Source organism: Lactuca virosa, chromosome 2 (assembly GCF_052849685.1).
Source record: "Lactuca virosa cultivar CGN04683 chromosome 2, Lactuca_virosa_CGN04683_v6, whole genome shotgun sequence".
NCBI classification, from domain to species: domain Eukaryota; kingdom Viridiplantae; phylum Streptophyta; class Magnoliopsida; order Asterales; family Asteraceae; genus Lactuca; species Lactuca virosa.
The window spans coordinates 148812498-148884586 of NC_136427.1; positions in this window are offsets into that span (position 1 = coordinate 148812498).

A 72089-nucleotide genomic window follows, 5' to 3' on the forward strand; every position below is an offset into this window, starting at 1 on the left:
TAAGACATCAAACAGGAAAGTTGTTTTTGAGAGATGTGAAGATAAATTAAATACAATATAATGTCAAATTATATTGTCACACCCCCAAACCAGAACGACGGAAACGTTCGGGGGCGGATGACTTCTTGGGCAGTATCATAACAATGAATATAATAGTGAAGAAAGCAAACACAACCATCATCAATATAATTGAAAAAGCTACATCGTAGTATGTGTTTACATGTTTTCAAAATCAATTACATCATGATGACAAAATATGTTTTGAACTTAACGCCTTAGCGTCCCTGTCTTCAAAGCTGAACATTACCTGCTCACTGAAATCCTGAGAATACAAGTAGTTTTGAAAAAGTGTCAACAATTAAGTTGGTGAGTTCATAAGAGTTTTATTTTGAAACGAAACTGTTTTCCTTTGTAAAAGCGATAAAGTTGTTCCAGAAAATCCGATATTTTCCTTAAAGAGTGAATTCAAAGTTTCTATGTTATAAAATAGTGCATCCTAGAATTTCCTATAGTTTCCTTCTATAATTTCTAAGTGTATATAAGTTATATAAAATTAAAGTTAAATAGACCGTCGAATGTAATGGGTCTGCCCTAGGCCCACAACCAAACAAGGAACATGAAATAAAGCGGACCCACCAGTTCTAAGTCGATCACGACTAAATTCTATATAACCCTTGCATATACACTTAGTAATTATGGCTGGAAACTAACAATTCTAGATAGAATGTAGTCTTAAAAGCCAAAGACCGAGACTATGCCGATCATAGTTCATCAAGTAGTGGTAGTGGTAGTGAACATAAACTATACATATCATAATTCACCAAATAGTGGTAGTGATAGTGAACATGAATTATGCATATTATAGTTTATCAAATAGTGGTAGTGGTAGTGAACATAAACTATGCATATCATAATTCACCAAATAGTGGTAGTGATAGTGAACATGAATTATGCATATTATAGTTTATCCAAAAGTGGTGGTGGTAGAGAACATAAATTATACCTATTATAGGTTATCATATTGTTTGTAATGTAATGCAACCTAACTATACCTACTATAGTTAGCGTATTTGTTGGTAGTGTATACTTATTATAGTTTATTGTAATTACTTGTAGTCGTGGCAAACCTTGGTATATGATTCATACCTTCAAGATAAGGTAAATAATATGTATTATCATTCACATGTATTCAATTGGTACTATCCTTGTCATGGTTTACCAAATGTTTGTATGTAACAGATGTAAACTTTGTTTATGACAATTTATTATTTCACCATAATTAATATAGTAAAAACCCATTTGTTTTCTGATTTATGTCTACATACCAAGACAAAATGACATATAATGTAATAATATAAAATCACATAATGATACACACCTTGCTCAACAAGTTACAAGGTGTGAATGAAATTGATGGCATTTTTCTAGTGATAACATTTCTATTCCTGTTCTTAGAAAATTTATAAAAAAATCATCAAAGGTCTAAATCAAAATCCGTAAATTCTGAGAGTTCATAAAATATGTCTAGTTTGTTCATAAATTTTCTAATGATTTTTAGTGACCTCCAACTTGTGTGAAAACGTCCATAATCACAGACTGGTCCGGATTTGTTCTTGAAATGATAGGTAGTTTTGTAAAAATCACCATAAATCGTAGAAAAATCATATGGAGATGTGAAAGTAGCCATTTTAAAGGTATGGATCTGAAATATTTGCACCTAGTACAGTTTGGAAAACTAAAATGTTTAAGTTGTCCAAAACAGTCCGTGAATGGAGTTACACTTTCCTGATGAAAGCTGTTGGAAAAGTTTAGTTGTGTTCTTGGTGTTTTAACTTGTATTCCCCCCCTTAAAACTTAAGAAAACATGAAAACATAGGGGTATTAACTCACCTTGTGTGTTCTTAGTGGATGGATGTTGAAGAAAATAAGTGTTCAACTCAAGAACACTTAGAAGATGCCTTGAAGGTTCGAAGATCTAACAAAAATGTGATGGAATTTGTGTAAGTAATCTATGATTTGGGTAGAAGGAAGTGAAATAATCATAAGGAGGATAATATCACCTGCCAAAAGTGGAAGAAAACTTGATGATCAACCCTTGAACCTCGAATTTAAGAGAGAGAGAGAGAGAGAGAGAGAGAAGTGAGAGAGAAAGGTGTTTGTTCTTTGGTGGAAAATGAGAGAAATGAGAGAGGAAAGATAATGATTCTACCTTTTATTCAAGTGTATGGCTGGAAGAAAATGATGGGAAGGACGATGGAAGTGACTAGGTATGGTGGAAGGACAAGGGTTGGTCATGGAGTGGGCATGGGGTGGTTGCTTGTGTCATACACTAAAGCAAAGTCAACACTCCACCAATAATATCCCACCCACTCTTCTTGGATAAGGATTATACCCCAAAAACGTGATTAATTATGAAATATGGGGTGTTATATGTTAAAATATTATTTTGGGTGAAAATCCCGTTTTAAAATAATTAAAATCGGGCTTAAAACGCAAAACTAGTCGAAAACCGGGTGAAAATGGCGAACCTGCAAGGCTTCTCGCATTGGGAAACCGAAGGTGGCAAGTTTCGGTCCTAAGGAGGTGGGGACCGAAGTGGCTTCTGAGGCTAGGACTGAAAGGGAGCGAAGGCGAAGTGTCAGAAGCGAACCTGGGCGAGGAGCGAAATAGACCGAGAGGAGGTTCGGTCCGAAGGGACCTTTTGGTTCGGTCCTGGTGGTTTCGGTTCAGCTGCTTCGGGTTCGGTTCTAAGAGGCTAGTTTCGGTTCCTTTAGGGTTCGCTTCCTAAAGGGAGGCTTCGGTCTATTAAGGCTGTTTTACCAAATATTACCCCGTTTCAAGCGGTTTTTGACCCGGTTAAGGGTCGGGATGACTCGAAAGACTATAAAAAGTTCAAGGGAGTTTTGAGAGAGATTTGGGAGAGATTTTTAATAGAGAGAGATAAAGTGAAAGAGATTGAGAGAGACTATGTTTGTGACATTTTTTGAGTGTTTGGCTTCGTAACGCAAGGTTCGTACACCCCGTTAAGCCTTGTTACGATTGTTATACGCTCCCGAGGGGTATGGAATAATGTTTTATCGAGTAGATTCATCACTTACCCTGATTAGGGTTTAGAATTTCCGAACACGTGAAAACTCTTAGTGATACTTTGTATTAAGATTGCGAGTTGTACAATAAGGATCATAATGGAAACCCTAATATACAAGGGTTAGATGAGTTGACCGGTTTGACTTCTTGACTTAGGTTGACTTTGACTTGACCAAAAATTAACGAATGTCACATCATCCCCCCGTTAGAAAGAATTTCGTCCCGAAATTAGTGTTTCGACTGGGACTTCAAGAATTTGGGGCAAAGATGTGGGTACTTTTCGGAGTACAAGAATTTGATATGGCGAGGACCAATCCACCTTATGTTAAACGACGACTTGGAATTTCTTATTGTAATTAGAGATAAGTCGATTTAAAAGGAGTGATTGTTTCATAATGATAGTGCATTCTATGTATGTCTTTAAGTTCTCTGTTTTATCCTTGTTGTTAAAACTACGAAAATTCCAGGTTGTAGTTAGTGAGTATTAGCAGCACGTGTGTTTTGACAACTTATGACGAAAGTTGTAGTATAAGTCCTACCAGTTCTTCTATAATCGCTTTGTGTAATCTAGTCCTATATCATTAAGATTGCAAGGGCAGTCGAATGAGTGACTCCGCCTTAAGCCCACAACCAAACAAGGAACAGGAAGTAAGGTGGAATTATACATTCTAAGTCCATAGAATATTAATGATATATGGCCACAACGTTTACACTAGCCATCATAAATTCACTAGTAAAAACCCTATGTTTTTATATATACATGATAAGACTTATTCGGGTTCGTCGTGCTCGTGAGGTTTATGGTTGATAAGCCCTAAATTGACACTAGTTTTAGTAAAATTCAAATCCTACATGTGATGGTTAGGAGCGCGTGCCATTATTCACGAGTGGTTCTGGGGAAGTTTCTCCTGCGGTGATCATAAGTACCCTTCCACCGTCACCAGCATTCCTTATCCTTGGACAGTCTTTCTTAAAGTGTCCCGTTTCATAGCACTCGTAACAAGTTGGGCTTGCTCCAATGCTGGGGACCTAGTTGATGGGTCGTACCGGTGCCTTACGGAAACGGGTAGTGTGTCCCTTCCTGTTGCAATTCATGCAATGCAATTCCCTGCAAGCCCCAGTGTGATGGAAGCTACACTTGTTACATTTCGGAAGGGTTCCAACGTATCGATTTATGGGTGAGGGAGTGGCATGGGTTGTGGCAGCATGAACATTGACGATCTGATGCTTATTTGTGGGGTCTTGGGCTGATTGATTCTTCTCGTTGTCCCAAGACTTCCTTTTATTGTTTCCCTTGCCATCTTTCTCAGGGGTGGTTGTCATAGTGCCATGGCTGCCCCTGTGGTCGATGAGTTGTTGTGACAACTCCTTGGCACTGTCAAAGGTAGTTGGTCTTGAAGCCAACACGCTATCTTGAATTTGGGGAGACAATCCCCAGAGGTATCATTCCACCTTCTTTTCCTCAGGAGTGACCATCGCGGGACAAAGGAGTGCTAGATCACAGAATCGGTCGGTGTAAGTTGCAAGCTCAGAGCCTGTCATCTTGAGATTCCACAGTTCTTGCTCTAGTTTTTGTACTTCGCCCCTTGGGCAGTACTCTTTCATCATCAGCGTCTTTAAGTCTTCCGAGCTTAACGAGTTAGCCACTGCAAGCGTCAGTGACTTAACGTGGATTTTCCACCAAGTAAGGGCTCGGCCAGAGAAAGTGCAAGCTGCATATTTGACCTTGCTTGCTTCGGGACATGCACAGACCTCGAAGACTAATTCTGTCTTCTCGAACTATTGCATCAGAGTGATAACGCCCCCGCTTCCATTAAAAGATTCGGGTTTGCTATTGATGAAATCCTTATAGGAACATTCCCTCGTATGCCCCGTACTGTCCCCATGGTTAGAGTTTGTGGCACCAGATCCAGCATCACCGGTACCATTCATACCAATTTGCGACATTGCGGTAGCTACGGCTGCGGTTATGGTAGCTTGGAACATTGCGGGATCAAACGGCAGAGGTGGTGGCGGAGGTGGTGGTGGTGCTACGCTGCTGGAAGGTCTGGACTTTTTCTTTGGCGGCATGGTTCTATCATAAATTTGTAAAGACGAACAGACGATAAGTCTCCAATAGTAGTGACAAGTCGGATGTTATTGAACTAGATTTTTCTGTATTATGTCCCGACTCAAGGGTATTTTGAGAGCAATTCATAATGAAAGTCCATATAGATAACTTATGAATTTAGTGGTAGTGACTCGAATGTAATCTTGTGATTTGTTCCATGCCTGATCCACTCCTAAGATCACCCGATGAATACCAGTTGCGTGTAATTAAGGTTTAATAGGCCGTTGAACTTAATGAGTCTGCCCTAGGCCCACAACCAAACAAGGAACAGGACCCAAGGCGGACTCACCATTTCTAAGTCGATCGTCTCTTAATTACACCTAACCTTGAGGTATACATTAAGAATTCTTAGAGTTACCATAAGCAAATCGTCTATAATACCAAGTTATGAAATATTTGTTAAATTCCCAATGAAATGAAAATGTATACTAATTTCATTGATATAATCTAGTACATAAAGTTCTGGAAAGTTTGACCTTATAGAAGGTCCACATTACATTATGGTATGGAAAATTTCGACAGTGACACGACCCTCTTGAATGGCGTAGTCTCTAAATTTGATGGGTCGAATTCATGCATGTGAGGGGTAGTGTTTAAACATATTCTAGTTGTTTGAGTCTATACCGATATGTCAGTAGTGTACACATTACTCGTGGCGGGTGATGCTCTGTGGGTCATAGAATAAAGACATGAAAGTCCGCATTGCCCTAACCTCCACCCTGACTTCTGTTATTCGATGTTCTGTTTGTATCACGCATTTTCTCTAATGCTTGTTTGACGTTCCCGATACTCTCCGATTCTTGGCTCAAGTTGTGGTCACTTCTATTTGTAGGCTTTGATATGGTTCTTGGCCTGTCGTGTCTTCCATCCAGGTGACAAGGGCGAATTGCGGTGATCCTGGTGATAGTACTAACCTTCCTGATTCGGTTGACCGGTGCTCGTGTTTCTATCCTCTGGTAAGCGATGCAGTACACTATGACAAGGAGGACCTTGTCTACTGATCCTCCCCTATTGAGGTTGTAGAAGCCTCTTTCCATACTGCAGGGAGGGTGTTTGACCTTGTCTCAGACTCCACCTCTTTAAATCTCCGGCTCATCGAGGTGTTAGGCCATGGAAGTCTCATCGGGATGTAGAGTCTGGAGGGTGTATTGTAGGCCTCGGCTCCTCGTCAGAGTCGTCTCTCATTTCTTCTTTCCTTTGTTTTCCTTTGGTTTCTCATCCCCTCGTTCCCCTTCTAATTGTCTCCGGGGTCTTCCTCCATTATTTCTTCAGGATACTCTTCAAGAGTTTCTTCGTTCTAACCACCATTTTCCTGGTTAGGAGAATAGGGTCTCCTGGTAGTTGAGCTCCCGTCATGTTGTTCGTGCGAGAATAGGGGTAGAAGAGATAATTAATAGACGTATAACCCTATAATTACTTATAGGGGGTGATCCTTATTAGTCACTTCTATAAACAGATAGTGTATACCAGTTATACATAATCCGAGATAGAATAGATCTTCAAATAAATGACTCTGCTCTAAGTCCACAACCAAACAAGGAACAGGAAGTAGAGCAATAGTCATAGATTCTGAGTCTATAATATCTTCAATTATATATAATCTTAACGTATGCACTCAGTCATTACAGACCTACTAATAGGGGTCTTTAGTTTTCACATAAGTTGGTTATAGTACCACAAAATACTCCTATAGTATTTTAATGTTTGTCTTAGGTTCTCAATGTTTCTTGGTAAGTTTTTAGACTTGTTGCAACACCACAATCATTCTTGGGCATATGCTAATCACTTCTGGGATAGACATAGTTGATCAGGCTATGTCATTCCCAGACCTGACTATACATCCCCAAGCCTACTTGTGCCATTCAACAATCACCACTTTTGTTATGTTCTACCACGATACTGACCCTAGTGTGTGTGCATGTATGAATACTTTTAGCAAAGACTTGTTATATAAAAATATAACCCTTGGTTAGAGTGTTTTTGTCCCATTGTATTTATAGTATGTATATCTTATATGGTTCGATATACTTAGTTCACTATAAACAATGCTCTGATACCAATCTGTCACACCCCCAAACCAGAACGACGGAAACGTTCGGGGGCGGATGACTTCTTGGGCAATATCATAACAATGAATATAATAGTGAAGAAAGCAAACACAACCATCATCAATATAATTGAAAAAGCTACATCGTAGTATGTGTTTACATGTTTTCAAAATCAATTACATCATGATGACAAAATATGTTTTGAACTTAACGCCTTAGCGTCCCTGTCTTCAAAGCTGAACATTACCTGCTGACTGAAATCCTGAGAATACAAGTAGTTTTGAAAAAATGTCAATAATTAACTTGGTGAGTTCATAAGAGTTTTATTTTGAAACGAAACTGTTTTCCTTTGTAAAAGCGATAAAGTTGTTCCAGAAAATCCGATATTTTCCTTAAAGAGTGAATTCAATGTTTCTATGTTATAAAATAGTGCATCCTAGAATTTCCTATAGTTTCCTTCTATAATTTCTAAGTGTATATAAGTTATATAAAATTAAAGTTAAATAGACCGTCGAACGTAATGGGTCTGCCCTAGGCCCACAACCAAACAAGGAACATGAAATAAAGCGGACCCACCAGTTCTAAGTCGATCACGACTAAATTCTATATAACCCTTGCATATACACTTAGTAATTATGGCTGGAAACTAACAATTCTAGATAGAATGTAGTCTTAAAAGCCAAAGACCGAGACTATGCCGATCATAGTTCATCAAGTAGTGGTAGTGGTAGTGAACATAAACTATACATATCATAATTCACCAAATAGTGGTAGTGATAGTGAACATGAATTATGCATATTATAGTTTATCAAATAGTGGTAGTGGTAGTGAACATAAACTATACATATCATAATTCACCAAATAGTGGTAGTGATAGTGAACATGAATTATGCATATTATAGTTTATCCAAAAGTGGTGGTGGTAGAGAACATAAACTATACCTATTATAGTTTATCATATTGTTTGTAATGTAATGCAACCTAACTATACCTACTATAGTTAGCGTATTTGTTGGTAGTGTATACTTATTATAGTTTATTGTAATTACTTATAGTAGTGGCAAACCTTGGTATATGATTCATACCTTCAAGATAAGGTAAATAATATGTATTATCATTCACATGTATTCAATTGGTACTATCCTTGTCATGGTTTACCAAATGTTTGTATGTAACGGATGTAAACTTTGTTTATGACAATATATTATTTCACCATACTTAATATAGTAAAAACCCATTTGTTTTCTGATGTATGTCTACATACCAAGACAAAATGACATATAATGTAATAATATAAAATCACATAATGATACACACCTTGCTCAACAAGTTACAAGGTGTGAATGAAATTGATGGCACTTTTCTAGTGATAACATTTCTATTCCTGTTCTTATAAAATTTATAGAAACATCATCAAAGGTCTAAATCAAAATCCGTAAATTCTGAGAGTTTAGAAAATATGTCTAGTTTGTTCATAAATTTTCTCATGATTTTTAGTGGCCTCCAACATGTGTGAAAAAGTCCAAAATCACAGACTGGTCCGGATTTGTTCTTGAAATGATAGGCAGTTTTGTAAAAATCACCATAAATTGTAGAAAAAACGTATGGAGATGTGCAAGTATCCATTTTAAAGGTATGGATCTGAAATATTTGCACCTAGTACAGTTTGGAAAACTAAAATGTTTATGTTGTCCAAAACAGTCCGTGAATGGAGTTAAGCTTTCCTGATGAAAGCTGTTGGAAAAGTTTAGTTGTGTTCTTGGTATTTTAACTTGTATTCCCCCCCTTAAAACTTAAGAAAACATGAAAAGATAGGGGTATGAACTCACCTTGTGTGTTCTTAGTGGATGGATGTTGAAGAAAATAAGTTTTCAACTCAAGAACACTTAGAAGATGCCTTGAAGGTTCGAAGATCTAACACAAATGTGATGGAATTTGTGTAAGTAATCTATGATTTGGGTAGAAGGAAGTGAAATAATCATAAGGAGGATAATCGCACCTACCAAAAGTGGAAGAAAACTTGATGATCAGCCCTTGAACCTCGAATTTGAGAGAAAGAGAAGTGAGAGAGAAAGGTGTTTGTTCTTTGGTGGAAAATGAGAGAAATGAGAGAGGAGAGATAATGATTCTACCTTTTGTTCAAGTGTATGGCTGGAAGAAAATGATGGGAAGGACGATGGAAGTGACTAGGTATGGTGGAAGGACAAGGGTTGGTCATAGAGTGGGCATGGGGTGGTTGCTTGTGTCATACACTAAAGCAAAGTCAACACTCCACCAATAATATCCCACCCACTCTTCTTGGATAAAGATTATACCCCAAAAACGTGATTAATTATTAAATATGGGGTGTTATATGTTAAAATATGATTTTGGGTGTAAATCCCGCGTTAAAATAATTAAAATCGGCCTTAAAACGCAAAACTAGTCGAAAACCAGGTGAAAATGGCGAACCTGCGAGGCTTCTCGCATTGGGGAACCGAAGGTGGCAAGTTTCGGTCCTAAGAAGGTGGGGACCAAAGTGGATTGTGAGGCTAGGACCGAAAGGGAGCGAAGGCGAAGTGTCAGAAGCGAACCTGGGCGAGGAGCGAAATAGACCAAGAGGAGGTTCGGTCCTGGTGGTTTCGGTTCAGCAGCTTCGGGTTCGGTTCTAAGAGGCTAGTTTCGGTTCCTTTAGGGTTCGCTTCCTAAAGGGAGGCTTCGGTCTATTAAGGCTGTTTTACCAAATATTACCCCGTTTCAAGCGGTTTTTGACCCGGTTAAGGGTCGTGTTGACTCGAAAGACTATAAAAAATTGAAGGGAGTTTTGAGAGAGATTTGGGAGAGATTTTTAATAGAGAGAGATAAAGTGAAAGAGATTGAGAGAGACTATGTTTGTGACCTTTTTTGAGTGTTTGGCTTCGTAACGCAAGGTTCGTACACCCCGTTAAGCCTCGTTATGATTGTTATACGCTCCCGAGGGGTATGGAATAATGTTTTATCGAGTAGATTCATCACTTACCCTGATTAGGGTTTAGAATTTCCGAACACGTGAAAACTCTAAGTGATACTTTGTATTAAGATTGCGAGTTGTACAATAAGGATCATAATGGAAACCCTAATATACAAGGGTTAAATGAGTTGACCGGTTTGACTTGTTGACTTAGGTTGACTTTGAACTGACCAAAAATTGACGGTTGTCACATATATGTATGTAATAGATAGTACCCGTAACTCCTGATTCTCCCTACTATGTCGTAAGTCACGAATAGTGGTACCTAAGCCAATAATCCCCGAGTGTAGATGTCGTTAAGCCAGAAATCCTCAGACATAGAAGCCTCTAAAAAGAAATCCCCGAGTGTATAATCCTTGAAACTAAGCGTACAATCCAGAAGTCCTCAAGCGTTTAGATTGCCAACCACCGTATATGAGTTTGGTCATGCGTCTTTCGTACCATAATAAAACTTAGTTGCGCATTCTAGGTCTAGTTGTTGTATGGCTGCTGTACTATACCAATTCTTAACATGTTTTTTGACCTAAAATCATGAGTTGTGATTTGGTGGATTTATGTTTGTGGGTAGTAGATATATTTATATGAGCATATTTATATTGCTCTATATCTTTAAATCTTTGTTTGGTTGTGTATATTTTATTAATTTTGTGGTTTTGAATTACAAAGACTATCAAATAAGGATAAGCCATGTGAAAAGTATCGGAGGGTAGGACCATTTTAGCATAAAGCCATTCTGAAATCTAGCAACTAAAGCGATAGTTTAAACTATTCAACTCTCCAGTAAGTAGTCAAGAAGTATTGTAATTAATATTAAAACTTTTTAATTTATTAGGCTTAAAGGGTTAAACGTAATTAGAGTGTAGCCCGAGATTATATTTGTATTTCCTAAGGAATTACTAGTATGTTATAATATGAAGCTCTGATAACAATCTGTCACACCCCAGGCCGACGGCATAAACGTCGGGTTGTGTGACGTTAGAATGTTGGATTTCATACCACAGACATACATTGAATAATACACTGATATATTAAACAACGTCACTTTTTATTCATTAAATAAAATATATCACAAAGCTGCTCGAGGTATAAATATGTCACAAATACAAAGTACAATAGTAAAGCACATAGAGTTCAAGCTGCATCATGGGGGCTACTTCCCTCTTCATCCGGATTCATTCTCTTGAGAATATATGTGGTTCTTGAAAGGTCAACATAATGTTGGTGAGTCCACAGATTTTATTATGATAAAACGTCGTGTGGTTGTTTTAGTTATCTTGTTTATCCTAAACTCACTTCCTCGAGTTTTTGTGTACTACCGCTACTTTCATAGGTTATTTCCTAGTAGTAGTCTAAGATAGTTAGTTTTAGTTTAAAAATGTTACGATGATTTCCTGTAATCGAGCTATGATTGTTGAGTGTTCTCCAAAAAGCCATGACACTTCATCGGACATCGCAAATGTGTTTATAAAGTTATGCCTGCTTAGACTGGCCGTCAGGCTGTAGGTAGCAACCATAGGTGCGAGTGTCAATTCTGTGTAGATCTATACATATATTTCCCGATCACTTAATATTTAACGATTATAGGTCGGGGTTAGCTGAAAGTCTTTCAGCGTGTAGATGAATCGTGTCTCATCGAACTCTTTTTGTGAGAGCCTCCTCTAGTCGGTTGTGTTGTTATTCTTTGTATTTATACGAGATACTTATTATATATTTTATTCATCTTATATATATATATATATATATATATATATATATATATATATATATATATATATATATATATAATTAGTGTGTTTTTCGTAGTCGAGTATTTTGGACAATGTAACCACTAGGTGCTAAGCTTATCCAAAGGGTGGCTATAATAACGACTAGAGTATTAGCATTTACTGGCAACTGGCCAGCGTGACAACTAGATATGATATTTTCTATCAGTGTGAATCAGTATAACAACTAGGCATAATATTAACTTTGAGCAGAGTATCTATCGGGCAGAATACCATCCTAATGTTCAGAGCATAATTATCTAACTAATTTTATACAATTAGTAATAACTATGTTATATTTTTATTTTAACATGTATTCCCCCCGAAAATGTTTAGGATATGGGGCCGTGAACTCACCTGTGAAATATGATTCCGTTGTTGTAGGGTGGAAACCAAAAGTCCGAACTTCAAGAGGTACTCGGGGGCAGTGGCACACAGATCAAGAGAGTGTTTGAGTGGTGTGGAAATGAGATTGTCGAAGCCTGCTATTTATAGAAAAATTTGGGGTACAAGCCATGCAGGGGGCACCAAGCATTTACACATGACCCACAGGGGGATGCCACATATTGTCCTCTCCTTGTGTCACGTCACCCTGTATCCAAGCGGATCGAGTGTCAGAATGTGCATGGGCGGGCGTGACGGAAAAAATCAAACGTTCAAATTTTGTAACTCTCCTATACGAACTTTATTCTCAACGACTCTTATATATTCGTTTAGGTCTCGACGGTCCCTACAACTTTCCTTTTGGTCGTTTTGGCTAATTCTAACTTTCGTTTTTCGACTAGTTTTTATTACTATTATCATTTTATAAAAATCATAACTCTCTCATATGATTTCCATTTTAGGCGTTCTTCATGTCATAATTCCGACTTTGACTAGTACTACGATTGTCTTGTTGGTGACTTTTTCCAAAAGTCAACCATTTTCCTTGTAGTTTTCGTCTTTGTAATTTCTTACGTATGGTAGATATTTATTTACTACAAAAGTCATATCGAACCTATACTGATTCGGATTTTTGCAAAATTTATATTTCTGACATTGCGGCAGCTTAGATAATCCAAAAATGCTAACCTTCTCTCAAAGTGACGTGCATTTTCATGCACTTACTTTTGAGCCTAAAGGTTGACATAATTCAGGACGAAAAAATTGAATATATTAAAATATATTGGGTGGTGACAAGATTTTCCTAATTACATTTTTGTGTTTTATCGTTTAATATTAACTACGGTTGATGATGTAATTTTCCAGGTTGTCACATTTTTCCTCTTCCTTTCCCTCTTCAACGGAGAGCATCCTTGTTCTTTCCATCTCCTCCTAATTGCATGGTGTAGTGAAGAATAGAATTCTTATTAGTTTCTTCTCCTTAATACTTATTTAGTATATGTGTTTATGGATTAAGAAGAACTAATTACAAGTGAAGACTAGCATCTTGAAGTGGTTTATCCCTTCTATGTGGATACTTGTAGAGGAACCCTCCTTTCTTTTCTTGCCATCTTCATCAACGTTCAGCCTCCCGAGAGGAATCAATGTCTTCAAAGGTTATTGTCTCTTTCCATCTATGGTTGATTTAATCATTTTATTCTTTGCAAAATGATCTTTGGTGGGTAAAAGTTTTTTTTAAGTTTATTTATTTTAAAATCCTTCCATTGCTAAAATTGTAGTTTTTATATAATATTTCTAAATAAAACCCAACACATACCACCCTCAAACATACGACTAAAGCAAGAGAACTATCCAGAAATTGGAAGACATGTTGCATGCTTGTGTGATTGGTTTTGGAGGTTGATAGGATACCTTCTTGCCACTATCTGAGTTCTCCTACAATAATAGTTATCATGACCGCAACGGAATACCTCCACATGATGTGTTATATGGAAGGTAATGTTGAACCTCGATCCGTTGGGACGGGTAGGGTAGCGTGAGCTTGGGAGCATTGATATTGTTCATAATACCATCAAGTATATTCAGTAGATCATAGAACGCCTGAAGACTACTCAAAGTCAAAAAAAGAGTTATGACCACAAAAGTAGATTGGATTTGGAGCTCCAAGTAGGGGATTACATATTTCTAAAAGTATCTCCTTGGAAGGGGATCACTCACTTTAGGAAGTGAGGAAAATTTGGAACTCGATATATTAAACCATTCAGAGTGTTATCCCGAGTTCGGAAGGTCGTTTACACTACGGATGATACCATTACAGTACCATTCGAGGATATTTAGGTGGATGGAAGATTGAGTTATGTTGAGTAACCAATAGCTACTCTTAATCACAAGATAAAGAAGCCCTGAAACAAGGAAATTGTGCTAGTGAAAGTGAGTTGTCATCACCAAAGAGGATCGACAGGGACATGGGAATCGGAGGAAGAGATGAGCAGACAATATCCAAGGTTATTTGATGAGGCGGATGCAGGGACGAAATTGAAATAAGTGGGGTATAATTGTAAGACCTACTTTTTAGGTATAAACTACTTAATCACTTTGGATTGTTCAATGTTAAGTTTTAAGGGTTTGTGGTAAGTTCCACCAAGACCAGGACTAAGTCACACCGTGATGGGCGCCCCACATGTATCACCGTGAAGCCGCGAAGGCCCAAAATCCTAGATTTCAGATTTTGAGCGTCATTTAAAGAATGATTTGTCTAGGGTTTTCTCCACCCTCAACCCTCATCACCATTAAAGAATCTTCATCAAACCCTAGCCTCTCTCTTTTATGTCTGTGCTTATCATGTTTGTTCTTGCACCTTGAAGGAGAAGTATGTGCATTTGGTGAAGCAAGGATTCAAGGAGCAAGTGAGTTTCAACCTTTTGAGCAGCTTATGGACCTATGTAAGTCTTCAAGTTTGAAGATTTATGAGTTATTAGGTCTAGATCTATGGTTTTAAGCTTGTTCTAGTAGTTTGGATGATATTTCTTTGTTATGTAACGTCCCAAAAATACCAAGTAAACTTTTCATTTTAAATAAACCAAAATTATTTATTCATTATCCCAAAAGACGATCGAAATAAAATTATTCTCAATACATCAGACTAAAATCATAAACAATCATTGCAGAATAAATCTCCAGGGGATGCAGTGCGATAAATCCGAGCACTTCTTTTTAAAACTGGAAGAACCTGGAAATGTTTAAACCACAAAACCGTAAGCACAAAGCTTAGTGAGTTCTACCCAAAATACCACATACAACTTATATATATATATATATATATATATATATATATATATATATATATATATATATATATATATATATATATATTGTAACATCCATAAAATTCATGAAAAATTTAAACATTTAAACAAACCGAAATCATCATTGTTTACAAATAGTTTTCAAAATAGGTTCAATTTCCGAGTAGTCCCACAATTAGCCCAATTTTCCAAATTGGGCCCAACTCCTATTTAGGCCTTACCTCAAGGTCCAACACTTCACTCAACCGAAAAATACACATAATTAGATGGAACAAATAAGGGACTAAGCTTCTAAGCCCAAAAGGTGGCCCAAAACTTGAAGCCCAAAATCAAAGTCCAACACACGGTCATAGGTGGGGTGTACACCGACCCTCACCTTGACTGCGTTACGGGGACGTTGACCCAGTATGCTAGGCGTACTTTCTTCTACGCGGGACTTACCCTCACAGAGTCCAAACTCCAATAAGTGCTTAATGGCTTAACCACAAAAGCCCAAACTTCAGATCCATGGTCCAAATACACCCAAGAGTCATAAATTCTCCAACTTTATGACTTTAGATGTCCAAAAAGTGCTTAATACATGGTCTTAATCCATTAAGACCTTCTACAAGAAGCATGGAGCCAAACTAGCTTAGGAGACCTCATTTTTATGGCTTAGAACCCTTCCTAGGGTCTAAAAGGACATCCCAAAATGTCCAAAACCAAGCATGCATATAAATGGGAATTTTAGGACAAAAAGAACATCATAAAGCTACCAACAAGAGATCCAAGCAAACAATTGTAAAGGTGGCAACTTTTTACCTCCTAGAGCTTCCCAAGAAGGTAATAATCCAAGATCCACAAGCTTGCTTCAAACTCTTGTCTCTTTGATGGAACTCGTTCTTCCTTAAGCACACAAAAAACAAACTTATAGCTCAAAACTCTCTATTATGGGGTTAGGGTTTGCCAAAAATGACAAAAGGGATTGGAGGCTGTAAATATGAGGCTAAATGATCCAAAAGAGTGCTTAAATACCCCACAAACCCTAAAAATTAGGGTTTCACCCGGACATGAGTACGCCCAACGTACATAATTGTACGCCCAACGTGTTAGATTGTGCCCTAGTACGCTTAACATACCCACATGTATGCTCAACGTACTCCTCCCATATCAAAATTACAATTTTGCCCCTAGGGCTTCCCATGACCGCATCCTTCAAACTCCAAGGGCCAAAAATGACATAATTAAAACCAAGGGATGAATTTGAAAATACATGAAACTCGGGATGTTACAAATCTCCACCACTTGAACTAGACTTAATCCTCGAAGTCTTATATTACAAACAAGTCCGGATAATGCTCCTGCATCTCCGCCTCCGACTCCTAGGTCTACTCGGAGCCCCTCCGATGTTGCCATCGTACCTTTACCAAAGGTACTTCCTTGCTACGCAAAACCTTCCCCTTCTTCTCTAAAATAGCCACTGGTCTCTCAACATAGTTCAAACGCTCATCAATCTGAATATCATCTAAAGACAACACCGGATCTTCATCCAATATACACTTTCGCAAATGCAAAACATGGAAACTGCTGTGAATCTAGCTGAGCTCCTCAGGAAGATCTAGCCTGTACGCCACCTTGCCAACCGTGGCAATAATCCGAAATTCCTCAATATATCGGGGCCCAATTTCCCCTTCTTCCTTAAGCGAATCAGACATTTCCAAGGTTAGACCTTCAGTAACACCATGTCGCTGACCTGAAATTCCATGTCGAACGGGCACCTGTCGGCATAGCTCTTCTGCCGACTCTGGGCAGTCTGCAATCTCTGCAGGTCTGCTGAATCATCTCCGTAGTCCGAAGGACCACCTCGGTCCGCCCCATAACCCTGTGACCAACCTCGCCCTAGCAGACCGGGGTACAACATCTCTGCCCATACAAGAGCTCAAAAGGCAGAACACCAATGCTGGAGTGAAAACTGTTGTTATAGGAGAACTCCGCAAGATGTAGGTAGGAGTGCCAACTCCTACCAAAATCAATGACATAGACCCGCAACATATCCACAATTGTCTGTATCATCCGCTCACTCTGACCGTCGGTCTGCGGATGATAAGTTGTGCTGAAGTGCAACCTCGTGCCCAGTTCCTCATGGCACTTTTGCAAAAAACAGGAGGTGAATCGAACATCACAATCTAAAACAATGGCCAACGGAACCCCATGGCGAGCAATGATCTCATGGATATACACATCGACCAACTTCTCTGCTGAAGAACACCCTCGGCCTGAGCCTCCCTAATCAATCCCAAATGTAGGGAATCCACTGATATCCTTATACATGATACCCCATCTGAAGATCGAGCCGACTAGCGGTTCAAAGCATCCGCTACAAAATTCGCTTTTACCCAGATGGTAAAGGATCTCACATTCATAATCCTTGACTACGTCCAACTACCTGGATTGCCTCATGTTGAGGTTCAGTTGATCTATAATATGTATCAAACTCTTGTGGTCTGTGTAGTTAGTACAACAGACCCCGTAAAGATAATGCCTCCAAATCTTGAGGGCAAAGACCACAACCCCCAACTCAAGATAATCTGTGGGATACCTCGTATCGTGTGGGTTCATCTGCCGTGAAGCATAAGCTATCACTCGTCCTCTCTGCATGGGGACCGCCACTAAACCGATGATGGAAGCATCACAGAAAACCACAAAATCCTCTTTTACCTCCGGGAGGGTCAAAACTGGGGCCCCACATAGTCTATGCCGAAGAGTCTAAAATGTTGTCTGTTGCTCAGGGCCCCATCAAAAATCCACCCCCTTCCTCGTCAGACGAGTGATGGGTACAACAATCTTGGAGAAATCCTGAATGAATCTCCGATAGTACCCTGCCAACCTCAAGAAACTCCTGATATCTGAGGAACATTTCAGAACCTCCCACTGCTTTACCGCCTCGATCTTGGCCGGATCGACGAAAATCCTGTCTTGATTAATGAGGTGTCCAAGGAACTGAAACTCACGTAACAAAAACTCGTAGTTCGAGAACTTAGCACAAAGTCGTTCTTGTTGGATTAGTGTTTAAGTCCATAACTATAATTGGTATGTACTTGACCCGATTTGGCATGGTCCATTTTGGGTTGCATGACATCGAAACAATTGGATAGACAAAATGAGAAAAAAGGATACTAGTGATTTATATTAATATATTATAAGTTCTAATATATTAATATGAAATCATATTATTTAATTAGTATTGATCAAGAATTAATTTAGAATTAATCTAGTGATCAAAAGGAACTAATTAAATATGGACTCTTATATATAGATGGTGGGCCAAGTTCATTTAGGTTGGGCTAAGCTTTCATGGATAGTCCATGGAGTGTTTAACCCATGGATCCTATGGAAATGAAAGGTCATGGGTATTAGGGTTTACATGAATGTAACCCTAATCCTCCACACTATATAAAGAGGTCTATGGTTCATGAAATGGGGCTAAATGTTATGCACTAGAGTGTGTACACAAGGGGGCTAGGCACTAGTGTATAGTACACAAGAGGGAAAAACCGATTTGGTGCAAGTATCCTTATTCTCAAGTTATTCCAAGAGTTCTTGATTTTGTGTGAACCATTTGAGGTGCAACATTTGAGGCACTAGGCTCTTAAAGGTTCAAGACTTCAAGCTCCATCAAAAGGTATGTCATTCTACTTGATTCTTGTAGTGTAGTGGCTTCATATTATGCTAGTTAGGATGAAACCTTGGAATATTGGATATTTGCATGTATAATAGAGAAAACATAGATCCAAGGTTTATAGGGTTGCATGTACACCATAGGATTGTTTGAATGCTCAAAACCCATCAGTGGTATCAGAGCCTAGGCTTGTTTTCATTTATACTTGATGCAAATTGCTGAAAATCGAAGTTTGTATGTTGTCTGGACAGCTGACTCGCCGAGTCCATTAAGGGACTCAACGAGTCCATGCCTAAATTCATCTAACTCGTCGAGTTGGTTCCTGCACTCAACGAGTTGGACCCCCCTGACAGCATATCTTCGACTTTTAAGGCTGGAATTGGTCTATAATCATCACCTTAAACTATTTTGGTGTTAACCCATGAAACTACACTTTGCACTTTGCTTAGGTCGGTAGTGGAGCGCGTGTGGTTAACCGGTATACTAGCTTGGATTTAACAAGGTAGGCAAAGGGTAACTTAATGTTTATCATAGGATCGGTGAAGCGCATGTGGTTAACCGGCACATCGATTAAGTGATAAATATTAAGGGTACCAAGTATATTTGCATGGTTATTCACACCTTGTTTTGTGATCCTCGGCATCCCAGTCAAAAAACTTGAGAGGGCACAATTGAGATTGAAACATGCCATTGAAAAATTCAATGAATCTCAAAAGATCTAGGAGTTTCAAACCAATTAAAACCTAATTTCTATTTCCTTTTTCATGGTGGAAATTGGTGAATCGTCATTCGCCTACCTTCAAATATTTTGTAGCTTGGATTACGGAATCCCTCTTCCAAGTTATAAAATATTGTGTTGGGTCCTAGCCTTAATATTTCGTATTGGGTGTTCTATTAAGGACTTAGATCAACTAACTTGAATTGCTCCCATTGTAGATGTCCGGTTCAGACAACTATGATCTTCCCAAATCTCATGGAAAGCATACTTCTCTTCCTCCTCCTTCCCCAATTATTCTCCCTAACCCACAAGTTCTTGAATAGTTCAAGGTCACTCAAGCCCTATTGGCAAGCAAAGTCTATGTGTGCTCACATCTTGGAGATGAAGTCACATATTGGCAAGCCGGGAGAGTTGGGTGTCAAAGTCTTGAGGAAGTTGGTTGTTGACTAGGTTATTCAATCACTTTCCAAGTCACATAGTGAGTTCTTTAAGGACTACTATGTAACACACTATGACATGACCCTTAATGATCTTACCTATTTGCTTGATGCTGCTGAATCAACAATGATTAGAAGCACTGGTAAAGCAAATTTGATTAGAAGATCAACTTCCCAAACTTCCATGGACATTGACAATGGTAACATTGGAAATCTAGAAAAGCTTTCTCTTCCCAATGGAAAGGGATTGGCCATAGTCAAATCGGTTGACCAAATGGTAAAGAGAAAGGCAAGTCTGAGATAGTCCAGTGTATCATTCCCAAAGGGTCCATAGGTTTCTATTGCTAAAGGAAGGGGTATTGGTTGCGAAGCTGCCCTAACTACCTGAAAGATCTGAGAGAAGGAAGAATCAAAAAGTTTGACTCTGCTTTAGGTAAGTCCACTATCTAACTCTGTTAAGTTCCTAATTGATGATTCTTAATACAAAATGTGACTCGGTTACATTTTGATGTTTGGCAGGATCAAGCAAAGGGAAGGAAACTTAAAGGAAGAGTATGCTGAATCTGATCGCGAAAATGGATTTCAATCGCATGGTTCGAAGATCGGATTCTTGAGCTACTACTTAGGAGTTATGATAGATTGGTAGAAAATATGTAATAGCATAGTTTTCATTTAAAGTTGCATTGTAAGGAAAAAAAGTTTTTTTTTTCGGATTTTATAAATAAATAAAATTTTGTTTTATTTTATTATATCTCCTTGCAATGGCATTTATGAAAAATTGATGTTTGTTTCTAGCAATATTGGAAATATGAATTTGATTCTTTCATTTGTGGTAGTGTCTAAATTTACTGAATAAGGAAATATTCTCATCACTCAAGTTTTCAATTGGACCGAAACTTGGAATCATGCAAGTTGTATGATGAATGAGAATTTTCATCTTTGAAAAATTAAGACTAATTCCTCGTTCACATGTATATGTGAGTCAAGTGAAGGACAAATGGATCGAGTACACATTCTTGTGCACTGGTCAAGTCCACCACAAAAGATCGATAAGATTATTCGTCGTGATTTACTAAAGTTTAGTAAATATGGTTATACTTACAAGTTTAAGTATAATTCTGAAACATTGGAAAAGTTTCGATGTATGGCAGAACGAATGAGAAGAATCAAATTAGGCAGAAAGATAAAAGTTTCTCAAATCTGAAAAGATGGGAGAGTACTTTAGTATCATTTTTTGTGATTATCTTAATGATTAAGAAATCATATCACAATTACTCGTATAAGGACATCTCAGTGCATTCCTATGGCTAAGAAGAGGAATCTTGAATTGTTGAAATGGTTAAATCAAGCAGATGAGTCATACTGCGTTCCAAAAGAATTCTTAGAGTCATACTCCAAGATTGTAACTTGAGGGATATATCTTAAAGAAGGTTTATTAACACTTGTCAAATTTAAGAGTAAAATGTGTTCTACACTTGTACATTTGAAATTGGTAAGTTGTGATGTTTTGGATAAAACAAAGACCGAATAAGGCCAATTGTGTGAAGTGTTTCTCATGACAAAGAATCCACACTATCTCTTGAATATTTGGAAAGAGAGTCTTATATGTCAAGAGGACAGTGGGAGTCTAAAAAATCCTGAAAGAGTTTCAAGATCTAATCAAGGATAAAACATGTAGTTTATCACTAGCACACGACTTGAGGTTTATCGTGTTGACATATTCCTATTTTTGTGCCCATTCCAGTTAAAGTTGGCTTTGCATATGAGTTTTGAGAGTTCTCAATTGGTTGCATAACAACTTGGAAGCAATAGTAGGCCCTTGTGCTGCCAGGTGGCAAGAGGTTAAGACTACACAAGTTCCGTCCATATGAGTTTGGATTTGTCACTAACCTTGTCTTGTGATTATGGTTTTGACAAATTCACATGGATAGGAACACATACACCATAAAATCTAAGTGTCATAAGGTTTCTCTCCGAATCATGAAAATGATTGTGAGGAAACACTTTCACTAAGTGATCTTAAGTAGATAACAATTGTGATATTTGCATTCTCAAAGTCGTTAGTGGAGCGTGTGTGGCTAACCGGCACACTATCATGGACTTGTGAGAAATGGCAAAGGTCTAAACAATTGAGACTATGATTAAGACATCCCTTTTCATAGTTCTGAAATTGTTTAGACACACATGTGTGCTATCTAAGGAAAGGTGTATGATTTTGATAAAGTTTTATCAAAGCATCTCATATCATAAATTTGAACTTTGGTAAGAACGTCAATAAAGTATTGATTTCTAGAAGTCCAGCTGATTTCTGAGTACATGTCAAAGCTAGTGGGAGCATAAGTGTTATGCTAATAATCATCATGTTAGTGGGAGCATGATAATTATGACAAGTGTTGCAAGTTTGCAATGTTAATTATAGAAAACAAAAGTTTCAATTGGGAAAAAGCTGTTTTGCTATAATTAAGGGAGAGGAAGTTAAACTTCATTTCAAATCTAAAAGCTTAGATCGTGAGATTTTAATCAAATTTAGTCAAGTATATATATGAATGTTATGTTGGAATGGTTCAACATAAGGAAATTCTATATATGGGAACATTATTTGCGTTTATTTGCATTCTAAAATTCGATTATGATTATGGCATCCCTTTTCATAATCTGAATTATGAGAACATAGCAAATAGAAATAGAAATATTATAGCAAAAGACTGGTCTAGTATCATGTATTTATGTGAGACATTATGAATCGTGTCCCATATGCTTCGGATATAGGATCGATCGCATGTGCTATAATATTCATCTGTTCTAAATTTTTCGAAATGCCTAGGGCATTAAGAGGAAAAAAGTACTATAACTGGATATGACTAATTTGATTAAGCAATTCTCGAGGAGAATCTAAGGTTTACCAAAGATTGGTTGCTCAGGGACATTGGAAGTATGGAGTTAATTTTTTGTACAGGACCATATTGACATATTCTGAAAAGAGGCAACTCTTGTTCAGAAGTGATAGTCAGAATGGGAATATGGAAATGTTTCATAGGTGGAGGTTATCCATTAAATCTGTGTAAGATTAGGAAACTTAATGCAAGAAGGATGTTCAAAGCAATGTACTTTGAATTGGAGACTTTGTTTCCATGGAATGATCTCTATTGGAATACTTTGTAATGTCTGTTGCCAAGTCTTTGTGACTTGGTGCATAGTCATTACGAGAGGATCAATGCATATAAGTTTAGAATCGAACAGATTTCGGTAAATGGCAGGAATTTGGAATTCTTACATTTACGGTAAGGATTTGGGTCTGTGAAATGAGCATCATTGGAATCATGTTCAATTGGTCTATTTCACAAAGTAAGGATCATAGACAAACATAGTGTGCATACTTGGTGTATGGCATAACTATTGTTTAGAAAACATAGTGTACATGTTTGGAGCATGGGACAACTATTGTTTTAATTCAAGTATTAAGTTGATAAATTCGAAACATTATACAATGAATAATGAGTAATCAATATGGTGTTTAAATAAAAGATGTTCTATTTACTCTCAAAGGTGCTTGGGGCCATATTGAATTAGTATTATTCTTGTGTTTCACTGTGCATGTTTTGACTTCCAGAATAACTAGGTCATTCTTCCCGAATGACTAAGTTATTCAAACCATCCACAGTCGGTCATATGTTGGAAGTAGGTATGAATCAAGACTTTCGTGAAGTTGGCTTGTAGATGTCTAAGGTGTTGGACATAGCAAGAGTTGCTACAACATTCATGAGTGCTCATAAGTTCTGAGTATTGGATTAAACCCACGCTCATTTGAATCACTTCATGGATTTTATCACGAGTGATCATGAGACGATACTATCTTATATTCTTCAAACCTACAGATATGATTTGTTGACTATGAGTTGGTTATACATTGATTGCACGAAAACGCATTGGTAACTCGATGTTATAAAACGTGCCTTTGTGTATGATTCAATAAGTAGTAAAAAAAGCATATGAGTCAAAGTTTATCCATTCCTTTTACCCTTCAAGGGACAAAAGTGATATCTATGGGCCCCTCGATGATTTACTGATGACACCCCGAAGTGCTTGGCCAAGCCTGGACTGATTTGATTTGTTCAATTAGTGAGTCGTCATAAATCGGAAATCGGGAAACAACAAATGGACAGAGAGAATGATTATAATCCATGTCTCAGTCCATATGATATCTAGAATGGAGGAATATATGATCCCTTATCTAATGGACAAGTCATTGACTAGGTCAGAGTCCGACAGCGGCTTTAAGAACTACAATTGCTAGTCGGGTTTTGGAGTCATACACAATAATAGTTTTAGACTTATCCAAGTGGGAGACTGTTGGATTAGTGTCTACGTCCATAACTATAATTGGTATGTATTTGACCTGATTTGGCATGGTCCATTTTGGGTTGCATGCCATCGGAACAATTGGATAGACAAAATGAGAAAAAGGATACTAGTGATTTATATTAATATATTATAAGTTCTAATATATTAATATGAAATCATATTATTTAATTAGTGTTGATCAAGAATTAATTTAGAATTAATCTGGTGATCAAAAGGAACTAATTAAATATGGACTCTTATATATAGATGGTGGGCCAAGTTCATTTAGGTTGGGCTAAGCTTTCATGGATAGTCCATGGAGTGTTTAACCTATGGATCCTATGGAAATGAAAGGTCATGGGTATTAGGGTTTACATGAATGTAACCCTAATCCTCCATACTATATAAAGAGATCTATGGTTCATGAAATGGGGCTAAGTGCTATGCACTAGAGTGTGTACACAAGGGGGCTAGGCACTAGTGTATAGTACACAAGAGGGCAAAACCGATTTGGTGCAAGTATCCTTATTCTCAAGTTATTCCAAGAGTTCTTGATGTTGTGTGAACCATTTGAGGTTCAACATTTGAGGAACTAGGCTCTTAAAGGTTCAAGACTTCAAGCTCCATCAAAATATATGTCATTCTACTTGATTCTTGTAGTATAGTTGCTTCATATTATGCTAGTTAGGATGAAACCTTGGAATATTGAATATTTGCATGTATAATAGAGAAAACATAGATCCAAGGTTTATAGGGTTGCATGTACACCATAGGAGTGTTAGAATGCTCAAAACCCATCAGTTCTCGCCTCAAAACCCCCAAAAGCTCGCGAAGATGCGTCTCATGCTGCTCTCTAGTCTTGGAATATACCAAGATGTTATCAATAAACACAATAAACGAATGATCAAGCATCGACCTGCACACCCGATTCATCACGTCCATAAGTACCGCATGCACATTGGTGAGCCCGAATGGCATCACCATGAGCTCGTAATGCCCATAATGAGTCTGAAACGTAGTCTTCTCCACGTCCTCCTCTCTCACCCTGACCTGATGATACCCAGACCTCAGATATATCTTGGAAAACCAAGATGCACCCAACAGCTGATCGAAAAGGTCATCAGTCCACGGGAAGGGATAACGGTTCTTCACCGTTAACTTGTTCAACTTGCGGTAATCTATGCACATTCGGCACGGCTATCCTTCGTCTTAACAAACAATATTGGCGCACCTCACGAAGAACTACTCGGCCTGATGAACTACTTGCCTAGAAGTTCCTGCAGCTGAGATGACAGCTCCTGCATCTCAGGCGGTAACAAGCATTACGACGACTTGGCAATAGGGGCCGCATCTAGCATGAGATCAATCCTGAACTCGACCTGCCTCTCGGGAGGCACTCCGGGTAACTCCTCTGGAAATACATCTACAAATTCCCTCACAACTGGGACCTCTAAAACTGAAACCCGATCCCCAACACGTGTATCCACCACATAAGCCAAATAACCCGCACATCCGTGCTGAATTTACTGTCAAGCTCTGGCTGCATAATAAAATCTTGAACCCATACTGGTGCCCTCTCCATAGATGACCAGTTCTCCCCCACTTGGGGTTCGAACTACCACTCGTTGGCCCACACAGTCAATCATAGCAGTGAAACGACTTAACCAATCCATGCCCACAATCACACAAACATCCCACATAGGGATAAAGATCAAATCGATCAAATAAGTGATCGGTTTTGCGCATTCTAACACTCCTAAGTGTACATGCAACCCTAAATACCTTGGATCTATGTTTTCTCTATTATACATGCAATTATGAACTTTCCAAGGTATTACCCTATCTAGCATACAATACTTGATACTTGGGTAATCAAATGGATAGAATACATACCTTTGTTTGATGTAGCTTGTCTCCATGAAGCTTAAGTGCCTAGTGCCCCAAGTGTGACACCTCAAATGGTTCACACAACACCAAATGCACATGGAATAACTTGAGAGAAATGGAACACTCCTTCAAAATCGTCTAGCCCTCATATTCACACATTAGTGCACGATTTCTTGAGCCATGGGATTCTTTTATATGGTGGCTATTAGGGTTACACCATGTAACTCATAACTTTACCCATTCCTTATGCTCCATGGATTTTAACCTCCATGGAGTATCCATGGGTCACCCCATGGACTTAGTCCAACATAAGAAATCTTGTATCACAAGCCCACATATATAAGAATGAATGATTTACACAATCAACCCATATATTTAATTAGTCTCCTTTTGATCACTTAATTAATTCCAAATTAATTCTTGATCAATACTAATTAAATAACCTTATTAATATATTAGAACTTATAATATATTAACCAACCTTAAGTGTTATTTCTCTCATTATAGTCTTTCCAAATGCATGATGCCATGCAACCCAAATGGACTATGCCGGGTCGGGTCAAGTCTTACCAATTATAGTTAAGGACTTAGACATTAATCCAACAGTCTCCCACTTGGATAAGTCTAAAACTATTATTGCGTATGACTTCAGGAACCGATCAGCAATCGTAGCTCTCAAAAGCTTCTGTCGAACTCTGACCTTGTCGATGAACTCTGACCTTTGTCAATGACTTGTCCATTAGATAAGGGATCATATATTCCTCCATTCTAGATATCATATGGACTGAGACATGGATTATCAATCATTCTCTCTGTCCATTTGTTGTTTCCCGATTTCCGATTCATGATGACTGACTGATTGAACAAATCAAATTAGTCCTGGCTTGGCCAAGCACTCACATGTATCATCTTTAAATCATCTAGGGGCCCACAGATATCGCTTTTATCCCGAAGGTAAAAGGAATGGATAAACTTCGACTCATATGGCTTGTTCTACTACTTGTTGAATCATACATAAAGGCACGTTTTATAACATTGAGTTACCGAATTCGTTTTCGTGCAATCAATGTACAACCAACTCATAGTAACAACTCATATCTCTAGGTTTGAAGAATATAAGATATTATCGTCTCATGATCACTCGTGATAAAATCCATGAAGTGATTCAAATGAGCGCGGGTTGAATCCAATACTCAGAACTTATGAGCACTCATGAGTGTTGTAGCACCACTTTGTCCACCAACTAGGACCTCTACAAACCAACCCATGACAGTCTTGATTTATATCTACTTCCAACATATGACCGACTGTGGATGGTTTGAATAACTTAATCATTCAGGAAGAGCGACTTAGTTATTCTGGAAGTCAAAACATGCAAAGTGAAACACAAGAATAAATGAATCAAATATGGTATCAAACCCTATGAATATAAATAAACACTTTTATTTATCACCATACTGATTACTCATTATTCATTGTTTCGGTTTTATCAACTTTATACTTGAATTAAAAACACTAGTTGTCCCATGCTCCAAGCATGTACACTATGTTTTTCTTAAACAATAGCTTTGCCATACACCAAGTATGCACTCTATGTTTGTCTATGATCCTTACTTTGTGAAATAAACCAATTGAACATAATTTCAATGATTCTAATTTCACACACTCAAATCCTTATCGAAAAATGTGAGGATTTCAAATTCCTATCATTTATCGAAATTTGTTAGGATTTTAAACTTATATGCACTGACCCTCCTGTAATGAATATGTACAAAGTCACAAAGACTTGTCAACAGTCATTATAAGGTATTCTAATGGAGATCAACTCCATGGAAACTAAGTCTCATATTCAAAGTACATTGCTTTGGACATGCTTCTTGCATTAAGTTTTCTAATCTTACACAGATAACTTCCACCTATGGAGACAACTCCATATTCTCATTTTGACTATCACTTCTGAATAAGAGATGCCTCTTTTCAGAATATGTCAATATGGTCCTTCCAAAATTAGCACTATACTTCCAACTGTCCCTGAGCAACCAATCTTTGGTAAACCTCAGATTGTCCTCGACAATTGCTTAATCATTTTAGTCATATCCAATTCTAGACCTTTTCCCTTCTTAATGCCTCTGGGCATTTGGAAAAATTTAGAAATGACAAATATTATAGCACATGCAATCGATCCTGTACCCAAAGCAAATGGTACACGATTCATGATGTCTCACATAAAGACATGATTCTAGATTAGTCTTTTGCTACTATATTTTTATTTGCCATGTTTTCAAAATTTGACTATGAAGAGGGATGCCGTAATCATAATCGAATTTTGAGAACGCAATATATAGAATTTCCTTAAGTTGAACCAATCCAACATGAAATTCATATATATATTCTTGACTAAAGATGATTAAGGTCTCAATCTAAGCCTTTAGAACTGAAATGAAGTATATCATATCCCTTAATTATAGCAAAACAACTTTTTCCATCCCTGCAGCCTCACGAATTGAAACTTTTGTTTTCTATAATTAACATTGCTAACTTGCAACACTAACAATAATTATCATGCTACCACTAACATGATGATTATTAGTATAACACTTATGCTCCCACTAGCTTTGACATGTACTCAGAAATCAGCTGGACTTCTAGAAATCAATACTTTATTGACTTTCTTACCAAAGTTCAGATTTCTGATACGAGATGCTTTGATAAAACTTTATCAAAATCATACACCTTTCCATAGATAGCATGCATGTGTGTCTAAACAATTTCGGAACTATGAAAAGGGATGCCGTAATCATAATCTCAATTGTTTAGACCTTTTGCCATCTGCTTCAAATCTACTTGGTGGAAGTGTTTCCTCACCATCATTTTCATGAATCGGAGAGAAACCTTATGACCCATAGATTTTATGGTGTATGTGTTCTTATCCATGTGAATCGTCAAAACCATAGTCACAAGACAAGGATAATGACAAATCCAAACTCATATGGACTGAACATATGCAATCTTAACTTCTTGCCACCTGACAGTACATGGCCTGCCATTGCTTCCAAGTTGTTATGCAACCAATTGAGAACTTTCAGAACTCCTATGCAAAGCCAAATTTAACTGGAATGGGCACATAATATGTCAACACGATAGGTTATAAACCTCAAGTCGTGTGCTAGTGAAGAACCTCAGGTTTTATTCTTGATTAGTTCTTGAAATTCTTTTTAGGATCTTTAAGACTCCCACTATCCTCTTGACATATAAGACTATCTTGCCAAATATTCAAGAGATAGTGCGGATTTTTGATCAAGACAAACACTTCACACAATTGGCCTTAGTTGGTCTTTGTTTTATCCAAAACATCACAACTTACCAATTTCAAATGTACAAGAGTAGGACACTTTTACTCTTACATTTGACAAGTGTTTTAAACCTTTCTTTAAGATATGTCACTCAAGTTACAATCTTGGAGTATGACTCTAAGAATTGTTTTGGAACGAAGTATGACTCATCTTCCTGATCTAACCATTTCAACAATTCATGACTCCTCTTCTTAGTCATAAGAATGCACTAAGATGACCTTTAGAGGACTAATTGTGATATGATTTCTAAATCATTAAGATGATCACAAACATGATACTAAAGTACTCTCCCATCTTTTCAGATTTGAGAAACTTTTATCTGTCTGCCTAATTTGATTCTTCCCATTCGTTCTGCCATACATTGAGACTTTTCCAATGTTTCAGAATTATACTTAAACTTGTAAGTATAACCATATTTACTAAAATTTAGTAAATCATGACGAATAGTCTTAACGAGCTTTGTGGTGGACTTGACCAGTGCACAAGAATGTGTACTCGATCCCTTTAGTCCTTAACTTGACTCACACATCCATGTGAACAAGTCTTAATTTTCCAATGCTTGAAAGTTCTCATTCATCATACTATTCAACTTGCATGATTCCAAGTTTCTATCCAACTGAAGCCTTGGGAATGAGAATCTTTCCTTATTTGGTAAATTATGACACTACCACAAACGAAAGAATCAAGTCCATTTTTTTTTCAAATATTGCTATCAATGGAATCATATAAACAACCATTTTTCACAAATGCCACTTGTAAGGATATTTAAAATAAATATAAAATTAAAAACTTTTATTTTATTTCAAAACTTTGCGGAAAAAACTTACCCTTATAGTGCAAATGCATACGGAAAAACTTGTTGTTATCTATTCCTAAGCAATATATCATAACTCCTAAGTAACAGCTTCAAAATTCTGATGCGATCGAAATCCACCTACGCGATCAGAATCAGCATATACTTCCTTCAAGTTTTCTCTCTATTCTTTGATTCTTAAAACATCAACATGTGACCCAGTCACATCATGTAATGAGGATCTTAGAATAGAAACTTAACAGAGTTAGATAATGGGCTCTACCTGATGTAGAGTCAAACTTGTTGACTTTAACATCCTTAGGTAAATTTGGCAGCTTTGCAATCAACGCCCCTTCCTTTGGCAAAATAAACATATGGACCCTTTGGTAATGGGACTATCTCAGACTTAGCCTTTCTCCTTACCATTTGGTCAACCGAGTTGACTATGGCCAATCCCTTTCCATTGGGAAGAGAATGCTTTTTCTGGATTTCCAGTGTCACCATTGTCACTGTCCATAAAGTTTTTGGGAAGTTGATCTTCTAATCAAATTTGCTTTACTATCGTTCCAAATCATTGCTGATTCAGCAGCACCAAGCAAATAAATATGATCATTAAGGTTCATGTCATAGTTTGTTTCATAATAGTCCCAAAGGAACTCACTATGTGACTTAGAAAGTGATTGAACATCCAACTTTCTCAAGACTTTGACACCCAACTCTCCCAGCTTGTCAATATGTGACTTCATCTCTAAGATGTGATCACACATAGACCTTGCTTGCCATTAGGGCTTGAGTGACCTTGAACTTGTGGGTTAGGGAGAATAATTGGAGGAGGTGGAGGAAGTAAAGTTCCAAGAGATTTGGGAAGATCATAGATGTCTGAACTAGACATCTTTTTGGAGATATTCAAGATAGTTGATCTAAAGTCGTTAATATAACACCCAATATGAAATATTAAGGCTAGGATCCAACAACCTATTTATAACTAGAAGAGGGATGCCGTAATCCGAGTTATAAAATAGTTGAAGGTAGGTAAATGACGATTTACCAATTTCCACCATGAAAAACGAAATAATGTAATTAGGTTTTTAATTGGATTTGAAACTCCTAGATCTTTTGAGATTCATTGAAATTTTCAATGGCATGTTTCAATCTCGAGTGTGCCCTTCAGGTTTTGTGACTGGGATGCCGAGGATCACAAAACAAGGTGTGAAGTAACCATGCAAATATACTTGGTACCCTTAATATTTACCCCTCAATTGATGTGCCGGTTAACCACACGAGCTCCACCGATACTATGATAAATATTAAGTTACCCTTTGCCTACTTTGTTAAATCCAGGTTAGTGTGCCGGTTAACCACACACGCTCCACTAACGGTTTAAACAAAGTGCAAAGTGTAATTTCATGGATTAGAACCTTATTCACATTTTCCTAAGTAACTAAGATTGGGAATTTATAAAAAGTTTAGTTACTTAGTATTTATCATTAATACTTTTAATGAAGGGAGAATTATAGTCCTTGTCCTACCCGTTCGGCTAACGACCCTCCACCAGTCAAGGAAGCGGTGGGTGAGAGTGGACACCCATTAAACTGTCATTTTATAGGCAGTAACCTTATACCCCCCTTATAGACCGGCTTCGTGAATGAGGCCTACTAACGGTAAGACTGACTTGCTCTTATACATATATTTATTATTAACTTATAATACTATAAAGTATAAGGGTTGAATTTTAACTTTTAAAACTCTAAGGGCTAACTTGGAATTAAATTATTCATGGGGAAAACTTTACAAATTCCAAAACTTGAGGGCAAGTTTTGAAAATATTCAAAACTAATTAATTCCATAACTTATGTGTTTAAAGTAGTTTTCATTAAAAAAAAAACTCTTCAAGTTCCATAACTTGAGGACAAGTTATGGAAGACTTTAAACTAATAAAAGAATGTAACTTTTCTTTATTTTTGTAACTTATGGAACTAATTAAGGTTACACATTTTATCATTTAATGAAGTGACTCTTGAACCTCCATAACTTGAGGACAAGTTATGGAGTCATAAAACCATTTAATGAGGACAAGACTCTTCATTTTTGTAACCATTGCCAACTTTTTATGAGTTTTATGAAACTTAAATGTGACTTTTCATATAACTTGAGGACAAGTTACAAAAACACATTTTAGAATCAACTCTTAGATTAAAATGGATTGAAAACATATAATCAATTAACTTTTCTATTAATATAATAAACTCATATGAACAAAGATAATTCACATCAAATTTTTTTCAAGTAATTAGCATAACTTTTAAACTAATACAATTCGATTTTTCAGCTAATATTGCAAGTATAACAAGAAAACAAACCTGGCTCTGATACCACTGATGGGTTTTGCGCATTCTAACACTCCTAAGTGTACATGCAACCCTAAATACCTTCGATCTATGTTTTCTCTATTATACATGCAATTATGAACTTTCCAAGGTATTACCCTATCTAGCATACAATACTTGATACTTGGGTAATCAAATGGATAGAATACATACCTTTGTTTGATGTAGCTTGTCTCCATGAAGCTTAAGTGCCTAGTGCCCCAAGTGTGACACCTAAAATGGTTCACACAACACCAAATGCACATGGAATGACTTGAGAGAAATGGAACACTCCTTGAAATCGTCTAGCCCTCATATTCACACATTAGTGCACGATTTCTTGAGCCATGGGATTCTTTTATATGGTGGCTATTAGGGTTACACCATGTAACTCATAACTTTACCCATTCCTTATGCTCCATGGATTTTAACCTCCATGGAGTATCCATGGATCACCCCATGGACTTAGTCCAACATAAGAAATCTTGTATCACAAGCCCACATATATAAGAATGAATGATTTACACAATCAACCCATATATTTAATTAGTCTCCTTTTGATCACTTAATTAATTCCAAATTAATTCTTGATCAATACTAATTAAATAACCTTATTGATAAATTAGAACTTATAATATATTAACCAACCTTAAGTGTTATTTCTCTCATTATAGTCTATCCAAATGCATGATGCCATGCAACCCAAATGGACCATGCCGGGTCGGGTCAAGTCTTACCAATTATAGTTATGGACTTAGACATTAATCCAACAATAAGGTACCCCGAAGATCTCCAGAACGCAATCTCGATACATTGATGATGCAGAAACCCTGTTTTCATTAGTAATAGAGACTCGCATTGGACAATCTAACTCCCCAATTGGCATAGAGAACTCTCAAATGAATGATCGAGACACAAAAGACCGACTCACACCTGAGTTAAACAACACTAGAGCAAGCAAATAGTTCACTAGAAACGTACCTAACAGAGGTACACGGACAAGCAGAACATAAAACATAATCACCAAAATAATGTATAGAAACATACCATTCGCAACATTCGTAGCTGCTCTGGCCTCTTCGGCAGTAGGCTGGAAAGCACAACCTCGAGCCCTCGGGGGCCCTGCCCTCCCCTGAATCCCATCCGTGATTCTCAAAATAGCCGACGCTGGAGCCTGTGCTGACCTAGCAGCAAGCGATTGGCAGTTTGCCTTCACGTGGCCAACCTGGATGCAGTGATAGCAAATCCTGGAACTGAGTGGTGGGGCCTGCTGGCGACAATCCCTCGCCATGTGGTCGTGCCAACCACGATTATGGCGCCCAGATGATCGGAAAACACCCTCATGCACCTTGCCACACTTTCCACAAGTACGACCCTTCCGGCCCCCAGATCTAACATCATCGGCCTTAAACCACTTTGGAGCAAGCTGCGACTGCGTCGTGGCCGACCTCTACTCTCTCGTCTACAAATCAATCTCAATCTCATGCTGTATGGTGGCCTCCTGCATATCCAACAAGCAATCATAGCGTTGGGTGGAAACAAACTGTCTGATCTCCTTTTTAAGCATGCTCAACTAGCTGGTCATCTAAGCCTGCTCAGATGCAGCAAACTCAGGGCAAAACATAACCCACTCGGTGAACATCTTGGTGATCTCCGTCACCGTCTGATAGACCTGCCTAAAATCGAGGTACAATTGGGCCAACCTCTCATACTCCACCAGCGGCACATATCTGGAGCGGAACATCTCAGAGAACTTCTCTCAGGTCACAACCGCTCTCTTCTCAGCAGAATAAGAAATACTAGCAAGCCTCCACCAATCCTTCACTCCGGTCCTCAGGAGGTTCAATGTACACCTGACCTTCTGTTCAGTTGGGAAAGACCAGGTAAAGAAACATCCCTCCACATCGGATAGCCACCTCATGGCTACAATCGGATCCTGAATCCCATCGAAAGTAGGGGGCTTCGTATCTGTCATCAAATAACTCCATCATCGCGGTCTTAATAAACCCAAATAACTCCGGTATCTGACTCCTGACAACAACTACAACCTCCTCATGGAGAACCTCCGTAATCCTAGCATCCAACTCCTGAGATTTAATCTGCCTGCCTACTCTTGATCTCGATCCGGTCTCAACTCCTCCTGTAGTCACCATAATGAAAATATACGAAGGAGATATCAGATAATACTCATAGCATAACAGGGGAACTGATTCCCAACAAGCCCTAGGGGTTGTGACTTCCCTGCTACGCGTACGGGTCCTGTGCTTTTAGTAGTACGTGCCTATACTACCTTCCATACCTACCCATATTTTTCTCAGATACCGTCACAATAGTCCTAACAATATACAACAATAATAGACTCTCAATCCTCACTCCCTAGACGAAAAGCTAAACATCTCGAAAGCGGTCGGCTGGCCCCACGCAACACATCCATGAAACTTCCACCAACCCTGCAGCACTCATGGATGCTAGCCATGCATAACACTCGACCCTATAGACAGTCGTATACCTAATCCTACCCTAAGCCCTTCATAAAAAAAGAATAGGAAATAAGGCCAAACCAAACATTCTTAGGCTATAAGATCTTAGTTATGCATAACCATAATGCATACACTAAGCAACTACAGTAATGATATCAATTCCATAAATAGAAAGGTCCTAGGCTATTAGGCATCATATAATTAGGCAATTCTATTATGCAATTCCTGAAGATCCCTAGCCTATCGCTAGGATGTTGTTCTAACATATCATAGCCTCTACCAATCCTTCACTCCGGCTGATCGTACACATCACATCTTCCTTGATTATTTTGAAAACTATTTGGAAAAAAATATTGTAAGAATCGTTTTCCTTAGTTTGAGACTGGATTCACATGATTATTCCCCCGATTCACTCAAACCAAGAATTAGATACGAACTTGTAACATCCATAAAATTCATGAGAAATTTAAACTTTTAAACAACCCAAAAATCATCATCGTTTACAAATAGTTTTCAAAACAGGTTCAATATCAGAGTAGTCCCAAAATCATGAAACAAAATATGAGGAGGTGCACGATCATGCCTTCTCCTTCCCGCGATCCTCTGAGGTACCTGAAACATAATCCAAAACTGTAAGCCCAAAGCTTAGTGAGTTCCCCCAATGTACCACTACACAACAAATAACACAAATATAATAACATCATGCAATTGGTCCGCAACTAATAGACTGGATTACCCCTGAGCCCACAACATAAGTCTAGCTTTCCCCCCTGGGCCCTAGTTTATGTATGGCTTGCTCCCCAGCCTGTTTAGTCCTCGGACTGAATAACGCTAAGCCCTCAGTACGAGTCCGGAATGCCCTTCCCAACTCTCAGCTCGTATCTAGAATGCTCATGAGCCTTAAGTATGAGTCTGGCATGCCCTCCCTGACTCTCATCTCATATATGGTATGCTCCAGGGCTTGTTGGCTACAGCACGGAGCAGTACAACCTCAACCCATCCGACACAATATGTCGACATATTACATATAATATTATATACAGATAAACAGACAGTATCACAGGTAGTCCTACATATCTACCAAACTAGCATATCAAAACTAGCATGCATATCTATTGCATACTATGCATAACAAAAATATCAGATTATCAAACCAATAGGCCAGCCTTGGTGCCTTAGACCCATAAGTTCGGTAATGAAAACACACCTCACACGGCTGAATCGCTCAGTAGCCTCCAGCTTCTAGCTCACTAAAATCCCGCACTAACACCACACATTAATCATCCAATTAACAATTGGATTACAGTACTTGACTCATAGTCTATACTTAGGGTAAATGGCCATATTACCCTTTCCCTAAGTGGGCTATGATCTAGGCCCATATATAATTAATCCCTCAAGGCCCATAATTGGCCCAATTTTCCAAATTCGGCCCAACTCCTATTTGGGCCTTACCTCAAGGTCCAACACTTAACTCGGCCCAAAAATACACATAATCAGATTGACAAAATAAGGGCCCAAGCATCCAAGACCAAAAAGGTGGCCAAAACTTGAAGCCCAAAATCAAAGTCCAACAGACGGTCGAACGTGGGGCGTACCCCTACGGTACGCGGGGCGTACACTGAGCCTCGCCTTGACTGCGTTACGAGGACGTTGACCCAGTATGCTGGGCGTACTTCCTTCTATGCGGGGCGTACCCTCACAGAGCCCAAACTCCAATAAGCGCTTAATGGCTTAAGCACTTAAGCCCAAACTTTAGATCCATGGTCCAAATGCACTCCAGAGCCATAAAGTCTCAAACTTTATGACTTTAGACGTCCAAAAAGTTCTAAATACATGGTATTAATCCATTAAAACCTTCTACAAGAAGCATGGGGCCAAACTAGCTTAAGGGACCTCACTTTTATCGCTTAGAACCCTTCCTAGGGTTTGAAAGGACAACCCAAGATGTCCAAAACATAGAAATGGGACTTTAGGGACAACAAGAACTTCATAAGACTACCTACAAGAGATCCAAGAAAAAAACATAAAGGTGGCAACTTTTTACCTCCTGTAGAATCCCAAGAAGGTGATGATCCAAGATCCACAAGCTTGCTTCGACCTCTTGTCTCCTTGATGCAACTCCTTATTCCTTAAGCGCATAAAGAACACACTTATAGCACAAAACACTCTCTTGTGGGGTTAGGGTTTCCCAAAAACGATACAAGGGCTTGGAGGCTGTAAATATGACGCTAAATGATCCACAAGAATGCATAAATACCCTACAAACCCTAAAAATTAATGTATCACCCAGACATTAGTACGCCCAACACACATAAGTGTACGCCCAGCGTACTAGGTTACGCCCTAGTACGCTTAGCGTACCCACATGTATGCTCAACATACTACTCCCACATAAAAATTACAATTTTCCCCTAGGGCTTCCCATGACCGCATCCTTCAAACTCCAAGGGCCAAAAATGACATAATTAAAACCAAGGGATGAATTTGAAAATACCTGAAACCCGATGTCACACCTCGATAAAGTAGAAACACGGGGCGTGACAGTACAAAGGGTCTCATAGCAAAAGTTAAAAGAAAACACCAACCATAGTATTAAAAGCTTTACAATTTACAATAAGTTTGAATAACTTTTAAAAATAATTACAACGTATAAAAAGAATCACACATGAGAATGCTCCTACAAGTGATATGTCTCTATGTGCCACTTAGTCGATGATTCCTGAAAAAGCATGTAAAACGAGCATCATCTATAAAAATAGTTGGTGACTTCACAGGTTTACAAAAATATTGGCTTCATGAATCGTAATAAAAGTTTTGATAGAAGTTTCCATAAATAAAAGTATATTGGTAAAATGAGTAAACAAGTTTGCATAAACAAAGTTCGTTGTCATCATGAGAAATAAAGTACATTGCCAAAAGGAGATGCAAAGTTCATATTCTCATGGGAAATACAAGTTTCGTTGCTAAAATAAGTATAAAAGTTTCGTTGCTAAAATAAGTACACAAGTCTCATTGCTAAACTAAGTATATAAGTTTCGTTGCTAAAATGAGTATATAAGCCTCGTTGCTAAAATGAGTATACAAGTATCGTTGCTAACATGAGTATACAAGTTTTGTTGCTAAAATGCGACGTAAGATTCGTATGTGGATCAAGTTTCCATTCTTGAGTTCACAACCCAAGCCTAATGACCGAATCGTGCCCTATTGACTACTATGTGTATCGCAAACATTGTGTATAACATGGTAAAATGCACTCAAGCGAATCGTGCGAGTGAGGAGTTGTCTACACCTAATAGCGCTATCCATAATGATCATGGGCTCAAAGAGTTAATGAGTTGTGTCAAATGATTCCAGGGACTTAACCGCGATACAGTCCTCATGAATTAAAGTAATAAACATACATGCAAAATATAGCAAACAAGTTTATACGAGTCAAAATAGATACAACGAACATAAATATTTTAGAACATGATTTTCCACCCCAAAACATTTAAAAACCGAAAATAGGGGGAAGTTGTGAATACTTACAATGGTTTGATATGATGCTAACGATGCCATGAACTAAGTTTCGTTTGTATCACTACCGATTCCTATAACGATGTTACTTACTAATGAGTCTCTGATTGAAATCTAATACTAGTATATTTAACTTCTACAATAGAGTTTTACCAATAATGTGTCCAAATTTTGATATTGATCAGTTAAAAACATTTTTATGTGAAATTTAGATTTCCATTAATCAATTGTTATACAACAATTTAAATGGAAAATTACCATTATTGAAGTGTTAATATTTAACATTTTAAGAGGTGTTCCAATGATTAAATATTCAAAAAGTAAATCAATTTAGTTCTAAAATTTCCCAAACTTTTTATTTCAGTTTCAACTGAAATCAAAGATGTTAAGATAAATTTTCTTGAAATTTTTATTTGTCTAACTATTTTTCACCATTTTAATTTCCTTGAATAATCATAAAATCATGGAAAATAGTAAATTATCATGAAAATTTCTTATAATTTTTGTAACTATTTTACAGTGTACATAATCTGGGAAATTTATTTAAAGTCATTTTTGAAAAGTAAAACCCTATTTTTATAATTTAAGTGTGTTTAATACTAAGAAAATAGAAATAAATAGTAAATAGTTAAGATAACTCCTCAAAATATGTTTTTATGGTTATAATGTAAGAAAAGTTTTTCCGGTAAACTTTTATGAATTTTAGATAAGATTAACTATTTTTCACTAATTTAATTCTTTTAATAAACGTTAAATCTTGGAAAAATAGTAAACGTTATGGAAAATTCATCCAAAATTTCATTGAAGGTTATATAATATATAAAAGCTTCTAAAAATAATAAATGTAATTTTTATAACTTGGAACCCGACTTTTGTTATTTATTCGTGCTTAATAACAATAAAATAAAAACTAATGGTAAATAGTAATAAAAATTTCTCAAACTTCATCGGAGATGTTGGTTTACGGTATAGGTCATTCATGAATTTTTCTAGAATTTATTTACTAGCGTAGGTATTCAGTATGCTTTAACACTCTATTTTCTTATTATTTTCATGTAAAAATAAAGAAAATATATATTGAGCTGAAAATTTTCAGAATGCATCTTCATACGATTTAGAAACAGATAAAAATCGTTTTCTTATTTTGGATGTCGACAAACACGCCTAGAGGCTTAATATATTATAGAGAAAACTTGGTTTTTGTGATTTTGGTAAAAGTTATTGATGTCACTTTCAGAATTTTTGCAACATGTTCCAAAGACTTTTGAATCAAGATCTTTTTGTCCCTATGTATATATGATGTTAAGTGCTCAAAATTAATTTTTCCTAGATTTTTAGTGAGGAATAAGTCCTTTGAACATGAAACACAAAACTAGTATTCACAAAAAGGTTCTATTTGAGCAATAGTTTTGTAAAAGTTATTAAAATCCAAATATTTGAATTTTTCATTGAGGTTAGATAGGTTTGAAAGGTAACTTAAAATATTATATTTTAGAAAAAGAATCTTACATTTTGGTTAAGAAATGAGTGAGATATGACAGTTAAAAGTCAGGTAAAGAAATCTGGCGGATTGCATGCTTGCTAATAGGTTGGAAAAGTGAACTTTATTCATTACTTTGAGAAAATACTTTAAAATATTTAATGAAATCATGATCCATAAATGTTATGATCTTGTTTCCAGAGATCAAATATATTTATAAATCATAATTTACATACATGCACTAAAATAAAAAAATCATATTTCTCAAGAACTCTTAAAATGAGTTTTATGTTGTTTATGAGAAATCATTTGATCCATACATTTAATTTTGCGTTTTAGCATATGAAATATGAATTAATGAACATGCATGAAGTTTAAACTAAGTTCTTGATGGTTTAGAAATGATTTAGGTACAAAAGACTCAAAATCTCAAGAAGAAAGTGTGAAAATCACCATTGATGATGGTTTAGAGCTTGCATGTGTTCATCTTTGGTCTCAACTTTGGTTTGATCATGGATTATCACTATTTTCATAACATGCAACATGTTTATAGTGATAATCTACAAAAATCAAGATCAAGGACAAGAAAGGGTCATAAAATCCGAAAATAAAAGATGAAAATAACATGGAAACTTGTATAAATTGTTATGGATCTTCAAAAGATGTAAGCTCTTACCTTTTTCATTTTTATGTAGCTTCAAAAACACCCAAATATATCGTAAATTTCGTGAGTTGGAGGCTGGTTTTTAGAGAGGGAGAGTGTGGCGTTTTAGAGAGAAGAAAAGAGAGAAAAGAAAGATTTCATCTCTCTGGATACCCAGTCTCTCTCGTCATCTCTTTGGGGTTTCTCTCCACCAAAATTACCCACAAAAATCCGGAGATGCATGTAGACTCATGAATTATCGACTGGAAATATCCCTCCCACAGATTCTGCTTTTAACTTCATATTTTATAAAGAAAGGGAGGAGACAAGTTTTCAAGAGAGGGAAAGAAGAGAGATGTGTGTGTGTGTTGGAGAATGAGAGTGTGAGAGAAAGATATAGGGAGGGAGAGATTCGAATTTTTGAGGTATAACATCCTCTCTTAATGTCTTCTATTTATAATATTTAAATCTTTTATAAAAAAATGTAGTAGTGATTTAATCGAGTATCAATGTAATCAGAGTAATCAAAGTAGTATGAACACGGAGAGTAAATAAGATATGGTTTATAGCTCAATTATACTTTCGATACAGAGAGAATAATAGACATAATGACTTACATTAGTTCTATCTAACTCTGAGTACAACTCCTATTTATAGGAGAATAAGTAAGTATACAAAAAATACTAAGGACTAAACATCAAGACTTCGAAACTATTATGCCTTAGTAAATAACATTACAAAACTTTCGACACCTTACAACTAAACTTCGATCCTTACAATCTCCCCCTTTGTAAGCAGTGTCAAAATCAAGGTATAAAAACTTGAGATGCCATATGTAATGTCCTTCGAATCTCCGCATACCAGTTCATAACCTTCTTCAATTCCGCCTTGTCTGCTTCATTATTCTTCTTACAGCTGATCATACGCACAATCAAGTTTGTATATTGAGCAGTTATATATCTTTCGACATTACTCAACTGGAATAGAAACTTCGTTTGCTTTACCTTCTTGTTTTTACCCTTGAATACAACTCTAAAAGGCTTCAAGCATATTTCACCATCAACATACTTCTTCAAATCAACTTGACTCTTCAACACTGATTGGGGAACGGTGATTTCCTTTCCTATTGACAGTGCTAATTCAACATTTGTCAACGCTAGACAACCATAATAATTGTCTATGAAAAGTTTGATATGGCCCAATCCCAGATGTAACACTTCTTTATTTGTTCCCTGAAGTTTCGAAGCATCCATGTCTTTGAGTATATTCGCATCTTGAATCAGTCATTCAAGTTCATCAAAGGAAAATCAGCAATTGAGAAGTCAAGAGCAACATTGTTTTCCCTCACGACATGGTATCGAAAATTTTGAAGCATGTTTTCGAACAACACATCCTTTGTAATACTCAGCACACGAACAATCTTCACTAGTGACCATGGTTCTTCTTGTTCTTTTCCCAACACAGCATGAAACCTTATCTTCATATGGATAAAATCATCTTTATCCTTGAACTGATCAACAATCTTGTACTGGGCTGTGAGAAACATCATCTCGTTTATAGGAAAATCAAGTTGACTCATATCAGAATTCACGGTAGAGTAACTTTTCCTTGGTTTCTTCTCAAACTCGTACATTTCACTATAAGAAACCCTTGCTCCGATATTTTCCTAACTATGCAACTTTCTTGGATCTCGTTTGTTGATAGAAGGAGGATCATTTTGTCAAAGCCTGAAAATACTTTGTATTTGTCGTTGCTTTTCTATCTCAGCATCTATCTCACCCTTTCTCTCATCCTTTGATTTCAATTACGACCCCCTTTCCTTTTTCTTGATTTGTTGTAGATTGGTTGGGTTTCGAAGAACTTCCTTCACCAGTAGATCCAATTACAATTCCTTTGACAATTGGCCTTGTAGTTGTAACAGTTGCAATCATTGGTTCAACCTTCAAAATTGTTGGTTTCAAAACTGTTGATCTTGGATTAAGAGTATGATTTGTATACACTTTTCCAACAACTTTAGCCTCTTCATCTGATTTTTTAACATCCCGAAATTCAGGTACATCTCTTAAACCCTTCTTCTTTTTCAAGTTGTCAAGTTTAGCCCTTAAAAGAAAAGTTATGGCAAATGAGTACGCTGGGTGTACTGAAGAGTACGCTGTGCATACTCATGCGCTTAAGTTGGACGCGAACTCGCCTAGGTATGCTGGGCGTACCCAGGGTTACGCTGGGCGTAGCCGGCCCAGATGCAGAACCATAAGAGAGCAATTACATCGTTCAAAGCTTGTGTGTGTGTGTTTGAGCTAAAAAGTGTCTTGGTGTGGTAGTGGAGAAGAAGAGGAAGTTCTTGTGGAGGCTAGAAGTTGGAGTACAAGCTTAGATCTGAGTTCTACAGAGGGTAGAACTTCACTTGGAGGTAAAAAGCTCAAAGCTTTCCTAATCATTTTTGTTTTGTGTTTGATGGACCAACTTTTAGGGTTTTTGGTCCCAAAATGGAGACTTTTTGAGCAAATGGCCTCCCTAAGCATAGATTTGCCTTATTTCAGTGTAATATGCGTTGTGGATTCATAAAAATCCAATCTTGGACGTCAAGATTGAGTCATGCATGAGATTAGGGCTTAATGGGGGGAAAGATGTTATATGTTGAAGTGGTTGGTGACCTTTATAGCCATGCAAGGCTTAAAGGTTTTGACTTTATGACTTAGGAGGCAATAGAGAGCCGAGATCTGTGATTTGAGCCCATGACTTAACCTATTCAGACCAAAAATGAAGAAAGGATGAAAGTGGGACTTACGCTGGGCGTAATCCCAGTACGCGCCGCGTAGGGGGTCGAGTTTCCCGACTCTGGATAATCGTGGAGTACGCCCCGCGTACATATATGGTACGCGCCGCGTACCACCCTGCAGTTGACTTTCGTTGAGTTTTAGGGTTGGTCAACATTTGGACTTTTGGGACCATTAATGGGTAAAATGTTTTTAGCCTTCTGAGAGGACATAGGAAGAGATTAGTCTAGCCTTGAGAGCCGTTAATGATTTGAAACAATTACCTTATGTGATTAGGCGGGGCTAGGTCGTTGATTCGAGATTCAGGAATTTGAGCACGTGAGTTACTAGACATCAGGCGAGGTGAGTCTTCTCATTATACTGTACCTAGAGTGGTACCTATGTGTGACCGGAAGGTCTTATATGCTATGAGATGTATGTGATGTATGTTGTTATATGATATGGATGTGTTATGTATGTTATGAATGCTATGGACCGGAAGGTCATTATGATATGGACCGGAAGGTCAAGGTGATATGGACCGGAAGTTCAATACGAGTAGGACCGGAAGGTCTACCAGGGTTGTGGGACGGAAGTCCTCTGAGACACAGTTACCGGAAGGTCTTATAGCCTTGAGTGGCGTATGTGCGTATGTGGTATTTTGGGGAACTCACTAAGCATTTATGCTTACAGTTGTTGTGTTATGTGTTTCAGGTACTAGCGAGGATCGCGGGAAGGCGCCGACATGATCCGTACACACTTATGGAGTTTATGTTTTGTGATCATGGGATATGTTTTGTTTGATGACAATTGTTAAACATGAGATTTGAGAATGTTTAAATGAAAATCATGTTGTTTGAAAAATGAAAATTTGTTTTGAAAACTTACGTCGTTACAAGTTGGTATCAGAGCCTTGGTTTGAGGGATTCGGATGCAATTTCTGGTGTATTTGAACTCAAACTGAGGATTTGAGAAAGTTTTTCATAAAATAAACAATTTGTTTCTAAAAAGTAAAAGAAATTGGGAAAAACAGAAGGAAGCAGTGTGTACGATCAGCCAGCGCCCGAACGGTGATTTCCCAAAATACCCTTACATTATGTGTTATGAGTTATGTTATCATGTGTTACGCATGCTAGAGTAGGCTAGGTATTCATATTAGGACTAGAGTGGCCTGATTTGTGATGCCTTAGCCTAGGAAGATTTCTGCTACTATGAGGTGCTTGAGAGTGAGTAGGTAGCAGTGAGGAGCTTATGAGAGGTCTACCGAAGGGTAGCCTATGCTAGCGAGATGTAGAGTACTTGTGATCTGGGATCCAAGGAGGAGGACTTGGGGTGAATACTGATGCGGTGTGGACGGTAGTATAGGGCCCGTACTACTGAAGGCACCAGATCAGTGCGCAGTCCAAGTAAAAATCCTTAGGGTACTAGGGAACAAGTAGGGTTGAGTGATCGAGTGCGAGTATACTCGAGCGAGTCTCTGATATTTTATGTTTGTATTTCAGAGACATCATGGTTGGGACACGCCACAGACCTGAGACGAGCGACGTGAGTGACGAGGAGCTTCGTCAGATGATCCACGATGAGGTGGCTGCGGCGATCCGAGCCGAGATTCCGGAGATGTTTGGGTCTATCAAGACCACATTGATTGAGACCTTTGATGAGCGGTACGCAGCGGTTACTGAGGTTGCGGCTGCTGCAGCTACTGCAGCTGTTGCTGCTGCTAGACCTCAGGGGGTGACTCGATGTTGTTCCGGGAGTTCAGCAACACGAAGCCACCGGAGTTTGATGGGACGCATGATCCGATTGCTGCGATGAGATGGATTTTTGGTATCGAGGGATGCTTCTACACCTGTTCGTGTCCGGAGCATTTGAGGGTTCGGTTTGCACTGAACCAGCTTCGCTTGGGAGCGAAGGACTGGTGGAAGTTTGTGACGGCAAACTTCACTCTTGCAGAGATTTCGGAGGTGACCTGGGAGAGGTTCATCATCATGTTCAGAGATGAGTACGTCCCCCTGGTGGAGAGGGAACGGTTGGCACATGAGTTTTTGTCCCTCAAGCAGGGGACGGAGGAAGTGACTGTGATCACACAGATGTTCCATGAGAGGGCGTTGTTTTGCTCTGAGCACGTGTCGTCTGAGCAGACACGCATGAGTCGGTACTTGAGCTTTTTAAGGAGGGATATCAGGGAGTTCGTGGCGAACTCGTCATACCGGACATTTGCTGAGCTCCAGGAAAATGCCCAGAAGAGAGAGATCGAGCTGGAGACTCAGGCCCGGGAGGAGGTCGTGTCTCAGGGGAGGGACCGGCGGTGGGCACAGTCTCAGCCGACAGCCAAGCGGGCAAAGCCCGCCGATTCGAGACCTGGAGGCCAGAAGGGCCGCATTTGTGGGAAGTGCGGCAAGGGACATGATGGGGTTTGTCGATCAGGCGCTTGCTACAAATGTGGCAAGGAGGGGCACATAGCCAAGGATTGCCCCGAGTGTCCGCAGCTGCGGGGGACAGCACAGGGAGCACCGCATGGATCTGCCCCTACTGTTGTGCGAGCTACTGAGGTTCGGCCGATGAAGGCCGAGGCACCGAAGGCTCGCGGGAGAGCCTTCCAGTTGACAGCGGAGGAGGTCCGCGCAACGCCCGATGTCATGGCTGGTACTTTTCTTGTGAGTTCTGTACCTCCTTTGGTATTATTTGACTCGGGTGCGAGTCGGTCATTTGTGTCCTTAGCGTTTAGTCAGCACATCAGTATCCAACAGGAGGCGTTGAGTCGACCTCTACGAGTTTCCATAGCTGACGAGCGACCGGTGTATGCTACAGATGTGATTCGGGGATGTGTACTCGAGATCTTCGGTGTTGAGTTCCCGATAGATCTAGTCCCGATTGCGATGGGGGACGTGTGTGTCATAGTAGGCATGGATTGGTTGAGCCGATTTGGGGCTGTTATAGACTGCGATGGTGATGATACGAGACCCTAGTGGGGGATTACTTACGGTGTACGGCGAGGGTACCCGTTCTGGGTCAGCATTTTGTTCGGCTGCTAGAGCGAGGCGGAGCCTACAGCAGGACTGTAGCGGGTTTGTAGTTGATGTGATGGATTCACGGGTGGCCGCAGAGGGGTCGAGTTCGGTTAGTGATGTGCCGATAGTGGGTGAGTTCCCGGATGTTTTCCACGAAGAGTTGCCGGGTGTGCCTCCCGTGAGGCAAGTGGAGTTTCGCATTGATTTGGTTCCGGGAGCGGCGCCTATCGCCTTGCGCCACCAGAGATGCAGGAGTTATCCTCACAACTTCAGGAGCTGTTGGGGAAAGGATTTATCAGACCGAGTAGCTCACCTTGGGGAGCCCCGATCCTTTTTGTCAAGAAAAAGTATGGTTCACATCGGATGTGCATTGATTACCGGGAGTTGAACAAGTTGACGGTCAAGAACCGTTACCCCTTACCGAGGATCAATGATCTGTTCGATCAGTTGCAGGGAGCGTCTTGGTTCTCCAAGATTGATTTGAGGTCGGGATATTATCACATGAGAGTGCGAGATGAGGATATCCAAAAGACGGCGTTCAGGACTCGTTATGGGCATTACGAGTTCGTGGTGATGCCTTTTGGGCTCACCAATGCACCGGCGGCGTTCATGGATCTCATGAACAGGGTGTGCAGGCCGATGTTGGATCGTTCGGTGATCGTGTTCATCGATGACGTATTGGTGTATTCGAGATCCAGAGAGCAGCATGAGGAGCATTTAAGGGAGATCCTCAGAGTTTTGAGATCGGAGAGGCTATGGACCGGAAGGTCATTATGATATGGACCGGAAGGTCAAGGTGATATGGACCGGAAGTTCAATACGAGTAGGACCGGAAGGTCTACCAGGGTTGTGGGATGGAAGTCCTCTGAGACACAGTGACCGGATGGTCTTATAGCCTTGAGTGTCATATGTGCGTATGTGGTATTTTGGGGAACTCACTAAGCATTTATGCTTATAGTTGTTGTGTTATGTGTTTCAGGTACTAGCGAGGATCGCAGGAAGGCGCCGGCATGATCTGTACACACTTATGGAGTTTATGTTTTGTGATCTTGGGATATGTTTTGTTTGATGACAATTGTTGAACATGAGATCTGAGAATGTTTAAATGAAAATCATGTTGTTTGAAAAATGAAAAATTGTTTTGAAAACATACGTCGTTACAGATTTCCCAGAAGCGCCATCACCTTTACCAACTGGTCTTCTTTCTCCCCCTTGCACCCCTGTGACAACAGGTGGGGTATTTGTTAGTAAAATACTTAGCATTTTAGACAGTGGGGCATTTGTTAGTAAAATACTTAGCAGTTTAGACAGTAAAATACTTAGCAGTAAAATACTTAGCAGTTCACACAAACGAAACTTTTGTGTTAATAATTCAAGAGTGATGACAGAAGATGAACTGGACATCGAAACCAACTCTTTTAATTCTCCTAACAAGGCTATGATGTTCGAAAAACTTTGAACATCATCCACATAAATTTTCTCAACCTTCGAACCAAACCCTTCATACAAGTTCACAAACTTTGTAACTGCATCAGCTATGATATCAACCTGCTGATTTAGAGCAGCATAATCTTGTTGTACAACAACAATTTCTTTACTCATATCCTACCTGAGTTCTTGAAGTTTGAGATTGACATCTTCACGAACTTTCTTAACATCTTGAACAAACAAGATATGCCTTTCTTTTGCAACAACTTTCAAGTCCTTTAAATCAGAAGCAAAAATTGATAACTGAGCCTTCACCCTTTTCTCATTATTACGATCAACATCTTGAATGGAATCATAAAGACGAGATTCTTGACGTTTGAGTAACAGATCAACCTCCAGATTGGATACAGAATGCTTACCACCATCAACTTGACTTTGTAAAAGGGAATTAAGCTTGCGATTGAGAATTTTAAATTGTTTCCCTGTAAGAAGCATATTATCTGGAATATCCTCCTCCTCCATATCAAATTGAATATCTGCAAATGTACCATCGAAAACATTCTCATCATCGTCATTTGGGCTTTTAACTTCTCCACGAGTAATAAGTGGATCAGTGGATTGAGAGGAAAACAATGAGGTGATAGGTTGATTAAGAATATTGTCGAAAGTGGGTGAATGGGTGACAATAGAAGTAGGAAAAAATGGAGGTAACAAAGTTGAAGTATCCATTGTGGAAGTATCATTGGTATAAGTGACAACAAGAGAATTACCTTGAGTATGAGAAGTTTCGATAGTTGACAACGGAGGTAAAGTAACTACAATCGGTTCTGATGTAGAAACTTTTATGGAAACAGGAGATGTAGAGACAGGAACAGAAGTCTTGATATTCGAATTCATAGGAGAATCAGGCACCTGGGTCTCTGGAACTACTTCGTCTTCAGTAGAGTCATCTTAAATCACCAATTTTCGATGTTTCTTTTGTTGCTTCCTGGAAAGATGTTTAGCCATATATTTTGCCCTTGGTTTCTTTGATGATGGAGAGACAGGTACAGGAACTTCACAAATTATAAGACCTTTGTGTTTAACATGTGGCTTACGAACAACTGAAGGAGAAAAACTACCAGATCGATCAGGAGAAATTCGCGACCTGTGAGCTTTCTTTTTAAGTCTCTTGAATACACCCTTTTTCGAAGGAATAATTTCCTTTGAAGAAGCTGCAATTTCAGGCTCAACACTTTAATCACTACACCAGCCTTCTGCTTTGGTGATTGACCAAATTTTTCTTCAGGATTGTCTTTTGTTTTCGAGATTTCTTTCAAGATTCTTCATCATGTTTTGCCAAAAAAACAAAAGTACCATCATTTGTGCTGATAGTGAGTAAATAAGCCTCTAACACTGGATTCGAAGGATCAACCTTCTTGAGCATCCCATCATGAATTCTAGCAACATTGGGAAAAATACTCACATCATCTTCAACTGCCTTTGGATAATGATACTTCACGGATTCTGCTTTAGGCTCATTAGCAGGCACTAAAACACCTTCTTTTTCATAAGCATATCGAATAATTAAGCTCAAATACCTTGCACATGACACCCCATCTACTGCATTCATGTTTTCAACACTCTTCAAAAATTCCTTCCACATCTGTGTAGCATAGTCAACTGGTATATCATAGTAGATCCCTGCAACCATAACATATACCTCCATTCGTCCTTTGTCTAAACCAACACTCCGACCTGTGAGACATCGAAGGTAAATCCCAAATAAAAAATTCCATATACTGGGAAGACCAGACTTCTTGAATTCACTGATCTTCGAGAGAGTAGGTTGATAACCCATCTCATTAAACATATGTAGCACTTGTTCATTGGAAACTTTGTAGAATGGTGGAGAATTAGGGATTTCGAGGATTTTGGCAAGCAAATTCTTCGTAAGACGAAACTTCTTATCACTGATTAAATTGAAGGTCACAGTATCCATCGTCTTGCTGTATGAGGCAGTAGACCCAGCAATTGAAAGCCATGACATAGGAACTTCAAAAGAACTGAAAATTGTAGTCGATAAAATAGAATGTTGTAAAGCAACAATGGGCATCTTGAGTTCTTCGGGGTGCACAGTCACATCACCATCTACTTGATAATTGGTACTCTGAATCTTCATGATGGGTTGAGAAGAGATATCATCAGTATTGTTGGATTGAAGAGTAGCCATAACTAGGTTTTTTCTTGAAAGCTGAAGAACAGAGAAAAATGATTGCTTAAATTGCCTTGAGAATTTTTAGTAAACATAAAGTTGGAATGAAGCCCCTAATTCCCTTTTTATAAGTATCCCAAATGTGAAGCTCAAACGGTTACCATAAATGTAGTGTACACGTGGCCCTTGAAAGTTGCACCACTAGCCGTTAAAGACGCCATGTAAGATAAAGTGTATGACACAATATCCGAGACACACGCATAGGTATCAAACAATCACATCAAAAGTCCCTTCGTGACTCTTGTGGATAAAGATCAAACCTTCGGAATGGAGGTAGGGCTCTTTCGCTTTTGGGTTTAGAAGCGAACTCATATGCCAAACTTTCGAAATCGTCAGCCTGAGTTGGCATTACTCAGTACCATAAATTTTCATGAGTGCAGTGTTCCAAAGAAAAAGATAAGCAGCAAAATAAACAAAAATTTGGATTCTGTGATGGTGAAAATAAAATTTCGACATGAAAGCAGATAAATCCCGGGCAAAGATTTCTTCATTAATCATCAAGAGAGATAATCAACTGCTTGTTTGGTTTCCCGTGAATTACAATCGAATACTTGTAAAGAAGTATCGAAGGGTTCTTTTTAATAAGCTTGATGGGTGGCTTAGGATTTCATTACATTTCAGCACTATACATAAGTGTGATCAATTGTAATCGAAATTACTTGTTTGACCAGTGTAGTCAGTGAAAAGTATGCTTTGAAAAACTTATGAAGTGACAAGGAATCGAATAGATACTCAAACAGAAATCATATTCAATAAAACAACAAAAAGGATTGGATCTTGTTGGGAGTAAAATGTCGTGGGATTCGAACATTCTATCAAGATCACTCATAACGAAAGAATATGATTTTGAGTATCAAAATTTGGTATTGAAACAAATGTTTCGTGAAAATCTGGAACAAAGTTCCCCGTCAATCCCTTCTTAATTTCAAAAATTTAGGTTTCACTTTCATCACGACCTAATGAATCCAGATCATAAACACAGATTTTTGATATGTCTAGATCCTGATTGGTTTATACCAAAAATCTCTTGGACATATGTCATTGTGTGTGAAAGTGTAAGAACTTTAGGATGAAAAAGATGTGGTAAAAGATTCGCATGTACCTCTGCTATATATGGACCATGCAGTAAACTCTTAACTCCAATGAGAAGAGTAACGTAGATCAAGGACTAATATGAAGATAGCCTGATTGGGAAGAAATTTTCGTGATGAAAACTTCATTAAGGCTTTGAAAAAACACATTGAGTCAAAAGAGGCTTAGGACAACATGTTGCAGCATGCTTCTAGGGACAACCTAACTAGTGCACAGTTTTTCGAAAAATATACCTGACCCTAGAACTGCAAGCATGAATCATTGATGATCTTTACCAAAAGCTGCATTAAGAAAAGAAGATACAAACACCAAAATACAAGAAAATCTTTTTGTAGTTTTTGATTTTTCGGAAATTAAACGACAAAATAAAGATAAAATCTTTTTGTTCTTTTTGAGTTTTTGAATTTTGAAAAACGAAACAAAAATAAAATCTTTTTGATCTTTTTGATTTTTCTAAATTTGAAAAAGGAAACAAAAATAAAATCTTTTGGCCCTTTTGATTTTCCGACATAAACGTAGCGAATTGTTTTTTGTACAAAACTCACGAAAATTTGTAATTAAGCGGTGTGTACATAATGTCGAAATCGAAGCGTGTCGAAGCGCTGAATGTGAACAATAACTTCTGAATGACAAGCTATATCCTCTGAGCAAACATTCAGCACCTCTGAATCGACACTTTTGCACCTTGTTCTCTTATCATTCTTTCGAAATCAATCTAGGAACTGAATTTCCTTCAATCATTCCTAGACCCCCCCCCACAATTCTCATGAATGCTTTTTCATCTAATGGCTTTGTGAAAATATTAGCAAGTTGATCAGTGGTTTTCACAAAGTGAACATCGATATTGCGATCCTCAACATGATCTTTTATAAAGTGATAGCGAAGAGAAATGTGCTTGGTTTTTGAATGTTGCATAGGATTGTGACAAATTCGTATGGCACTTTCCAAATCACAATACAACAGAATTTTCTTCATGTTAATTGCATAATCACGCAGTTGGCTTTGTATCCATATGATTTGTGAAGTGCAAGCTGCAGCAGCAACATACTCTGCTTTTGTAGTGGAAATCGAAACACATGTTTGCTTCTTCGACTGCCAACTTACTAACTTTCCATCCAGTAATTGACATTCGCCACTTGTGCTTTTTCTATCAAGATTTCAATCTCCTAAATCAGCATCAGAAAATGCTTGTATGAAGAATCCTGTTTTCGAAGGATACCACAATCCTAACGAAATTGACCCTTTGAGATATCGAAAAATATTCTTCACTGCTGTTAAGTATGGTTGTCTAGGATTCGATTGACATCTTGTACAATTACAAACAGAAAACATAATATCAGGTCGACTTGCCGTAAGGTAAAGTAACGAACCTATCATGCTTTGTATAAAGTAAGATTAACAGTTGGTTTATCTAACGAAGGTGAGAGCCTTATTCCAACTGCCATTGGTACTCACAATTTCATGCTATTCGTCAAGCCAAATTTTTCAAGAAGATTCTTTGTGTATTTTTCTTCATTGATAAAAATTCCTTCTCTGCTTTGACGAATATTCAGTCCTAGAAAGGTGTTTATTTTTCCCATCATGCTTATCTCCAATTGACTTTTCATCAGATTTTCAAAATTTCTAGACAAAGCAGGGTTAGTCGAGCCAAAAATAATATCATCAACATATATTTGAACAAGCATAAGATGATCCCCAACTTTCTTTCGAAAGCGTGTGGGATCAACTGATCCTTGTTTAAATTTTGATTGTTTTAAAAAAGAGGTAAGAGTTGCATACCATGCTATTGGTGCTTGTTTTAACCCATATACAACTTTATCTAAAATATAACAATGATTAGGAAATTCTTCATTGATAAAACCTAGAGGTTGTTCAACATATACTGTTTCTTCAAGTTCTCCATTTAGAAAAGCACATTTTACATCCATCTGATAAACATCAAAATCCTTGTGTGCTACATAGGCCAAAAATATTCGAACATCCTCGAGTCTAGCGACGGTAGCAAAGGTTTCCTCATAGTCGATACCTTCTTCTTGCGAATAACCTTTAACTACAAGCCTAGCCTTATTTCGAACAATATTACCATCTTCGTCTATTTTATTTTTGAAAATCCATTTTAACCCAACAATCGAAACATCTTTTGGTTTAGGAATTAATCTCCAAACCTTGTTTCTTTCGAATTCAGACAATTCAGATTGCATTGCAACAACCCAATCTGAGTGTTCCATTGCAACCTTAACTGATTTTGGTTCTATTTTCGAAATAAAGACAATAAACATGCAAAACTCCTGATGAGCATTAAGAACCCCATTCTTTGCACGAAGTTGAGCTCTTGTTAACACACCATCATGTGGATTTCCAAGCGCTTGTTATTTTAGATGATTTCTTGTCCATTTCTCCAATGGTGGATATGCTGGATCAAAATCCAATGGTGCATCTTCGAACATTTCTTTATTCTCTGAACCTGCAACAGAATTATTATCGTTTAAATCATGAAAAATTTCATATTGATTATTATTCGACACATTTACCTCCCCCTCGACAACTTCATTTTCAGGTTTCTCCCCCTCAACATCATCATCCATTCTCCTACTCTCCCCCTCGAAAGAATGCACCCCCTCAACATGAGAATTTGAATGCAAGTGCTCCCCTCACTTGAGCATTTGGCATACTTTCCTAATTTCCAGAAGAAGATTATGTCGAGTTTTCATCAACTGCATCTTGAGTAAATGTCGAACAATCAGAATGCTTTGATGATTCCGGAAGTTGATTATCTTGAGCATTGATTTCAGCATCCATAACCCTTTCTGGAACACCAAAAATGAAATCATAATCAAAATTAGACGAATTAAGAATTTCATATTCATCTTTTGATTCGTTAAGTATTGGTTTTTGTTCGAAACACTTCTCAACTTTTTTGATATAATAATCATCGAACGTAATATTGAATGTGTCTTCAATTTTCCGTGTTCGTCTATTCAACACTCTATATGCAACCGAATTATGAGAATAACCCAAGAAAATTCCTTCATCAGCTTTGGACAAAAATTTTGAGAGATTATCCTTGAGATTCATGATAAAACACCTGCAACCAAAAACATGAAAGAATTTGACATTAGGTTTTCGGTTATTGATAATTTCATAAGGAGTAATGTTGAATCTTCGATGAATGAAAGATCTATTTTGTGTAAAACATGCAGTAGAAACTGCTTGAGCCCAAAGATATTGAGGAAGATTCGCATATGTGAGCATCATTCTTGCAGCTTCACAAAGAGAACGATTTCGCCTTTCAACAACCACATTCTGCTGAGGTGTATAGGGTGAAGAAAAAAGATGCGAAATTTCTTTTTCTATTAAAAATGAATCAAGAGAATTGTTCTTAAATTCAGAACAATTATCACCCTTGATTTTTCGAACTTTCTTCTTCATGCTTGTTTCCAAATTTTTGATAGAGCAACTTCTGATTTTAACCTGAGAAAATAAACCCAAGTAAATCGAGAAAATTCATCAACTATGAATAAAATGTACCGTTTCTTGTTGAGAGTTTCAACTGTCGATGATCCACAAAGATCAATATGAAGAAGTTCCAACGGTTCAATTATTTTTGAATTGATGATAATGGGATGTCCTTGTCGATGTTGTTTCCCTTGTTCGCAAGCTGCACACAAAGTATCATTATCAAATTTTAATACAAGTAAGCCTCGAACAAGATCATTTACCACCAATTTAATAAGATTTCGAAAGTTCAAGTGAGATAGACGTCTATGCCACATCTAGCTAACATCTGATGGAGCTTTCGAAAGTAAACATAGAGGGAACACCAACAATAGGCTTTATGCCGAGAGTGAACATGTCATATTTTATCTTGGATTTGAGCAAAACTTTTTTTGTATTGACATTCGAAATAATGCTTCCTTCTTCATTAAACACCACTTGATTTCCAGTGCCCACAACAAGTTGCAGAACACTAATCAAATTATGTTGAAGGCCTTCGCATAAGCAACTCGATTAACAGTAAACTTCCGATTTGTAACTTTACCATATCCCTTGACTTGACACTTTTGATTGTTACCAAACTTCACAACACCAGCATTTTCCAAACTTCGATAATCACGTAAATTCTCTTTCCTTCCAGTCATGTGACAAGAGCAACCACTATCGATATACCATTTTTCATCATATTGATTGTCACATAAAACCTGCAATCAGTGGAAAAATTTAGGTACCCAAGGCTGTTTGGGTCCTTTGTGATTAGTTTGAAACACATTGTGAAATAAATAACCTAAAATCCAATTACGAACTTTTGATTTAACAGTATCAATTAAGTCCACTTCATTTGGTAAAGGCTCAGATATATAATATTTCGAAAGTTTAGGACTTTTACTGACTTTTGCCTTTGTCTTCTCAGATTGTGGCTTTGTTACCTTTTCTTTTGAAACAGGGCGTCATGCCTTAACTGAAGATGTTGAGTCTTTCGATGAAGAACTGACATTCGACATTTCGTTCAAATACTCTTGATAAGCATTTTTGATTTGTTGTTGAGAGTATTTTACTATTTGATAAGACTTTCCTTTTCCTTTAAGCCAATTATCGATATTTTGCACATTTGATCTACCCTTGGTATACAAAACTTTAAAAGCTTGTTGTGCTGGGGGATTGAGAAATTTGGTTGTTGTGGTGTGAATTTGACATTCCGTTTTGAATGAACTGTTTCAACCTTTGAATCAAAACACTGTTGAGACTTCTTCCATGAGAATGAATTGGTATTAGCTGGAAATGATTTTGAAAAACCATTATTGAAACACCTTGTTTGATTATGAGAATGAGGATTTCTCAAAGATGATGAATTTGTCGAATTTGAAAATTTCTTTTCATGAGATGTGTGACTTTGAGTTCGTGACAAAAACTTAGTTTCTTGATTTTTTATTTTCGAAACATCTGTATGTGAAGTTGATTGAGACAAATGCTTTTTAGACAGAGCAGGATTTTTCTTTATAACTGAACTTGATGAAGACATTGTCTTAACCCGTTCAGGCATTTTCTTTTCAGTTCTTTTCTTTTGCAAATCATTTCGTTTCTTTCGAGACTCAACAATTTGCCAAAAGATTTTCTTTCTTGCTTGTCTCTTTGAAACTTCATTTTCTTTCGAAAAATTTTCAATTTGATCCTTAAATTCTTTTGAATTTATTTTCACATTTTGTGATTTAACTTCCAATTGAGTTTCGTCCCCTTTCGAAATTTTCAATTTTTCAACCAATGTTCTTTGAGGTTTTTGTCTTTGAAAAATGTATGAATTCTTTGTTAGATTATTTTCGACAACACTTTGATTAAAGAAAAAACCATCTTTTGAAGTTTGCTTATTATCTTCATCTACCAATTTGTTAAATTCAGGTTTGATGTTTTCAACATTTCCAGTCGTAACAAATACTTAATTTGGAAAAATGACATCATCTGTGCACTTGAAATTTGGATACACAACCGTATTTGTTTCGAGATAATGAGCACCTTTTTCTTTCAACACTTTGTCGAAATTTTTTGTTTCTCCATACACCTGATCAACAACAATTCTTGATATTTCACATTCTTTCAAAACATCTTTTGTTGTGTTTGTGTCTTTCAAAATTTCATCATCACATTCCTCATCATCACTAATGTCAGTTTGACTATCTCTGACACTTACATGATCAAAATCACAAACTTTTGAAGTGGAGGCTTGATCAGTGTCAGTCTTAGCTAACAAATAATTATATTTTTCTTTACCTTTACTCAAACATGTGACATTAATAACAGACAACTGAGAACAGTCGACATCTTCAATTTCACTTATTTCGCTAATATTGTTAGAATTATCTTCAATATCAGCAAAACTAGATTGATTCTCAAATTTCAAATTCTCAGTTCTTTTCAAAATTTTAAATTGTTCATTTTTGGTTAAGGTGTCATTCACAATGTCAACTAATTCATTAGTATCCAGACATTCATCAATTTTCATAATTCCATATGCATATCTATTATCTGGTACTTTATCAAAATCTGAAATATTCATCTCACACTCATAAGAAGTTACATCTATTTTTTCTCTTTCGAAAGTTAAGAATGGTAGAAGCTTCCTATGTTGTTCTCTACTAATTTCACACGAATGATGTAATTCAGTTAATTTTCCATAGAGTCCATTAGCAAAATTACAATATATGTTCCTCTGTTTCAATAAAATCTTATTGTCAATGCTAAGATTATCTCTATCTACCATAATATTTGTTATTTGCAGCTCTAAACAATCTATCTTAGACTTCTTTGTTTCCAGGATTCTTTGAGTTTCTAGTAACTGAGTACTAGCTTTCTTAGCGTCATTGCTAGCAGAAAATAACAAGATTATTCACATAAGTAACAGAAGCATCAAACTCAGTTAATACAGAATTATATGCAGATGAAGGAATGTTAAAGGATTGAAGTAGAGAACGTACCTTTGCAGTCATTGGTGAATTATCTCCTGACTTCGAAACAAAGCATCTGCCTATTACATTCTCTTCTTCGACATCCTCGTACCTTGCATACATGTCCCCATGGGTTGAATTTCTCATTTCTTCGTCATCAGACCCCGATGACCATATCTGATACTTTCCCTCATCTTCATCTTCTCCTCTAGCCACAAGTGAATGATTTTTCGACTTTTTCCTTACTTCCTCCAGCTTCTCAGAGTAATAAGCCTCACCCTTCACTTTATTCTTCTTTTCTTCATTCTTTCTCAGCATACAATCATTTGCCATGTGACTTGCTCCACGACAATAATGACAATCTATTCCCGAATCACCCTTCAGCTTCTTCTCTTGTTTCGAATCCTCAACTTTTACCTCTTTCTTCTCAAACCTCTTCTCCTCACTAACCTTCCCAGAATAACTTCCCTTCGTTTCTCCAGACTTTGTCTTCTCATTAAATGGCTTCTTGTAAAACTTCTTCACCTTGTTGTTGGAGTAAATGCAATAGCTTCATCGTCTGAGTTGACAATAAGACCTTCTTCCTCAGTCCTTGTTCTCAGCAACTTCCTTCTCACTTTCTCTACCACTGACCTTCGATACTAGAGCTAGAGGACCTCCCAAACTGATCCTTGACTCTTTAGCCATTTCATTTACTTTACTTTCATGAGTTTTCAGCTGGTTATAAACATCATTTAAGGTAGAAAAATTGAAGCCATCCTGTGTCTTAATCATCAAACTTACATTCCTCCATTCTTTTCGAAGACGCATAGCAAAAGTAATGTTGTATTCCATGTTAGTTATTTTGATTCCATACCTTATGCACTTGTAGATAATGTTGAATCATAAAAGTGACCCTCTTAAACTTGACCTAACACAACCCCTTGAAGATCCGCAGTCAAGTCAGTTCAGCAACCGCATCCAAAGTCATCATCATCAGTTGTTCACTATCTAGTTTTCTTAGTTTAGCTATTTATCTGCTTTTCTTATAATACTCTCTTTTATCCAGTATGCCTTGCATGGCTACGTTTAGATAGACGAACAAGTGTAACCTTTGAGTCTCTATATATAGAACTCAATCTTTCTCAACTAAAAACACATCTGATAACACTTCACATCTTAAATCTCATATCTTGTGCTATTACTCTCATCTCTTTCTTACTCTCCAAACTCACTATATCATAACTGAACATCATCTCTCTTCGGAGCAAGTCATTCTTGACTTAATCACTAAGCTTGATCTCATTTACTAACTTGGTTTGAATGCATTCCTTGTTAAGAATCAACTTATGTGTATACTTGATATAATAACTGCTGTCATTATATTTCCTTACATTTCCGCATCTAACTCTCTAATTATCTAACTCTAACTTATTATTATTATTGTTGAGCTTTTAGATCCTTTGAGATAAACTATTCCGCAACTATACTTGATCTAACGTTTGTTTAAGTGTGTCTCAAGTTTTTCTCTCAACAATTGGTATCAGAGCCAAAGTGGTTGCCTTTTGAAGCAAAACTCTGATTTTCAAAAAGCCTTATATACCACTTGAAGCTCATTTATTTAAAAAAAACTTTTCAAAACAAGGAAATATGGCACAGACATTATCTCTTAATGTATCAAACAGTGTTGGTGGTTCGAATAGAGCACCAATACTTGTGGCAAATGAATATCATCACTGGTCTCAGAGAATGGAAAGATATTTAAGGAGACTTGGAAGAGACATATGGAGATCTGTAGAAGAAGGACCTCATGTTCCTGTTCTTACTCCAATACAAACCGATGGAGCCATAGCCAGACTAGGAAGAGGTCAACCAGCGTTGAATCGTCCCACCAAGGACGATCTTGACAAAATGGAAAATGACGCTATTGCCTTTTATGAGATTTCTTTTGGAGTTGCGCCTGACAACTTCGAAATAATCATAAATTGCAAATCTGCAAAGGAGATCTGGGATGTTCTCAAAAATCTGTATGAAAGAACTGAACAAGCTCAAGACAAAAAGCTTACTACCTCACTCAATGAGTTTAAAAACTTTAAAGCTCATGCGGGTGAAAGTTTGGAGGATTTCTTTAAAAGGTTTAATCTGATAGTCACAAAGCTATCCAATGCTGGCACGATCCGAAGCAACCATAAAACAAATCTTCAGTTTCTTAACGATTTAGGAAGACACTGGACAACTGCCAAAATGATTGTTCAAGGGGATAGAAAAATCCACTCTCTTTCTCTCTATAAGATCTACGGTGAACTGTAAGCTCAAGAGTCTACGGTACTCAAAGACTATGCAGATTTTGGTGGTCCACTTGCTCTCGTGGCACAATCCCCTCACTCTCACTCATACTCCAGTGTGTATGACAACCCTCCGCAGTCATATGAAGCAGACTCAGAGTATGACGACGAAGAAGAATTTCAGAATGCAATTGCTCTTGTCAGCCTACAATTCAACCGATTACCACCTTCATTCCGAAAGAACCAGCAGTACAACAAGCCACCTTTCAACCGAAATCTTAACTCTCAAAACAATCACTCTCGTTTCACTAAAAAACCTTACCCACCACCACAGTCTCAAAATACTCAACCCAAGGAGGAACCGCAGTCCATCCAAACTACGCACTCTGGTACTCCTTCAGAAGATAAAAGTGATGTTGTGATATGTCACAAGTGCAACAAAAAAAATCATTTTGCCAAAGACTGCAAGGCAAATGTAGTTAAAGATAGAGCATTCTATCTCAAGATGGCTCAAGAGATGGAAGAAAGGGAAAAAGGAAGAGCATATGTTGCTCAAGTGAAAAGAGATCATCAAGTTTGGTCCTCGGGGGATGAAGATGAGGACATCAGCAGCATCAAAGGAAAGGGAAAGATCTGTATGATTGCAACTGCTGATGAGGATGGATCCACAAAGACGGAGAAGAATTACTGTTATATGGCTAAAGATGGGACACTCAGCATCGTCGAACATGTAAAACTTATGATCCAAACTCTAAATTATAGCATGCATTATTGTCATCCCTTCATAGACAACCTTAATGACACATGTGCTGCCGTCCTTACAGACTATAACAAAGCATTAGATGAGAAGAACATTGCGTCCCAAGAGATGTTTCACGTAAGAGGACGACTGGACAACAAATGAATCAAAATGGCTATGTTAGAAAAGGACTTAATGTTAGAGAAAGATGCAAGAATGTTGAGTGAAACACAATTAGAAATAACATTGAATCAGAGAGATTTAGCTCAAAGTGAAATTGTACGTTTAAATCTTTTAATAGAAGAACTGTTTAATGAAAGTGAAGCCATCGAGAATGTTGTTAACAATGGGACTACTGATAATACTTACAATTGGGGTTGGTCCAATGGGTACACTACAACAACGGACTCATCACCCCGATTCAATAAGGACTGTCCCTACGTCCCTCCGGACCGTGAATTCTTGTTTCCCGTCAATGACAAAACATTTTCTGAAGATATCAAAGCTCACTTTGGTAGACTTCACGATCTGAGTAACAATTGTGTTATCGAGGAAATTCTCCCTGAATTTTCTAATCCTATAGACAACACAACTATTCCCAGTTCTCAGACTTCATCAATCGCTGATGAGGAAATTGTCTTGGAAGGTCTCGAAGTCTCAATGGACTTCCCGTCTCTGCCGTCAGACTACAGTATCCCTTAGTGCAGTCATGAGCCTCAGTCTGTCCATCTACCTTCCATCAATTGTCACACCAATGTATCCACTCAGACTTATTCTACAGTTGTTTAAGGCTCCGAACCGCAGACCTTAGTCAAAAGTATTGTGACCATCCAACCAATTCATCATGAATTACCAATCGAAAACTTTGAAGTTGGTCAATGTTCCCTGAATCCTGAACTCTCTAGTTCGGATGAATCAAGTCCTCGTTTTTCAAAATTACCAACTTTTTCAAGGAAACCGCAACTAAATGTCACTGACTGCGGTTCTCCTAAAACCGAGGCGAAAAAGGCTTTCAAGGAAGAAATTCGATCCCATGGGAAAAAGCGGGAAAATGTTTCAAAACAAAAGCAACTTGTCAAAATTCCTAAGTCTAGAAGTCCAGAAAAACTTGTTTTCTCAAATTATTTGTCCAAAAACTCTGCAGTAAAGAAAAAGAAGAAAAAGGAATGTACAGTTTCTAAATCCATTCCAAATCCATCTGACACAACCCAAAAGAAAGTAAAGTCTTTTCGAAGTAATGGTTTTCAAATCTATTCATTAGATAATCCAAAATGGAAGGGTATTTTGTCAACTCCAGCACCCTTAAAGTCACATCAAAGTTTTAAGAAATCACTTCACAAAAGGTCTACACGTGCTTTTACACCTACGAAATCTGCTTTTTCAAATCCTATTGTCAGACCTCACAACCCTCGGACTGGTCACAAACATACTTCCTCACAAAGACCACTGACTAAACAAAAGGTCAAAACAAATGACAAAAGTCCAGTTTGCAAATGTCAGTGTCAAAAGTTTTCTTCTCATATGAAATCACAATCTTTTCAAAAACCTCGTATCTTTTCTCAATCTCACAAAACTCCATAAAATCTCAAACACCCAGGACTAGGTCTAAAAGTTGACACAAAACCTGTCCCTGCAACCTCGTATCATGCATCAATTAAGAATTCTTATGTTGCCCTAGGCTCCAAACTCGTTTGGGTGCCTAAGCTGACCGTTTAATTCTCAGGATTTGTGCAAGGAGGACCAAGAAGAAGAATGGTTGATCGACAGTGCCTGCTCCTTGCACATGACCGGAAGGTTAGAATACCTTCGGGATTTCAGGCCAATTTGTAATGGGGGTAACGTCACATTCGACAACACGCGAATGGGATCATCCGAGTTTATGGTGTTCTTACTACTGGAAACTTTTCTATTCAAAAGGTAGCCTATGTAGAAGGTCTCAAACACAATCTCATTAGTGTTGGCTAACTATGTAAGGCAGGCCATCAGGTTGAATTTGATAACCAATTCTCCTACATAATGACAAGCGATAGGAGCACTTGCCTGATCAAATCTAGATCCGATGGTACTATGTATCCTCTGGATGTCTCTCTGATCATCGACAAACCGCAGCTCTGTTTCCTATCAAAAGCCATATCCGAAGTTAGCTGGCTCTGGCATCGTAAGCTTACTCATCTCAACTTCCGGTATATCAACAACTTGGTCACAGGGAAACTTGTCCTAGGTCTCCCTATTCTTAAGTATCACAATGACACTCTCTGCCCTGCATGTGAGTGTGGAAAACATTCCAAAGCAAGTCATCCTATGGTGATCGACTCCTCAATCTCAGAACCACTGGAACTTCTCCATATTGATCTCTGCGATCCATCCATCGTAGCCAGTCTTCACCATAATAAATTCGTACTGGTTATAGTAGATGACTTCACTCGTTTCACATGGGTCTTCTTTCTTAGACTCAAGTCGGAAACACCGCAGGCACTCATCAATTTTATCAATGAGATAGAACTTCAAATCAAACTACCGAGTTCACTAATCATCATCTCAATAGTTTCCTGGTTTCCAAGGCCATAAGTCACAATTTCTCAGCTCCATACACCCCACATCAGAATGGAGTAGTAGAGCGAAAGAACCGCACTCTGGTAGAAGCAGCCAGATCTATGCTCAATTTTGCCAACCTTCCTCTCTACTTCTGGGCCGAAGCAGTGGCCACAACATGCTTTGTACAAAACCGAAGTATTGTGTGCAAACGTCTCAGCAAAACACCATATGAGGGCCTCAACAGCAGAAATCCTAATGTTCGATTCTTCCATCTATTTGGGTGCAGATGTTTTGTGATTAACAACAAGGATCATCTCAACAAGTTCGCACCAAAATCTGATGAAGGCATCTTTCTTGGTTATTCAACAAACAAAGTAGCCAATAGGGTTCTCATAAGACGTACGAGACTAATAATCGGAAACTTTGATGTGAAGTTTGATGATTATTATGTCCGCAACATTGCTCCCTCCACCGAAACCAAAGCAATCCTGGAATGTGATGTTCCTGACTCTTCAGGTCCATTAAACATAGTTGAAGTTAACTATGATGATCTCTTCGATCCCATCGAAACTGCTGAGCTATCTGAAGTTCTTGTGTCTCCTGAAGCTCAAATGCAGCATGCTGAAGTATCTGGTCCTACGTCATCCGATGATGTATCACTTAATACTTCCACCTCGCCGGTTAAGGGGGAAAACTAAACTCCGGATCGTATTACAACCATCGAGGTTCCAGTATTAGAAGTAGCAGCTCCAATCCCTCTCCGCAGAGGATTTCAACCATCAAACGTTTCTTCGGACTCGGATGAGGAAAACATAGAGAATATCGACACAAGAACTGACCCAAGAGTTCTCACAATTCCAACAATTCAGGGGGAACTTTCTCACGCTCAAGAGGATCTTCCATCAGCAATCCAGGGGGAACCTCTTCCAATAGAAAATGCTAATATCGCTCCAACAGTCCAAGATGACTCCACAGGCTGTTCTCAAATCCAGGGGGAACTGCTATCTCCAACCGTAGAATCTTCCGATATTGAAGATATGCCCTCCACCGCAGCTGCTGATCATCTGCAACCCCGTCTTCACGTATGGACGAAGGACCACCCACCGGCTCAAATCATTGGCAACCCATCTGAAGGTATCCAGACTCGATCTTCCAAGGATTTATCTTATCATTGTCACTATGCAGCATTTATGTCCTCGGTCGAGCCCCGAACAATCAAAGAAGCATTACTAGAACCAGACTGGATATCCGCAATGCAAGAAGAACTAGAACAATTCAAAGAAACAAAGTGTGGCAACTCGTTCCAAAGCCGCAAGGTCATACTATTGTTGGTACTAGATGGGTGTACAAAAACAAGTTGGATGAATCTGGTGCGGTCATCAGAAATAAAGCAAGGCTAGTTTCCAAGAGATATAGTCAACTTGAAGGTATTGACTATGATGAAACGTATGCTCCGGTGGCACGAATGGAAGCCATCCGAATCTTCTTAGCATTCGCAGCTAACAAGAACATCAAAGTACATCAAATGGATGTGAAAAGTGCTTTTCTCAACGGTGAATTAAAAGAGGAGGTTTACCTTCAGCAACCTCCGGGCTTCGAAAGTCTTGAATTCCCAGACTACTGCTACAAGCTTGAAAAAGCTGTCTACGGTCTAAAGAAAGCTCCAAGAGCATGGTACGAGACACTCTCTGAATTTCTTGTCTTGTCCGGATACGAAAGAGGAGTGATTGATCCCACTTTATTTAGAAAGGCTAATGGTAATCACCTTATGCTTGTACAAATATATGTGGATGATATCATCTTTGGATCAACTGATCAAGGGTTGGTGGATGAATTTGCTAAGCTCATGACCAACAAGTTCAAAATGAGCATGAATAGAGAGATTAATTTCTTTCTAGGACTTCAAGTAAAGCAAATCCCTCAAGGGATATTCACCCATCAGGAGAAATACACCACGAAATTACTAAAGAAATACTCGATGGATAATTGCTCTTCGGCCAAGGTCCCCATAGCCTTTGGATATAAGATATCTGCTGATCCTTCCGGTGAATCAGTGGATCACAAGACTTATAGAGGAATAATTGGCTCATTGATGTACCTCACCGCAAGCCGACCAAACATTGTCTTTGCAACAGGTGTATGCGCAAGGTGCCAGGCTGATCCAAAAATGTCACACATGACCGCAGCAAAGCAGATTCTACGATACTTAAAGGGTAGTAAGACCCTTGGTCTATGGTATCCCGCAGGAAATGACTTCAGCCTACAAGCATTCACTGATGCGGATCATGTTGGATGCAGACTAGATCGAAAGAGCACTTCAGGTGGATGTCACTTTCTGGGTGGAAGACTCGTCAGCTGGTCGTCAAGAAAACAAAGTTGTGTATCATTGTCTACCGCAGAAGCTGAATATGTGGCCGCAGCCAGCTGTTGTTCACAAGTCTTGTGGATGAAAACACAACTTATGGACTACGGTTACAGAATGCTGCGGATACCAATTTATTGTGACTCTGAAAGTGCTATAGCGATTTCTCACAATCCTATTCATCACTCTAAGACAAAGCATATTGAACTACAGAATCACTTCATCAAAGACCACATCCTGAAAGGTAACATTGAACTAATTTTTGTTCATACTCATGAAGAGATTGTTGATGTATTCACAAAGGCACTTGACTGTACAAAACTCAACAGTTTCTTACAAATGTTAGGAATGATGAATCCGGACCCACAATTCTTTTTGAATTGATAGGTACCGCAGACCATCCTTGGTCTCTATTGCGGTCCTAAATTGAACTTATTTATGATAGATAGTTTTGGTATAACTTGAGTACCGCAGTATATTCTATATACCGCAGTATCCCACATGTACCACAACTATATATCATATCTATCTTTCAATGGTCCTTATTGTTTGTTGTTACTAATTTTTGTTCAAGTGTTCTCCTCAGTTCTTCTACTGCAGTCATCTAACCATCCATCCGCAATGATAAAAGATTCATCTGCAATGAAGTCTCAATCCGCAATAACATTGATCGGTTTCTCAACCACTTCATAAACTCTTGAAACGTTGTGTTCTATTTAATGATCCTTCATTAAATAAGAAAACATTCCAAAAAAAACAAATAAAAAATTCTTGATGTAGCATATCATCGCTTCAATTCTGCTTTTCAAATAAACCTTGTGTCAGACCTATTTTAGGTATGATGAAAAAAGAACAGTTTTCATAAATATTTCTTTCTAAGAAATCCTTTTCCTCTAAACTGTCGCTTCCTATTACCCCAAAACGTCAAATCCATTACATATTCCTCCTTTATACAACAGATTAACCCCCTCACCACACTTTCTTCAGACGTGATGGTTTAGGGACTGACATTTCATTAAATGCAACTGCTTTTGGAAAATTTTTAAAAATAAAATAAATCTTTTAATGATTTGTGGCTGAGATTGCTTTCAAATAAAAAACTCAAACGTTTTATTTTACCCGACTCTACTTAGGGTAAAATCAATTAAGTTTTAATCCGCCACTATAAAACCCTCTTTTTCTTCCCAAGAAAGGTTTACGCTTTCTGAAAACTCTCAAGACGAACTTCATCTTCTTCATCTTCTTGCACTCAGTTTTTCTGCAAGTTCTTCAAACCTTTTTCAAAATGGTGAAATCGGGTGCCTCAAAGAAACAATCCACAGCATCTGTCTCTATTCACCCAACTGGTTCAGACTCCGACTCAAGAAACCAAATGTCATTGAGTGCTTCAAGCAATTTTAGGGCAGTGTTTGATGTGCATTCCTCTTACAATGCTCCAATTAAGTTGATGATCAAGTTCTTGTTAAATCATCCGTTGTTCGGTCCATTTGACGCCTTCACCGACGTAGTACCACTTTCAACCCTCTATAAATGTGCTTTCTCTGCATATCGCCCTCTCAACAACCTTCAAGAAGTGCATTTGCATCTAGTGAATGATTCTCTGGTTATTCTGACCAAAGAGAAGTTTCTCAATGCCATTAATCTGCTAGTTCATCCTTCAACAAAGGTCTTCACTCCAAGCACAACCGATATCTTGTCTGCACTTTACCAGATGGGTTACCAAAAGAAGCTAAAAGGCGTAGGCGAATTCAAGAAGAATCAGTTGCCTGCGGTATGGCAGTTTGTTTGCCACTTCGTCATCCGTAGTCTGTCTGGAAGGACCGGAGGCACTGAAACATGGGCCTCAAACTGTTAGAGTTGGTATAGAGTATCTTCACTGGCCACGATGTCAACTACGGTCAGATTCTGTGGGATGACTTCCTGCAGTACATCCCTAAGGAGAGTCCAAAAGAACAGCCTACCGAGCTCACCTTTGCAAGATTTTGGTCTCTATGCATCTCCGATATTCATGCTGATGCAGGACTGAGCATGGGCAACGATATCAACCTCTTCATCACCAAAGATCTTAAAAGGTACAATCCCTCTAAATATCAATCCATATTTGGACCCATTAGATGACTACCAGTCCACATTCTGTCCACACTTGGACTTGAAACCACTGATGTTTCAGATCATATAGAGGCTACGGAAGGTATTGACCCATACCTTCCTACCCCGCCTCTACCTAGTTAGAACATACTTGCCTCAACTACATCCATCAATCCTGGTAGTACCGCAACTCCATCTTCCAACCAAGGCCCATTTCTATCCCAAAGAAACGTGGAACCCCAAAGAAGAAAGTAGCATCACCCAACCAAGGCCCTCGCAACATCTCTAAGAAACATGGAACCCCAAAGAAGAAAGATGGTCCCAAGCACACTGAACCATCAAAGAAAAGGAAACTCAAACATATTGTTCCATCAGATGACGAATCCAATGACAATCAATCTCAATCTTATTCCATTGATTTTGATGATGATGCACAACCCACTTCTATCCCAAAGAAACGAAAAACCCAATCCACAGACCAAATGCGTGACCAGACTGATACCGCAGTCTCTCAAAAGGCTCCGGTAGTCCTTGGGGTGTCCGCAGACCCATTCAACACCACAATCGAATTCCACTCAGACACAGAAAGTGTGTCTGTTTCAACTATTCGTGGAGACTCACCCCCAGCTCAATCCCAAGGGGATGGAACTGGTTCTCGCCCTAAGGTCTCCAAGGCTTCCCGTCTACATTTCTTTTCTCCTGAGGAGTTGAACTCCATCCTTTTGTCTGTAACCCATACACTTCGAACACCTTCCTAAACGCAGGGCACTTCTTCCGCCCTTGCTAGAACTGAGCCGAGGCCAGACTTGACCACTGGTCAAGGAGACCGAGGAAGCTCAGGAAATCCTACTCCGCTTCCATCTTTTCCAGGTGGTTTAGGCACGGTGAGCACAATGGTGCAAGGATCCGTGAACCCGAGGGAAACCTCGGTGCGATTTCAAGGAATTGACGATATTGATCTCAATGACTCGTGGAGTACTTACAAGCCATCAAACGAAGCAGCAGTACTACCAAGCAGCTTCAACAAAAACAACAAGAGATTCAGTCAGTGGCCAAGTACTGGGCAGACGCAATTAACAACGCCAACACCGTAACCACTATTCTGAAAGTGCAAGAGTGGATGTCCAACATGGCTGAGACAGTCCGCACCGCTCAAACCACTCCCGGTGATCAAGGTACTTCAAGAATCCCTCCAACTCCAAATGCTCAAACTTCTCAAGACGATGGCACCGCAATCGAAGTCAGCTCCGCACCTACATTCGGGTTCGATGACTTTGATCTCAATGAGGTAAATCAGCCTACCCCTTCTGATGATGAATTAATGATATTTGATGAAGAAGAAGCTTCAAGTGGCTCTCAACACACCACCTCCAAGCCCAAAGAGAAGAAGAAGAAGAAGAAGAAGAAGAAGAAGAAGAAGATTTTTGTCTCAAGGAAAGAGTTTCTGAGTCTACAAGCCAAAGTAGATCAGATTCTTGCTGCAGTCAAGCCCACTCAACCGCAACCTGAAGACATTCCAGGATCGCAGTCCTTAATTGAAAGAATCGAAAGACTGGAAACTCGTGAACGACTGGCTGTGAGTGAATTCCTCTGAAAGTTGAAATGGGGATTCGTTCTTTGGACACAAGTCGCAAGGCTGACCATCAGCAATTTATGGCTATTGCGGAGCGCCTCATCTCTGAGGTATCTGCAATCAAGGCAGACCTACAAACTGCCATTTCGGATTAATCAACACACTCAAAGAAGCTGATAGATGAAACTCATATTGCCTATGAGTCCACCATCTCGTTCCTTCAATCTACGATCAATAGCCTTCGACGTTCACTATCTTCAAACTTTCATGGTCCAGAGATCCTTCAACTTACCAAAGAGATTCATCGCTTACTTTTCAACATCACCATTCCCAACAATCAGCAACTGGCTGATGCACTTAAAGATCAATTCGACAATGTGTGTGCTAAAGTCGATGGTCTTAAGCAATGGCTTGAGGAATCCCCGGCTCTGCATTCCTCAAGAGGGGGAAGTGATGAAGACCATCACTCCAACAACATCTCTCAGCAACATAAAAGCTCCCCTGTCATAAATGAAACATTTCCTTCACCGCAACCATCTCCTCACAAGACTCCAAGCCATCAGACTCCACCACAACATCAGTCACCACTGCAACAGGAAAACATTCAAGAAGATGATCCAAAGTGACCAGAGACTCCTCCCCACTTCAAAAATTTAGCATCCAACATGTCATTTGAACATTCCGATGACTCTCCCACAACGAAACAGGAGAAAGTAGACTGGAAAGCAGCCAAGCTTGCCAAACTAATCTGGAGAGAAAACGGATTCGACATTACCATGGATGAATCCTTAGTCAATTCTTGGATTAATCCTCACCGCAGATTGCTAGATGATGACTACAAGCCCTACCTTACCTTTGCTGAACCTCCATCTGACGGTTACTGGGATATTCCAATATCCCCCAATGCAAAATACTTCACTGTATTTGAGCAGTTTGACCGAAGCCTACCTGATCACAAGAGGCTGCCTATGGAATTCGAAAGACTTAATCGATTCCATGCCAAACATGCTTCCTCAATAGAGAAAATCTTGTCTAACGATAGACCATCCGCAGTCAAGAACTTCAAACCCCGAAAATTCATGAAAGCTAACTTCATCCAGTATACTCTCACAAGAAGGAACCAGGACTACGTCCGCACCCAAGCTGACTTCCCATGCATGAATCCAGAAGAAGTTTTCTTGATAGCAAGGGTGTTCCGAAACAAATCTGAGAAGTATCCAAAGATGGAGATAGCATTTGAAAGGGATAGCATTTTTCTAAGGGAAACGGTCTGTGACTTTGCAAAAATTGATGCGGACATTCATCCTGCTCTTGCCAAGAAGTTTGATCTACCACCACTTGATCCTGCACCAATGTTTACTGAAGGTATCAAGAGAGATCTCTAGGTGCAATAAACTTCCCAGATCTTGGTGTCATCTTCAAAAGGAAAATCAATGAAACCAAATACTTCATTCCTTTGACTGCCATGAATCGCCTCACAAGGAAACAACTTGAAGTTTCTCGAACCGCAGTTCAAAAGTCAAAACATACAACTGCCGAAGTCAAGTTCGAAATTTTAAGAAGGATCACCTGGTTGGAGAATGTTAGAAAGTTTTGGTGGATTCTAATCAAGTTCCTAAAACTTGATAACTGAAGAAAAAGTTGAAGAGGTCACTTAGGGGGAAAATGTTGAATCATAAAAGTGACCCTCTTTAACTTGACCTACCGCATCCCCTTGAAGATCCGCAGTCAAGTCAGTTCAACAACCGCATCCGAAGTCATCATCATCAGCAGTTCACTATCTAGTTTTCTTAGTTTAGCTTTTTATATGCTTTTATTAGAATACTCTCTTTTATCCAGTATGCCTTGCATGGCTACGTTTAGATAGATGAACAAGTGTAACCTTTGAGTCTCTATATATAGAACTTAATCTTTCTCAACTAAAAACACATATGATAACACTTCGCATCTTAAATCTCATATCTTGTGTTATTACTCTAATCTCTTTCTTACTCTCCAAACTCACTATATCATAACTGAACATCATCTCTCTTCGGAGCAAGTCATTCTTGACTTAATCACTAAGCTTGATCTCATTTACTAACTTGGTTTGAATGCATTCCTTGTTAAGAATCAACTTACGTGTATACTTGATATAATACATGCTGTCATTATATTTCCTTACATTTCCGCATCTAACTCTCTAATTATCTAACTCTTACTTATTATTATTATTGTTGAGCTTTTAGATCCTTTGAGATAAACTATTCCGCAACTATACTTGATCTAACGTTTGTTCAAGTGTGTCTCAAGTTTTGCTCTCAACAGATAAGCTCGTTCAGACGATCGTAATACATTTCAATTGTTTCTCCATCATTCTGCTTGAATTATCTTAATCCAATTAGACATTGTTTTACAAAACTAATTTTGGTTTTCTCACTCCCCTAGTAATTTTCCTTCAATGTATTCTAGATCTCTTTTGAAGTTGTGCAAGTGCGAACATGATTATACACCATAGGAGGAAGAGCACCACGAAGCTCTCTCATGCATTTCTTCTCATACTTCTTCAACCTTTCATTTTGTTCAGTAACACTTGGAGATGATGAAGAAGTACCTATGCTTTCAATAGAAGAAGGTGGAGTTACATCATTACTAATGCAATTCCATAACTCTTCATCTATGCTATTCAAGTAATCCTCCATTCGATCAGCCT